We start from the raw sequence: 72,089 nt of genomic DNA on the forward strand, positions 1-72,089 counted from the left end.
CAGACGCGCTCGAAATGCATTTTCGGCCTAAAAATTTTCTTCCAACAATGGATGGTATAGTTGCCATGTAGCTTTGCTCCCGTGAAGAAAGCTCCTCAATTGGAGTTCATTTGTCGGTACCTCCCGAAGAGCTCCCGACAAGGGTGTAGTAGTCAACACAAAGGGGGAAGAGTAGATGAAGCTCTTACCCTCGTACCGCTTCTTGTGCTTCTCTTGCTTATTGCTAAGCCCTTAGCATGTACCAGACTCTGATACCATGAAAATATGCAAGGGAGAAGAGAGCTTGAGCTCTTGCAAGCACACACACACTCACACAAATCCTAGAAGAGAACACACAAGGTGAGAGACTGAAAATTCTTCTTCTTCTTCACACAACAAAAGAGGTCTACAAAGAAGATAAAGTGACTAACACACATAATACAGTATATACAAGCGGTCCATAATGTGAACACGCTAAGAGGAGTGGGTAGATGTGGACTAGTTGGTGTAGTCCAGCTGTAGAATCTCTGGCGAAGATATGTCGATGCCAGCTACCAAACCCGCCAGTGATATAAATGTTATCACGCAGGTGCCTCCTGAGTGTCAACTCATGTTGAGCTCGACATCTCAACAAAAGTCCCTTGGTTTTGTGGAGTTTCTCCCCAAATCTCAGGGGTGTTGAGATTCGCTCAGTTGTATATATACACAGGGAAGTTCGTTTGTGTTGGATTGATGAAATCTTATGCTTTGGTTTTAGTTGTGTTGTTTTAATAGAGTTTGTTTTGAGAAGAAACAACTGTGAGTGAAGAGCTAAGTTGTGTTGAATCAAATCTATGTCAGTTACCGCGTGTTTGAGTCAACAAGTTTTGAAAGAGGCAGCTTGGTCAGCTGTGTGTTAGAATTAGGTCTATTGGTCTGGTCTAACATTTGTGAGGTATGGGCTGACAATTAGAAGCAGTCAGAAGTCAGTTTGACGAGTTGAGCAGCATTGCTAATGGTTTAGGTACTAGCTAAAGACTGTGTCAAGTCAAAAGCAAGTTGGCTTGGATTAGATGAGGCGCAATAGGGGTCCTTCTTGGGTGTTAGGAGTGGTTTGGTCTCTCTGCATTGAAGAGGAAAGTTTTGAGTTAGGTCTGATAGTCAATTGTCAGCACAATCAGGCACAATCAGGTCTGATAGTCAATTGTCAGCACAATCAGGAAGAATTGCAGGAGGAGATATTTTTGAGTCAGTAGACTGTCAAGCAACTATGAGCTGTGAGTGTAGAGAAGTGGGGTTTGAGTTTTCTGAGGGCTTAAGAGGGTATGGACACAAAGGAGAGGAATTCTGATCCAATAGGGTCGACTGGGTTAGATTGGTCAAAATAGTCAGAATATAGTGTATTGGCGTCAACAGTGAATCTTTAGTGTGGTAACTCTTTGAGATCGGAGCAACTTGAGAGTTAGAGGAGGTCAGAGGACCCGTGAGTGAAGAATTTTGCTTCAGTTTTGAGATAGTTGGGTCCGTCGGGTCTGTTTTGGATAGCTAGGTCTATCTCAACCAATTTAATCAGAAGGGTGTTTCCTGAGGGTCAGCAAAAGGAGTCCAGGAAGGTCCTGGGGTTGTGGATATAAGGGTATAGCTGATGCTAGAGGATTGTAGAGAATTCTGGAGGACACATTTTGGAAGGAAGTGAGTATCAACATTCAGAAGCAAGAATACTATCAATAACTGACCTTTCTGCATTAGCATAACTGAGAGTATTTTTGGTCAGTTGGTAGTTAGATGAGGTCGGTTGAAGTGTTATAAGGGAAGATCAGTGCCATTGGAGATTAGAGTTGACCTGGGAGGACGTCTAGAAGAGGCAGTTATACATTTTAAGGAGTTCGGAGTGTGCCCAGATATACGCCTGTTTGTGTGTGTCAGCTGGAGACCAGGGGATGTCAGTTAAGTAAACTGGTGCCTTGATTTGATGTTGTCTATTGGTGTTGTGGTGTAGGTGGTAGTTCTCTCCTCACAGTGGTGTGTTTTGGACGGGCTATAGAGGCAGGTCTCCTTGACACATCAGCGTGACATAAGCTTGTCTCGCGACACTTCTCAGTCCATACAAGTACGGCTAGAGTATTACTTCAGGAATTTATGGACATTAACTGAGAGAGGATTCCTAACAAGAGTAGAATTATGTTGGATGGTTCAAGGGAGACTCAATTAAAGATACCAGAAACATATAAGCAAGTGGACATATTAGATGAGCTCAACACAACACTTGATCAATTGGGATATGAGAAAAAGCTATCCAAGTCTTCTTTTGGGAGAATTTGGAATAAAGAGTACCCACACGTGGCCTTGACAAAGACAAGTGAGTTCTCCAAGCATAGCTTGTGTATAGTTCACTCAAGACTAGAATGGGATCCAAGCCAAGTCTATAGGAAAGAGCAAAGATCAGGGCGGAAAGGAACATTCACATAAGTTAGCAACAAAGTTGTAGAAACTTGTACTATGCATGGTGCACGTTTTCAGAATTACAACCACAAAAATATATGTGCATCATCCACCATGATAAGTTGGATCCAAAGAAGATAGTCATTCCTAGACTACGGACGATACTGAAGGAGAGGGATTTGGCATGGCAACTATAGATGGCATTGATTGTTATAATCACTCATGGACATGGGTAGGGTCATTATGGGCACTTTGTTCTAAATGGTTTATGGCATTCTAACCCCAATCTCATAGTTGGCTCCAGTGCATTTTGTTTACAAAGTATGGATAAGCACCGTCTCGATGATCTAGCAACAAATGGGCTTTCAAGGAGAAATGTTTCACTTCTTGGTGCTTTGAACTCAAGGGAAGCTTTAGACTACCACAATATTAGTGATGGTAAAGAGCCTATTGTTAAACAGGTGTCAAGTGATAATGCACATGCCACTTCCACAACTAGGACTCTCGTGCTACCTTTTCAAGCAGCTACCACCTTGCCAGTACATCAAGCAAGTTCCTCTACTTCCAATGCAAGGCATATCAAGAGCATAATGCTTGCTCTAGTTGACCAACCATCTATAAATGAAGGTGTTAGTGTGGTTTCATCATTCTGTAAGTTTCCAAAGAACTTGTTGCGACAGCCGAATAAATGTACAGGAGGTGAAAACAAATATCGATACTTGTTTGCATATTTGTCTCTCCTTATTATAAGGGGTGTTTTCAAAATTGTACAGTTGGGATTTTTAATGATTGGCCACACACATGAGGGCATAGATGCAATGTTTAGCAGGTTTCTGAGAAATTAAGATTTAGGTAGACCTTCATTTGATGGATACCTCAAGGACTAGCTCAACTTCCTCTCCAGTGCCCTTCTTGCTTACATAATTCCTAGACTTCAAGAGATATTGTGACGGCTGCCTTTGTGATGAGCAAGAAGCACTTACAGGCCACTCAAAATTGCTTCAATTTCGGTTCTTCGTGAAGGGAGACACACCGGTAATGCAATATGAAGTGTATCTAGTGACATCTGATTGGAGCCCTAGTGATGGAGGTATCCCAATAATAAAGAAAGACAATGAAAGTAAACTGATGATATCACCGACGAGTAATGCATCTTATTTCCCATGGTGGCAGAGTATGTAAAGGGACATGAAGATATGATATCAGGAATAGAGTCTTACATAAAATTTTAGCAAAATCTTGGAAATGGTTCGTGTGCAAAGATATTATAGGTACATGATAGATTATTGAAATAATGTAATCCAAGAGCTTGAGAAACCAATAGCATCAAAGACTAGATTATACACACATTTTTTGTCAAAATATCAAGAAGCCTGGTAGGTAGATAATGTGGATACTGAAATGGATGTTGAAAGACTTAGGTTATGAAGAGCACAATGATTATTATTGTGGACCTCAACGGGGAAAACCAAGAGAAAAATTCAACCAATGTTAGATAATAAGCAAGGAGACTTTATCTTGTTGCACCCAAATAACAAAGATATCTATTCCATTTGGCTTGCTATGGCTGAATTAGACATTGATATGGATAGGACGTAACTGAACCACAAGAAGCTTTTGATACAATATTGGAAGCCTTGTGAAAGAAAGAATGATATAACAACTGCACAGACCAACATTGATTGTTGGAAGGGGTTTTTGGTGGAAAACAAAGCAAATCCACGGATGTGGAAATAGGCTGATGCAATTGTTTGGTCATGGAGATCCAAAAAACCAAAGCCATATAAAAGAATCAAGATAACAATTAGGAAAGCCAAAAAAGCACAAGAAGGCTTACACCTCACTAGCATGCATGATCCTGATGGTGGGGATGAACTTGATGGTGCCTCCATTGAAGAGTAGTACAGAGGCCTACGTTGATTGTTGGAAGGGATTTTTGATGAAGAACAAGACAAATCCACAAGTGTGGAAATAGGTTGATGTAATTGTTTGATCATGGAGACCCAAAAAACCAAGGCCATATAAAAGAATCAAGATAACATTGAAGAAAGCCAAAAAAGCACAAGAAAGCTTACGCCTCACTAGCACGCACGAACCTGATGGGGATGAACTTGATGGTGCCTCCATTTAAGAGTGTAGTAGAATCTTGATTCAATTTTATGGATGCTAGAATTATGTTTCTTTAAAAATATTTGTATCTTCCTTTTTGCACTTAATTTGAACCAGCTTTTAAACCTATGATTTTGTTTTGCCTTGCCAATGTTAGATTGTTTCATAAATTGTATCATTGACTATAAAGTTTCAATTGTAAGTTTTACTTTTCGTACAATTAATCCAATTGGTGTAAGCCTATGCAAGAGACAAATGCCACTTCCTTGTTATAGTGTCTTTCAACACCACCTTCGTAAGGGATTTATCAATCGCCTTGCAAATATGGATCTCTATACCTACATTTGTTTTCCCACATCAAATGAAAAATTCCCAAATTATATAAAACCTCTTAATTATGAAATTTCCAAAATGCAAGATTTTTTCCATATTATCTAATATTGCGTTAATGGAGATCATCTCCATGCTTTGTCGACGAGGTTGATTGGCCTCAATCAAAGTGGTGTTTGTCCTACCTTCAAGAGGATTGAAACACAAGGTAGAGGTTTATTGCCATAGTTTTTCAAACTGGCCTGATGCGATAATGCACATCTTGATGCCACTGCTATCTTACCTTTTACACGGTGAGACATGACGAGGTGGTGGATACGTTGAAGTGTAGCACATACAACTGTGAGGAGATTTTATTGCTAAGTCCTCATCCGCCATGTGGGCCCTCGGGCATCTAGTGGATATCAGCATTGATCTTGACCTTCCATGAACACTACACAAACACCCACTACCACTATTTATACTGCCCTCCTCCATTCACTAGTCACCCCAAGTCCCGTAGCAATTCACTCATCCTCCAATCAGCATCCACCATCCATGAACCATTAACAAACAAAACTAGCATCATCACATTGCTACCCACATTAATCCTTTCATGCCCCATTGCAACAACGCATTCCAACTTGTCAACATCATGACAACGAAATTCTCAAAACTGCATAGTTCCTTGGCATTACATTTACCATGCAGCACACATGCAATTGAAGACCCAAATGTAACATCACATCAACCATAAGCACCATGATATACAATTCCTCGATCAATTGCAAGGTATCGACACACACAAATTTCCACTATACAATCTTGCCTTTGTGAAGCCCCCAAATACGACGCTCTACATTGAACAAGAAGAGACATGTGCCACCTTTTGAAGGCTGTTTCTGCCACCTGTGAAGCTGCAACTCTCTCAACAAATGTGCCAACACTATCATGCATGTCCATCACTGCCCTTCAACTAGCCTTCTGACCACTGACTGCAGTCGACCGAGGGCCTGCACCCCGCAGACATCTCAGTGCTCTCCCCATGCCCAGTGTACTAGACTGGCTGCTCAATATCTTCACTCGAGGTGCTAGCAGAAAACACCTTCACATTTACCATAATTGTTTTCTGCAATATCAATAATTTACTGTGATAACTTAAACAACACATGTATCTGACAAAACAACAAGCCAAAAAACTGTTCTCTAATCTGACCATAATTAATAATCAAATCCATCGACTTTGCATCACAGGTTGTACATGAGAATACAACTCATGACCAACTGTAATAGGTTGTTGGCCAAGCCGATTATTGGCAATATAAGCTTGTATGTTGCAAGGCATCCTCATCCTTTCCAAATAAGGCCACAACACCTCATTCAAGTAGTTATCATCTGTGCAACCATCAAAGGTGTCAGGAAATATGCAATTGTATGGATTATTCATGCAAGCTTTATATGGGGAGTCATCCACTAGGATTGTGTTATGGAAACCTAAACAAGGAAAGAAATGTCTCCAAATATGAGACAAGGGTTTGAAGTCAGCAACAACGTGAGCTTTATCGGGCCTTCGTATACGGCCATGTTGGTAACACGAGTCTTTGCTCCATAGCATAAAAAAAGGGAAATTTTGATGTGCTTGCTGCTCCAAAAATTTACACATGCTCAGAACATTCGCATGTGTCATTGTTGACCAGATTCCCACCCTGAAAATGGAAAAAGCTTTTTGCAAGAATTCAATGCATCCTGGTCGAAGCTGAATCCATTTTCTATTCTTTCTACAAACACCGGGTAATGAAGGGTTCTTATCCCATCTTTTGATAAGAACCCCATTCAAATCCAAGATAATATACAGTTCATTGTAATTCCTGAGCGGCAGATGGACCTGCAAAAAAGTTTAAACAGCACATCAGATACTGTATTTAAAAAAAGTGTGTATATACATGTGTGTAAGCCTCAATTGCTTGTTTAAGATAGATCCCCTTAGAATCAAGCATGCACAAGGTTGGGTTTTGGAAGAAGAGCACTTTTTGTGTTTTCTTTACTGATCACTGGTTTCTAGCTATTGATGTCCAATACCTGCCGGGTAAGGATTGCGCAAAACCAGGATCTATACAAGCTACAGCAGGTCAGCCCAACTCTAGTGAGTCCCCAAGTTCTCATGGAAAAAGAAAAGTCAGCCCAACTCTAGTGAGTCCCAAGTCCTCATGGAAAAAGAAAACATGGCATTTGTCTTGGGAAGAGTGAATCCCATGAAAATGCTTTGGTTGCATTGAAATGAGGCATACCAGGCTCAAAATGGAAAAAGTGTTGTTGAATGCTTTGGTTGCCATGAAATGAGGCATACCAGGCTCAAAATGGAAAAAGTGTTGTTCTTGGGTCATGGAGTAAAATTGAGCAAGAGGGGAATTTGGCAACATCAAAGAGATAAATATGTTGATGACATGAGTGGGGATGTCATAGCACAAGAGTCTACTCTATGCATGATAGAATAGATGATTTGAGGCTTTGTGAGAAGACTACTTCCATGGAATCAAGATCACACTTAAGTTTATGTGAAGTTTGGGAAATAATTTGAGCTTTTCATATATATGTGTGTGTGTACATATGTGCATGTATACACACATACACGTACATAAGTGCATATACATACACGTGTGTGTGTGTGTGTGTGCACGCACACGTGAGAGAGAGAGCGGTCGGACAGGCCTGGACAGTAAAACCAGCAACAGGACTGGCCAACTCGGCATGCAGACCCATATATGCATTGGTTCACGTTGTTCACGTCACCAATGGTCCCCTTCACAACATCCCTCTCCAAGGGACTCCCCGAATAGTTCCGACTCTCCTCCACCGGCACGGCATCATGGGGCTACTCGATTTCCAGGTTCCTCCTCCATGCCTTGTGAGTAACAAACTCAGTCATTGAAGCTTTGAAGGCTCCCAAGTCCAACAAGAAGATGGGTGAAGCCGTCATCTACTTCCTACGACTCTCTTGTGTGCTCCCCTTAGTGAAGGAGATACCACAGGCGGAAGCATAAACAGTAGACATATGAGAGAGTGCAAAGGAGATTGAGGGAGTTGGACAAGATCACCTTTTATAACAGTAGTAAAGCTTTACAATGGCAATGGCCAGCAACTGAGTGTTGAACTATGTGCAAGGGAAAATGGATGAATGAGTGAATAATGGGAAACTCCTTATATAGTGCAGTACGGACCTGGCCGACTGGCCTTGGACAAAATAAATAAGAGAAAACAGATAAAATACCAAATAAATGGTAGATGCCCAAAACACTGAGATGCACAGATTCTAACACCCCCTTTGCAACTCATAGTGTGCAAGAGTCGAAAGAAATAAGACCATGAAGATGCAACCATGGACCCTCCAACACCGCGAATACTCGAATTACCTCGGAGAGAGCACCCGCCAACCTGTTTCCTCAAAATAAGATGCCACCACGAACAGCAAGGAACTTTGCTTGGCCACGAATTCCTACACAAGTGTGCAGTGAACTCCAAGAATAGATGATGAGCTGCTGGACACACCATGCCCATAATCCCCAACAGTGGACGGAACACATCACGTCCCAAAAGCCTCGAACAATGAACTTGGAGCAATTCCAGTTCATAATCTTAGCTGTAACAAAGATAACCAAGACCTGCTAGATGTCTAATGCTTGGAACTCTGAATCACGGTCCCCACGGAGCAATAGGTGGAGCTGTAATCAATCCCCTCTCCTGCCCACAAGCCTCTTCTGGCTGGAAGCACATGGGGGGAAACTACATGTATAAGCTTCCAATGAGCATAGTTGGGTCCTTTCAACTTGTCATCCTTGTTCGTACAAGAGGGAGCCATATCCACAGCAACAAAGAACAAATCTCAGCTCGCGGGACAGCAGCAAAACAGTCCAAGAGCCACCGGGAACCTCCTACAGGAAGGGCAGGGACTCGTGGAGGAAGGAGGAAATGTATAGCCACTTGTCTGGCAACTCCACATGCAAGAGAACTCACCAAATCTGATGCCGGAGCAGAATTTGCAGCCAAAACTCCAACGCTTGCCTCTGTAGACGAAAACGCAGCCAACAAACTGGCCGGCAGCAAGAAGGGCTGGCTGGACCAGAACATGCAGCAATGTGTGAAAACGCAGCCACTGTTTGGGGCTGATCTTCAGCCAAGAGGAGATAGGGCGGAAAACGCAAGGCAAAGATATGACGGTGGGCTTATTTGCAGAGCTTGGAGCAGCCTGGACCTAAGCATATGATACCATGAAGGAGATAGAACAGGCGGAAGCATAAACAGTAAACATATGAGAGTGCAAAGGAGATTGAGGGAGTTGGACAAGATCACCTTTATAACAGCAGTAAAGCTTTACAATGGCAATGGCCAGCAAACTGAGTGTTGAACTATGTGCAAGGGAAAATGGATGAATGAGTGAATGGGAACTCCTTATATAGTGTAGTAGGGACCTGGCCGACTGGCCCTAGACAAAATAAATAGGAGAAAATAGATAAAATACCAAATAAATGGTAGATCCCCAAAACACTAAGATGCACAAATTCTAACACTTAGTCCCCTTGTTAATCTCTATTTAATGTGCCGATTATCTTACTGGTCATCAACTTCAGTTGCTCTTTTCTCTCAGTTGTGCTCTTGCTCATTCCACCAAGGAACAAGAATTGGTATCAGAGCACACCTGCATAACGCCATGAACTGATGCAGACCTGAGAGCCAAACACCACCCTAGAGCCGAGCGCCACCTGGCACCATCTCAGAGCCCGGAGCTACCACTTCAGAGCCCGCTACCACAAGTTCTGCCACCTGATCTGCTGGCTAGTTTGGGCGGCACCACCAACCTTGCTGCCAGCTGCCAGCCAAGTTGGGCAGTGCAAGTCAACAAGGTCCGCCAGTTCCAGCTGAGCCGCCCGAGTCCGTATATCTCAGCCACCACCACCGCCACCGCCGCTTGGCTGTTTCTAGAGGATGAGAGCTGCTACTGCTCATCTGTTGCCTGGACCCCCCTCAGGTCTTCTACACACCTGTTGTCTGCTGCTAGTCAGCCTTGAGGCACACTTACTGCTGTTGCTCAGAGGTTTTCAACATCTCTAACACAGGTAAAGGCAAAAGTGCTACCAGCCTCATGGGCTTCTCCAAATACACAGAGGTGATGGTGCTGCCTAGAGGCTTGCACTCTTCTCTGGATCGTGATAGTCTTCTACTGTCGACACAGTCACAAGGTGGAGAGTGTCGGCGGTGATACGCAGATGATGTGAGAGCCCTATGGCCTGCCCATGAATGGCTGCAGACGCCAACTCCGTGCTCCAATCTGTCTGTAACTATTTGGCCCTCCTAGCTCTATTTCACATGATGAAACCCATGCCCGGACACCAGATAGGTGGAAGAAGACATGGGGACAATGACGCTTTTTCAAAAAGCATCTCCAGGGCCAAAAAGCAAGGCCCTAAAGCTAGAAAAGCAGAACAAGAACTTTTGACTAAAGTCCAATAATATTTTACTATTAAAAAGACCAAAAGCAAAGTAAAAGGCAAAAGCAAAGCAAAAGCATCACTTTTTGGCAAAAAGCAAGGCTTCCCAAAGTATAAAAGAAGCATGAGCCTCTCTTGAGCATCAAGTTGAAGAAGAACCTCTTCATAGCGTTGCCATCTTCGTTGAAGCATGGAGATCGTCTTCTCCATCATCATCTACTTGATCATGAACCAAATCATGGACTTTTTCATCTCCTCGCTAATTCAAAGTGCCTCCATCAACTGTTGTGCCATGTCATCACCTGTCCGTACGGCTGTACGGATCCGTACAACCATACGAAACTATATGGCCTGAAAATTTCAAAAACCCTAAAACTTGTCAGAATGCACAGTGGAAGACTAACGCACGTAGGAGATGCATCACCATCGAGCTCCACCAACACCCCAACGGGCACTGCAGCATCCCTCCACCGGGCTCCCATCTCCCGGTGAGCTGCCTCCCAAAACACCGGCCAAAGGAGATGATTATGACAAGGTGCCACTCTAGCCTATATATGGCTCTTCAACTTCCCATGCTTCCCACTTATGGGATAATCCAAGACACCTTCTAGCCATAGATCACAAGCTCGAAATCGCCAACCTTCCAACAAAACTACCCCAAAAACCCTAAAATTTACTTTTTGGAGGTTTTTATCACCCGAAAACCATTAAAACAGGTTTTATATCAATTTTTTGGCCAGAAAGAGTTTTTTCCATGGTTTTCTTCATCGACAAGACTGTAGGAGAGCATGCCTCCTCTCTAGGTTAGGCACGGCGGCCGGTGGCGGAAGTGCTTTGGCGAGGTGCGGAGGGGGGCACCACACGTGGGGAGAAGAGGGGGGGGGGGGGGGGCTCTCGGAAGAAGAAGGGTTCACCTACTAGGGAAGGGGGGGCAGGGGCTACGAGGTCAGGCTCACCAAAGGCTGTGTGAAGAAGGCATTTTTCCCAGCCCTAAAAAAGGGAGTTTAGGGTGCTTTATTTGTTTTATTTGGGATTTTTGTGTCTTTGCTACTGGCCGACAGCCTTTAGGCTGGCCGACCAGCAGTCCCACAGACTATATATAGGTTAGCCTCATCGTTCATCATTTTGTACCACTTCTTGACCATATCCAGTACCATATGCTGCTGCTGTTGCTGCTGCCGGCGCATTCACCATACCTGCGTTATCATCATCGCTTGTCAGCCTCAGCACATCAGCGTTTTACTACTGGCTACACCTTGGGACAGCAGCCCACTATATGCCGCAGGCCACACCATGGGACAGCAGCCCTCTCTGCTACAGTAGAGCATATCAGCGTTTTATCTTCAGCTCATGGGACAGCAGCCCTCTCTGCTACATAGAGCACTTCAGCGTTTTTCTTCAGCTCACACCATTGGGACAGCAGCCCACGCTCTGCTACAGTACAGGACATCATCGTTTTATCATCAGTACTCTCTCAGACAGCAGCCCACTCTTTGCTACATCACACTCGGGACGGCAGCCCTCTCTACTCTTCACCACCCTTCAAGTACGCAGCACCCTTGTCACCAGAGCCTGCACCCTTCAGGTCTTGCAGCACCCTTGTCACCAAAGCTTGCACCACTACACCACTGGAGATAGCAGCCCTCTCTGCTCTTCATCTACCACTTGTGACTTCAGGTACCGTAGCACCCTTGTCACCAAAGTCTGCATCACTTCCTTGTAAGGGCAAAAGAGACCAAAGGACCAAATATATGCAAGATCAAAGTAAAACACAGTATGAAATGGTGATGTGAATATAAAAGATGAAGTCCAATACAGGAGCTCTATGTGAGACTCCAGATAAGCAGAAAGAACTGATGTCCCATAAAACGCGGATAACAAAGCTGGAGTGACCTTGATGAAGGCACCATTATAAGCCTGAAGCAAACGCCGAAGACCACTTGATGTAGACGATGAAGTGAGCCTGATGTAGGCGATGTAGTTCAGCAACAGTAGGTGATGTTAACGCTGCTGTTAGCCTGATGAAGGTGACGAAGTCAGCCTGATGTAGGCGATGCAGGAGAACCTGATGTAGGAGGCGAAAAAGCTACGGTGAGGCGGATAGTTAACGCTACGCATAAACTGGCTGTAGGCAGTGACAAGCTGCAGTTAACGCAGCGCATGAACTGGCTGTAGGCGACCTGTCTGCTGACCAGCAAGAGATGGCAATGCAGTTGTGAGGCGACCAGGGCACAAGCGTTGGAGCTCTGATGTGAGGCGACTAGGGCATGAACGATGGAACGCTGCTGTGAAGAGAAACGCAGATGCGCCTGGTCCACGTAGGTTGGTGATGGAGAACACGAGAAGGGTCTCATATTTATATGAGAATTTTAATGACCAGCAAGTCGGCCCTTTTTGGGCTGCCTGTTTTAGGTATATTTTCACATACCCCCTCTCAGACCAAAAAGGGATCATGAGAGAAGATGAGGGGAAAAAGATGGTTGTCGAAGATGAGAATTTCTGTGGTTTGACCAGGGTACGGCATCTGGGAATGAGAAGTACTGGAAGAATGCCACAACACAAGAGGTTTTCACATGCATGAATGCCCATTTTTGGGTTTTCATTTATACATGCGCCCCAAACACATAAAACAGAATGCTGTGCATAGGGAATGCAAGATGGAAAATAAATGTAATGCAGTGGGTTTTCATAGGAGCCGTGCCCTCATGAGGTTTTCACTAACTCATGTGCCTGATACAAAAATGGTAAAAAATGAAGGGAGAGGCAGATCCCCCTCTCAATGAGCGGAGGGTGATGGTGGTAGACTGATGCCGATCCGATTGCGAAGACGCTCAAGAATGGGACGGTTGACGGACTTCGTAAGGATGTCTGCTTGGTTGACTGCCATAGAAATGTACTGGAGTCGGATGGTACCAAGCTCAACCTGTTCCCTGTTAAAGTGAAAATGGACACCCACATGCTTGGTACGATTTTAAAAAAAAATAGGGTTTCCAGCAAGAGCAATCGCACTTTGACTGTCGACGACGATGGTAGAGGCAGTGTCAATGGAGACGCGCATCTCGGAAAGAAGTTGACGAAGATACATAACCTCAGTGGTGGCATCATAGAGGGCCCGATATTCGGCCTCTGCTGCAGAACCTACAACAGTGTCCTGCTTTTTGCTAGACCAAGATGTAGGGTTTGAGCTGTTAGGGTTAGGGTTTGGAAGGTACTTCAACAGGAGGCGTGAGAGTGAGAGAGAGGAACACGACTGCTCATGTATTGATTGTTAAAATGAAGTACAATAGCCACGTAAAAGATGTGACCCTAATAGTGTGTTCACATGGTCCGGTCATAAATAGTGCCAGGTGGACCAAATCACTTATAAACCTTTATAAGTGAAACTAAGCTAAACTGGGGGGAAAAAATCTCCACTAACTGAAGTAAAAAGTGCCCCAGTAACCTACTGATGATCACTAGCACTCCCCTGGGTACATACACAGCATAAAACCCAACAAACCCCCCTGGAGTGATATGTGATCACTGTACATCATCCACCAAAAGGAAACAAATTCCAAGCAATGCGGAATGCTTCGAATTTCGGACGTGGTAATGCCTTGGTGAAGATGTCTGCAACATTCTGATCTGTAGGGCAGTAAATCAAACTGATATCACCTGCCTGGAGTCGCTCTCGAACAAAGTGATAGTGAATCTCAATGTGTTTCGTGCGAGCATGAAACACAGGATTCCTGGCCACAGCAATGGCACTCTGACTATCAGTATAGATAGGTGTAGGCTCCTCCACTGAAATATCCATATCAGTCCTAAGACAACACAGCCAAACACACTCAACAGTAGTAGTGTAGGCTGCTCTGTACTCTGCCTCACAAGACGAAGTGGCCACTGTGGTCTGTTTCTTGCTTAGCCAAGAAATACATGAAGAGCCAAGAAAGAAACAATTTCCACTAGTGGAATGTCTGGTATCAAAATTACCAGCCCAATCTGAATCGCTGTAAGCATATAGCTGCATGTCACCCCCCTCAAGATAAAGCAATCCAAGAGACAATGTACCCTGCAAATACCGAAAGCCAAACGATGTGCAGCCAATGCAATGACACTCCTAAGTGTTGACATACGGGATGTAGGAGCAAATGTCTCCTCATAATCAATGCCCTTCTTCTGTGCATAGCCCTTTGCAACTAGACGGGCTTTGTACCTGTCAATGGATCCATCTGCATGTCTTTTCAACTTATAGACCCACTTAGTACCAATGGCTTTCTTGCCTTTGGGCAGATCAACCAAATCCCATGTTTGATTCTTTTTAATAGAATCAAGTTCATCCTGCATGGCTTTGTTCCAATGCACATTGTCTCGTGCGTCCACAATGAATCAGGCTCATCATCATCCTGTAAACTGGCTACCATAACCATATTTAAATCCATGATGTGTGCATGCTCATTGGTCCGTGTCTCCCTACGAGTACGGCCAGCAAGAGGAGCATCTAGATGGCTGTCCTGTAATGTCCTCAAATACCATCTAGGTATATGTCTAAACTGTGGAGCCTGTTGCCCCATATTTGGCTCAACTTCTGGCTCAATCTCTTGCTGAATTTCTGCACCATCTTCATGATTAGTTGGCTGTCCTGCACCCTCATGAGTTGGATCACCAACTGTGGAATGAAACTCCATAGGTAGCAGGCCTTCAAACACATCATTTTCAGCCTAATTTGCATCATAACCAGCCATGGATATTTCTGATTTTTCATCAAAAATCACATCCCGACTAGTGAATATCTTCTTGGACAGTGGGTCATATAACCGGTAGCCCTTGCTCTCACGGCTATACCCAACAAAAATACATTTTGTGGCTTTATCATCCAACTTCCTCCTCAACTCTTTGGGTATGTGTGCATATGCAAGAGACCCAAAAGTACGGAAGTGTGATACCGAAGGCTTGCGGCCATGCCAAGCCTCAAAAGGAGTAATTGAAACCAATGCCTTTGTGGGACATCGATTCAAAATATGACAAGCAGACATAACAGCTTCCACCCAAAAGATATGTGGTAGCTTCTTTGCCTTTAACATACATCTGGCCATCTCCATGAGTGACCGATTCTTCCTTTCTGCAACCCCATTTTGCTGTGGAGTATAAGGAGTAGTATACTGATGCTTGATACCTCTACTCTCAAGAAAGGAATTCAACATGTGTGACACATATTCCCCCCCCCCCCCCCCCCCCCCGCGGTCAGAACGGAGAGTCTTAACCTTGCATCTTGACTCTGTTTAAGCAAGTGCTACAAAGGCCAAAAATGCATCATATACCTGTGATTTCTGTGTCAACGGATAGACCCTACATATACGAGAGAAGTCATCAATAAATGTAGCAAAGTAGAAGCAACCTCCTAATGACTTCGTCTGCATGGGACCACAAAGATCACTGTGTATAAGCTGCAACTTTGCAGTTGCTCGTAGAGCCTGATCATGTGGAAAGAAAAACCGATGCATTTTTCCCAAAATACATGCTTCACATATGTGATCTGGAGGCTTCTCCATAAGAGGTAGGTCTGTCAACATGTTATGTCGCTGCATAAGCATAAGACTACCAAAATTTACATGCCCCATGCGAGCATGCCATAACTCCACATCAACCATAGTTGGAGTAAGAGTGAATGCATTATAAGCAGACTAATCCACTGGCTGAAATGCATCCAACTGATAGAGTCCATGACATAATGTACCAGTAAGCATCAAGGTCAAAGCATTAGCTTTGTCTCTGACCATGCATTTGTCATCATCAAAGTTGACTTGCATACCACACTGTGCTAAAGAAGAAATGGACAACAAATTCTTCTTTATCCCTGGTACATACAAGGCATCTGTAAGGCGAAGGATAGAGCCATCAATGGTTGTGAGCTGAATTTCCCCAATGCCACGAACTGGATATGAAGCATTATTGGCACACTGAACAGTTTTGCCAACAGGGGTAGGGCATACATTACAAAAAAAATCCCTGCGAGATGTGATATGCTTTGAAGCACCACTATCAAAATACCATGTACATGCATGCTCAGTTACACTGAGTGCCTGTGAAGACCAAGAGGCATCATAACTGCATGTGTAGAAACAGTAATCCCTGTCTTCAACAAAGGAAGCAGTCTCCGGAGGAGCTTTAGAGGCATCATTTACAAACATTCCTTTGCCTTCTCTTTGGCAATCCTCTTCCTACACTCTGTGATGTAGTGACCTGGCTTCTTACAGTAATGGCATTTGCCCTTCTTCTTGGGCTGTCCATCACCTTTCTTGGTATCCTCAGATGAACCACCATCACCTGAATTCTGATTTGAACTCTTTGGCTGAACCTTGCCTTTCCCTTTTTGACCTGTCGTAAATGCTTGTTCAGCACTTGTGTTCATGTTCATGTTCTTCCTGATTTGCTCTTCCTATAACAAGAGAGCAACAAGTTCCTGATACTTCAGGGGCTCAACAGCATTCCTCATGCTGAGGTTCAAAGAGGTATGAAAAGCCAAGTGGGATCTTGGCAAAGAGTTTAAGGTGGTGGATACAAGCTGTGTTTCAGGAATAATCTCATCCACATTGATGAGTTGCTCTCTCAAATCCTGCAGCTTGTTCAAGTGGCTAGACATATCATCTCCTTCATGCATCTTCTAATTTTCCAGCTCTCTTTTCAAAAATGAGATCCGTGCCTCATTACGAGCAGCATACATCAGCTCCAAAGTCACCCATGCATTCCGTGAAGAGCCAGCTGAACGAATATGAGGTATAATAGACCTCTGTACTGACAATGCAATAAGTGATAAGGCTTGTGCAGCTTTGGCATCCCATGTCTTCTGAGCATTTGTTCTTTGAACAAGTCAGCCACTGACCTGGTGCCTGTGCCTGTTGTTCCTCTTCCACGAGCACCCCCTTGGGGAGGAGTCTCTGGAGCCAATGGACCTGGACGTGGTTCATCACCACTAACAAAATCCCAAAGACCTTTTGCCACGAGCACATTTCTCAGCATAAAACTCCACAAGGAGTAATTCATGCCATCCAACTTGTCTTCCTTAGACAAGTACGTGAACACATCACTCTGCTGTTGATTTGCCATTATGCCAGTGCACAATGTTGTACCTGTGTATCAAAAAACCCAATAGCAACAACCCTGAAAGCAACTGTACTCCACTGAGTACAACTGTACTCAGTGAGTACTACTGACCCAAATATGCCTGCACTCTCAATCCTCTGAATGTGTAACACAATGCACCACTGACTGAGTAGAGCAACAAAAGTGGCTCACACAGTGCCAAATTGCCCAAAAATGCCCAAAATTTTTGCACCCAGAGCCTTGCAAAAAACCTATAGAGATTTCTTTGCAAGAAAACCTCCCTGTATCTCCCAGAAAACTTTCACAGAGAAAATGCCCAAATTTCAAAACATGTAAAGCTTACCAAAAATGTGTTTTGCAGGTACACTCGGCTGTAGGCTGTACGGAACAATAGCAGTGTACTGGGCAACTGTACGGAGCAGACTGTCCAGAGTAGAGTACTGTATGGAGGAGAAGCGACTGTACGAGGCTGCAGGCATTGATCGACTGCTGTACGGAAACAGTCGGCAGGTACTGTACGGAAACAGCTGTCGCCTGTGTGGACAGACAGGTGCTGGTTTGCTACAGGTATACGTAGCAGGTGCTGCTGGTCGCCTGCAGGTATAGTACGGAGCTGCAGGTACTGGGCGACTGTGTACGGAGCACAACAGTCTGATGGCGTGGGACTGTACGTGCAACTGCAGGGTACGGAACAGAACAGGCGAAGAGCCTGTACGTACAGGGCAGCTTATGGCAAACCAGTACGGACAGTTGCAGCTATACGGGCAGGACAGGCAAAGGCAACTGATAGCGTGGAACTGTACGGGCACTGATGGCGAGTGACTGAGTGGCTGCAGCTGAACTGAAAGCAGGCAAACTGATGGCTATGTTCTGTACGGACAACTAGGCTAACTTGCTCTGATACCAAATGTAGGGTTTGAGCTGTTAGGGTTAGGGTTTGGAAGGTACTTCAACAGGAGGCGTGAGAGTGAGAGAGAGGAACACGACTGCTCATGTATTGATTGTTAAAATGAAGTACAATAGCCACATAAAAGATGTGACCCTAATAGTGTGTTCACATGGTCCGGTCATAAATAGTGCCAGGTGGACCAAATCACTTATAAACCTTTATAAGTGAAACTAAGCTAAACTGGGGGAAAAAACCTCCACTAACTGAAGTAAAAAGTGCCCCAGTAACCTACTAATGATCACTAGCACTCCCCTGGGTGCAGACACACGAGGTCACCAGCCCAGTCGGAGTCCATGTAACCATGCAAGGAGATCCCACGATTGTAGTGAAGTCCATACAAATAGGTACCTGCTACATAGCGAACATCCCTCGTTGCTGAACTCCAATGTGGCTCTTTGGGAGCATTGAAATACTGGCTCAAAATGGGGAGATATCAAGACGAGAATTTGTGAGCCAAATAAGTTTCCCAACCACTTGACGGGAGGCTCGCTCTTCATGTGGAGGTGAGTCCACTTTCTTTGATAGTTTAACGGTGGGATCCAATGGAGTGGCCACAGGGATAGCACCATCAGGAAAATAGTAAGTAATGAGTTGGAGACAGTATTTATGTTGAGACACGAAAATACCATCAGGATGTTGGATCACCTCCATGCCAAGGAAATATGAGAGAAGGCCGAGGCCATGATATCAATCATTTTGGCTTGATGGGAACCTGAAATAATTAGGTCATCGACATACAGTACAAGGTAGCAAACCAGCACCTGATCAGTGTGAATATAGAGATTGGGGTCACAGTGTGTAACATGCGGAAGCTCTGGGGGTCTTCTTTCAGCCCTAAACACCATTGGAAACAAGTTGATGCAAAACGCAGACATGAAGAAAGAGTAGAGAGAGAGAGAGATATGGCTGGAAATTCAGTATATTCGTATAGTACAAAAAGGTACTCATTCCACAGCTCTAGGCTACCTTGTAAAAAGGGTGAACATCACCAAAATCTGCCCTACTCTAAGGACCCAACTCATAAAGAGTTGAATGCCTAGAACAATGAGCACATTTGCTATTTATATGCTTCCTGGACACTTGGGGCATACTGGCCGACTGCTGGTCGGCCAGGCTACAATGCATTAAATGCTCTTAAACATTGCCCGACTGGATTTCTTCACTTGTCATGATGCGCCTGCAGCCCGCCTTGTCCTTTGGTTCAGCCGACCACCTCTGTAAGCAGCCGACAGCAGTCTTGTACAGCCGACAATCCTTGTCTCAGCCAACTATCTTTCCTTTCTTCTAACACAGCTGAAAGGACATCCTCTTCATGCCCTCCAAGCCTACACTGTCCACTTCTGTATCTTGTGCTCCAAGTCCTAGCTCTAATGGTCTTTTTCTGGCTGCCCCTTCTGGATTAGCCCTGAGAAGGTACATGAGCATGTCATGCACATGACAAACTGTGATGGGTGAAAACCTTGGCTGTGAAAAAATTTGTCGATGCGATGATACCACGCCCGGGGTGCTTGCTTAAGCCCATAAAGAGCTTTATGTAGGCGAAAAACTTTGTCCTCAAGACCAGGGAGAGGGAATCCCGGAGATTGGTCAACATAGACCTCCTCGTGAAGAATGCCATTTAAAAAGGCACTCTTAACATCCATCTGATAGATTGGCCATTTATGGTGGGCAGCCAGATTGAGTAAAAGACGGATTGTGGTCATCCGAGCAGTGGGAGCAAAAGTCTCGTCGAAATCAATGCCTTCTTTTTGGCGAAAGCCTTGCACGACAAGCCGGGCTTTGTAATTGTCCAGGGTACCATCGGCTTTAAATTTCATTTGGTTCCAATGACTTTCTTATGACGAGGGTGATCCACAAAGGACCACGTGCCATTACAGTCAATGCTTTCAAGTTCGAGTTCCATGGCCTTTTTCCAGGATGAAATTTTAATAGCATCTTTCCACGAAGTTGGCTCATCATGTGCCACATAGTCTGCAAAAGAAACAGAGACAAAGGAGGCACAAGGGGCGAGTCTGGTGGAATCGACGAGGACCATCCAAAGGGATATCAAAGGGAAGTATACCAAAATCACGCATGGTTTGTTGATACCAGCGAGGTAAAGAGTCCCTGGGTGGTTGACGAGAGGAGGAAGCCTCCTCAATAGGTGGAGTTGTAGGTAACTGATGGGGTTCATTTGGCACAGTCTGAGATTCTTGTTCAGTTGGTATGGGCAGCGGAAGGCGAAGTAAGTCTCGCTCATCAAAGACTATGTCTCGACGAACGAAAACTTTGTTTGATCTTGGATCAAAAACTTTGTAAGCCTTTCAGAAGAGTATCCCACAAAAATGAGCAACTCACTCCTTGGCTCAAGCTTGCCCTTGTATCATTCGGTGAGTATATGCTAGACATCCAAAGACACGAAAGTGGAAAACGGTTGGCTTTTCGCCAAAGAAAGCCTTAAATGGGGTCCTATGGGGAACAACAACCGTGGGGCAACGGTTCAGAAGATACACCGCAGTGTTGACCGATTCTGATAAGAGATGTTCAAGTAGCTCAGCTGCAAAAAGCATGAAGCGTGCCATATCCATGACCGTTCCGTTCTTGCGCTCAACCACTGTGACATGTGAGAGCTTATGACCGTCGTAAACACAACCTTAGTCTAACTAAACCGCACTTAATGATGTTTAAGAGACAGATATGTGTCAATGCAATGCAGCTATATTAGATGAATGAATGATGTTACAATGAGATCCAAAAGGATCTGTACTGCTGAATATGCTGCCTATATGCTGAATATGCGGGATGAACTGCTGTCCACTATCTTTCCCTTGTCTCCTGGGAAGGAAACGCTGAAGGGAGGCTTTGAAACAGATGCTGAATGCTGACCTGATGATGAAACGCAAACTGATGGGCTGAACTGAATGCGTTTGCTGATGATGATGCTGAGGATGATGCGTTTGCTGATTATGGTGCTGATGATGATGCGTTAGCTGTAACTGCTGCTGATGATGAGCCTGAAACGCTGATGATCCAGATGAGGATGCGCTTGAATGGCTGAATGGAGAGGCGCCTGTATATATATGCAAACATGCTGCTGGTCAGCCAGCATAAGGACTGTCGGCCAGATGCCATGTCCATAAATGCTGTCGGCTGCCCCATAAATGCCTGTAAAAATGCCTATAAATGCCAATAAAATATCTGATGGCTCCTGATGATGTCTATGATGCTAATATGATGCCATGTCACTGTACACCTGACTGGTGTGCACATGACATTCCCCGCTGCTAAACTGTTGCTGGGTGATAAACCTGGCAACCTTCGACTCCTCTGTGATCCTTCTCCTCCGAACCACTGCCCCCTTCTGTCTTCTGCTGGGACTGAGGCCGTCTGCAGGAGTGAAATCCTTTGAGCCAAGACTCTATGTACTACGGGAACTGTATGGCAAATACTTGAGTCACCCCTAACCTGCCTGTGGAAACCTTTCACCTACCATCAACATCGTACCTGAAGCTCTGAACCTACTGAGGCGATGTTGGAGCAAACTTCCGTCTTCTGTGGAAGAGAAACCCCCTGCTGCTGCCAGTTGAAATCCAAAACTTATGTCTTCCTTTGATGATGGATGTCATTCTTCCCTGAGAGTTCATGGGCAACATGTATGCAAGACTGACTGCTAAGATGACTGCTAGGATGACTGCTATGCAAGCCATGTGCAACCCTATATGCTGTGCAAGAATGCAGATGAATGGGTTCCTGATGCAGACCTAAGCGGAAATCCCTAAGGGTGGCTTGCAAAATTTTGAGAACTGGGTTTAACTGTGCGGAAGCGATAAAAATGATGACTGACTGAATGACTGATGAACTGAACATGCTCTAAGGCTGGTTACCCTGTAACGCTCTGATACCAATGTGACATGTGAGAGCTTATGACCGTCGTAAACACAACCTTAGTCTAACTAAACTGCACTTAATGATGTTTAAGAGACAGACAGATATGTGTCAATGCAATGCAGCCATATTAGATGAATGAATGATGTTACAATGAGATCCAAAAGGATCTGTACTGCTGAATATGCTGCCTATATGCTGAATATGCGGGATGAACTGCTGTCCACTATCTTTGCCTTGTCTCCTGGGAAGGAAACGCTGAAGGGAGGCTTTGAAACAGATGCTGAATGCTGACCTGATGATGAAACGCAAACTGATGGGCTGAACTGAATGCGTTTGCTGATGATGATACTGAGGATGATGCGTTTGCTGATTATGGTGCTGATGATGATGCGTTAGCTGTAACTGCTGCTGATGATGAGCCTGAAACGCTGATGATCCAGATGAGGATGCGCTTGAATGGCTGAATGGAGAGGCGCCTGTATATATATGCAAACATGCTGCTGGTCGGCCAGCATAAGGGCTGTCGGCCAGATGCCATGTCCATAAATGCTGTCGGCTGCCCCATAAATGCCTGTTAAAATGCCTATAAATGCCAATAAAATATCTGATGGCTCCTGATGATGTCTATGATGCTAATATGATGCCATGTCACTCTACACCTGACTGGTGTGCACGTGACAACCACTCCATTCTGTGAGGGAGAGTTGGTGGAGGTGAGTTGGCGTTGAATGCCATGATCTTGCAAAAACTGAGAAAATTGATGGGAGATAAATTCACCCCCATTGTCACTACGAGCAGTTTACCCCTCTAAGGTTTACAAGTGTGTTTTTTTTTAAGAGTTTACAATATATATATCCATATATATATATATATATATATATATATATATATACAAAACACAAAAGCAAAAGCCAAACTTAGCTTTTGGGGGGCTTTTAGTTTTTGTAGAAACCTTTATAAACCCCCTTAAGTGGGCTTCTTACCACACATCTCTCAAGTTTTCAAGCTCTCAAGCTCTCAAGTTCACTCACACTTTTGTTGTGCAAAGATCGAATTTTCTCTCCACTTACCCTCTTCACGATGTCGACCCAAGAATCAGAGTTGGAGCCCCTTGTGGAACGCGAAGGCTTGCCGGCTACGGAAGGTACCGATGCCGATCTTTTTGACGATTTTGTGTCAAAATCACATTTCCAAGAGTTCAAAGTAGCTCTCGAAGCTTCTTCTATCAAAAGTACGTAGCGGAAAGCGTGAGACATAGGCACAGAGAGAAAGAAAACAAATCTGCATAATGATGAAGAAGCAATGATACAATCAGCCCTGTGCAAGGGGTGGTCCCCGTATGTGTGGGCATGATGAACTACTCCCCTGAGGGAGAACCCGCACCTGGAAGCCCCTGTCAGAGTGAGTACAAATGAGCAGGAGGCAAGCCTTATATAGCCCCAAGATGAGCTGGCCGACTTGCTGCAGAAAAGTCTCACGACTGGACAAAAAAATAAACATGTGATAATGGGTGGCCAACCCTACAACCAAGGGCCTAAACATGAGGAAAAAATAAGGTGCTGCCCGGGATAAATCTGGGCACCCCTGATACACAACTTGGGCACACTACCAGGAGATGAATAATGCTAACACCCCCTCTCAGATCCTGGGAGTGAAACCGGTCCAAGAAGCTCGAACCTCCAAAGCAAGTCGAAAAGTCGATCTGCTCCCACCTCTGCCACTTGCTCCAAGAAACTGCTCCCGATCCAGAAGGCCAACAAAATCCAAAGAATGAACCACCAGATGTCCATATCACCGACCCAATCTATCACACCTGTCACACAATGTGCTCCCTCTTCAGCCCAAGAAAGGATGTCGTCTGACTCTACCTCCAAGAAAAAAAATCTGCTCCTTAGAGAACACCGCCAAACTGTCTCCCTGTTGGCACCCCCTCTAGACACCCTAGAGGCCCACAATGTCTACATCAACCCTGGTACTCAAGCCTCCCACTTTGAGCTTGTTGAGCACCAATCTCCAAATACAAGGTTTCCGGATCTCCATGTATCCCTCGGTCCAAGAATGCCTCTCTGTCCTGCTAACACTCCAAGTGGAAGAAACATACCTCCAACACTGTAGAGCTGACAACCTTGCTGAAACCTGACCTTTAAAACCTGTATCCATAACTCGCCGTCGCGTGATGGGACTACTACTCACACACCCCTATGAGTCACCCAATCACATGGCAACACCCCCTGAGCTCTTTGGTGTTAACTATGGCACTAAGCTCAAGAAAGCTCTCCTGCCAAAACTTGACACCCCTAGCTGGCAAGCTCCCAACCAAACTAGTCACGTGTCCATGTGGAACCAACCATCCACAACTCATCATCCCAAAGCACAATCTGATGTCAATCATCTGCTCCAAACTGCTGCTCCACTGGTACCTACCTGCACCCATTGAACCTGTACACCTGCCATGCATCATGTATACCTGTGAACCTCGACAACGGCTCTCGTCACCAAGTGACCTGGCCTGTCTCTGCATGAATGCCGATATCACCCTGTACACCAAGCTCCCAAATCAATGCTTATCCTAAGGATGAAGACTCCTCTGCCTGTACCCTGTAATCCAGAAGGCCATCAGCCTAGGGAATAGGAGTGGCTCACTGCCAACTAACCATATCCCCCTCTCAGGGTGAACACCCTGAGAACCTAAAGGAAACACATGTACACCAGTAAAACTATGCTAAACTGGCACAAACTCATAGACCCCCTCTGCTGTCGAGAAAGGCTAATTGTCTTCCACACACACCTCGAGGATGAGAATCCAAGTGTGCACCCATGAGTCTGAAAACTCTGACAAAACAAAGATTGGCCGAGCAAGGGCTCAAGGCCATGTGGGAAGGCACCATTCCTAAAAAAGAACACCTGCCTCCACTGCCTCCAAGAACGCAGATGAGATAATGCAAAAAACGCTGCTATAAACAGCCGGCAGCACGTGTACAAAGAAGAAGAAAGGGAAGAGGAAAACACAGCAACTTCAGCACCTCCTCTGGCCTTCCCAGATCTGCAGAAAACACAGCCAGGGTGTCTCCCCTACTTGCTGCCCCATATCTGCAGAAAATGCAGCCAGGGTGTCTCCCCTGCTTGCTGCAGAAAACGCAGCCAGGCTGTCTGCCCTGCTTGCTGCCCCATATCTACAGAAAACGCAGCCATGGTGTCTCCCCTGCTTGCTGCCTCCAACTCTACAGAAAACGCAGCCAGTAGGGACTGCCATGTACCTCCTTCAGCCGCCTAGACAAGGCCAAAAACGCTCCCTCCTCCTCTGCAACCAGCAGTATAGAAAAACGCAGAAATCCTTCTATCAAAAAAAAAACGCCAGAACACCTTCTGTAGAAAAGCCTCAACCCGGTGCTCTGATACCATGTCAAAAGTGTGCAACGGAAAGCGTGAGACATAGGTACAGAGAGAAAGAAAACAAATCTGCATAATGATGAAGAAGCAATTATACAATCAGCCCTGTGCAAGGGGTGGTCCCCGTATGTGTGGGCATGATGAACTACTCCCCTGAGGGAGGACCCGGGCCTAGAAGCCCCTGTCAGAGTGAGTACAAATGAGCAGGAGGCAAGCCTTATATAGCCCCAAGATGAGCTGGCCGACTTGCTCCAGAAAAGTCTCACGACTGGACAAAAAAATAAATATGTGATAATGGGTGGCCAACCCTACAACCAAGGGCCTAAACATGAGGAAAAAATAAGGTGCTGCCCGGGATAAATCTCGGCACCCCTGATACACAACTTGGGCACACTACCAGGAGATGAATAATGCTAACATCTTCGTCGGAACATCAGGCACAAATCGCAGCCCAGATGCAAGCTTTGCAGAACTCCATTGCTCTATTGACCACTACCCTCTCTACTTTCTCGGATATGGATACCTTGGCTTCTGCTTTAGGCCCCAACATTACTCCGGAACCATTTGGGGGCGAGCAAAAGCAGCGCACCAAGGAGATCGTGGACACGGGGCTACATAAGTGGCAAGTTCACTTTCAGTTTCATCCATATGATGATGGAAAGAAGATCCAGTTAGCAGCAGGTTTCCTGTCCGGCAAAGCTTTGCTTTGGTGGAAGAAACTCAACCCTAAGCCAATAACTTGGGCAGAGTTCGAAGACGTCTTCAAGAAAGAATTCGTCAAGAAAGAGGATGATTATGATGTTGTTGCCCAGTTTTCAGCTTTGACCATGACCTCGCAACACCTCACTTATGAGGTCTACCTCCAGAAATTTCGTGACTTGCAAATGAAAGCTACAAAGATGGATCCCACTACTCTTTTGGGGTTTTTCGTAGCTGGGTTACCAGACTCATACCGATTACAGGTTAAAACAAATGTAAAACATTGGACGAGGCCATTCATTCAGCTCATATCTATGATGATACAATGGTCTCTTCCAAGTCGAAACCCGTTACCGAGCAGGGGAACAAGCATAAAAGAAAGTTCTCCGCACCTATGGCTAACACGACAGAAGGAAAGTCTTCGGACCAACCTTCGAAGAATTCTAGTTCGACACTAGCGAAGAAGAAACGACTCCTTAGGGCTTTAAAGCTCAAGAAGGAAGGACGACGTTTTATCTGCGAAGAAAAAGGACACATGCGTAACGAGTGCCCAAAGCAAAAGAGTACCAAGACAAACGCAGGACCCAAGCCAAAGGCAGCTAACCAGTTGTCTTTGACAGGTACGTCAATTACTGTACTTTCTCGCCCTAGTACATGTTCTGATTGTCTGTTCAATTCTAAAGTATTTGGCTTGCATGATCTTCTCCAAGTTTATGGAGAAGTGAATGGCCATAAGATTCACATTCTTCTAGACCCTGGCAACTCACACAACTTTGTTAACTACAACCTTGTGCAGAAATTGAGTCTTGATACGACACCCAACGATCATACCTATGAGGTACGCCTACCTGCGAGAAAGCAAGTTTGGGATCGAAAGGTGGAGATGCTTCCAATCCAGATTCAAGACTACAAAGACACTCTGGAATGCTATGTTATGCACCTAGAGAATATAGACTTGTTATTAGGGATTCAGTGGTTTAAGACTCTTCAAGTCCAGATAGATTGGTCTAGTCATATTTTTTCTTTTCAGCATAAGGACACCCAGTATAGTATTTTAGGTGATTGTGTTCATCCCTCTCAGGGACCTCTTGTAAATACAATTGATTTTGGAAATATATGTAAATGAATTAAGTGTGTTTGAAAGCAAAGAATTACAGAAGATACTTGATTCGTTTCAAGATGTATTTCCTAAGGAACTGCCATCGGGTTTACCACCTGAACGGGCAGTAGATCATCGTATTGACTTGATCCCTGGTGCTCATCCTTGAAGACTAAACAGGGTTAGGGTTCGGGTTTACAGAAACAAAACAGGCATGGAAAACAAGCAGGAAGTGAACACGACTGCTGTAGATATCTCAATGAATTGAAAAATGTGAAGTACAAGCCACATGATAGTGACCCCTAAAGGATAAGTGTTCACATGACCGGCCATAAATGTGCCGGGTGGACCAAAACACTTATAAACTGCATATAAGTGAAAATGAACTAAACTGGGGGAAAAAACCTCCACTAACTGAAGTAAAAAGTGCCCCAGTAACCTACTGATGATCACTAGCACTCCTCTGGGTGCATACACAGCATAAAACCCAACAAACCCCCCTGGAGTGATATGTGATCACTGTACATCATCCACCAAAAGGAAACAAATTCAAAGCATTGCGGAATGCTTCAAATTTCGGACGTGGTAATGCCTTGGTGAAGATGTCTGCCACATTCTGATCTGTAGGACAGTAGATCAGACTGATATCTCCTGCCTAGAGTCTCTCCCGAACAAAATGATAGTGAATCTCAATGTGTTTCGTGCGAGCATGAAACACAGGATTCCTGGCCACAGCAATGGCACTCTGACTATCAGTATAGATAGGTGTAGGCTCCTCCACTGAAATATCCATATCAGTCATAAGACGACGCAGCCAAACACACTCAACAGTAGTAGTGTAGGCTGCTCTGTACTCTGCCTCACAAGATGAAGTGGCCACCGTGGTCTGTTTCTTGCTTAGCCAAGAAATGCATGAAGCGCCAAGGAAGAAACAATTCCCACTAGTGGAATGTCTGGTATCAAAATCACCAGCCCAATCTGAATCACTGTATGTAACTGCATGTCACCCCCCTCAGGATAAAGCAACCCAAGAGACAAGGTACCCTGCAAATAACGGAATACACGCTTCACAGCTTGCCAATGTGACAACCGTGGGCTGTGCATGAATCTGCTCAACTGAGAGACTGCATACTGAATATCTGGCCTTGTATTACACAAGTATATGAGGCACCCAACAGCCTGAGCATATGTAGTGGCATCAAAGGAAACACTGTCATCTTGTAGTGACAGTTTCATCCCAGGCTCCATAGGAGTACTAATAGGCTTGCAATCCTGAAATTTAAACTTCTCCAGAAGTTTAGCAACATAACGTGATTGCAATAACCCAATGCCTCTGTTATCCTGCACAAACTGTATGCCCAAATAGTAATGTACAAGGCCCAAGTCAGACATGTCAAATGTCTGTTGCAGTATCTCTTTAAATGCTGCAATTTTGTCATCATTTGATCCCATGAGCAAGAGATCATCCACATAAAGACTGATGACCAGCAGATCTGTCTCTTCTTTCTTCACATACAAAGTGGTCTCTGATGGACTGTTCACAAATCCCTGAGTGAGTAGAAAAGCATCTATTTTTGCATACCAAGCTCGTGGAGCTTGTTTCAAACCATACAAGGCCTTTTTCAGCCTGCATACTTTCCCCTCATGACCATGTTCTGCAAATCCCATGGGCTGAAATACATAAACTTCCTCCTCGAGGTCCCCATGTAGGAATGCAGTCTTTATGTCCAACTGGTGAACAACCCAACCACGATGTGCAGCCAATGCAATGACACACCTAAGTGTCGACATACGGGATGTAGGAGCAAATGTCTCCTCATAATCAATGCCCTTCTTCTGTGCATAGCCCTTTGCAACTAGACGGGCTTTGTACCTGTCAATGGATCCATCTGCATGTCTTTTCAACTTGTAGACCCATTTAGTACCAATGGCTTTCTTGCCTTTGGGCAGATCAACCAAATCCCATGTTTGATTCTTTTTAATAGAATCAAGTTCATCCTGCATGGCTTTGTTCCAATGCACATTATCTCGTGCATCCACAAATGAATCAGGCTCATCATCATCCTGTAAACTGGCTGCCATAACCAAATTCAAATCTATGATGTGTGCTTGCTCATTGGTCCTTGTCTCCCTACGAGTACGACCAGCAAGAGGACCCTCTAAATGGCTGTCCTGTAGTGTCCTCAAATACCATCTAGGTATATGTCTGACCTGTGGTGCCTGCTGTCCCATATTTGGTTCAGCTTCTGGCTCATTTGGCTGCTGAATTTCTGCACCACCTACATCATTTGCTGGCTGTCCAGTACCCTCATGAGTTGGATCACCAACTGTGGAATGAAATTCCATGGGTAGAAGACCTTCAAATACATCATTTTCAGCCTGATTTGCTTCATAACCAGCCATGGATAATTCTGATTTTTCATCAAAAATCACATCCCGGCTGATAAATATCTTCCTGGATAGTGGGTCATATAACCTGTAGCCCTTGCTCTCACGGCTATACCCAACAAAAATGCATTTTGTGGCTTTATCATCAAGCTTCCTCCTCAACTCTTTGGGTATGTGTGCATATGCAAGGCACCCAAAGATACGAAAATGCGATACAGAAGGCTTGCGGCCATGCCAAGCCTCAAAAGGAGTAATAGAAACCAATGCCTTTGTGGGACATCGATTCAAAATATGACAAGCACACATTACTGCTTCCACCCAAAAGATATGTGGTAGTCTTTTTGCCTTTAGCATACATCTGGCCATCTCCATGAGTGACCGATTTTTCCTTTCTGCAACCCCATTCTGCTGTGGAGTGTAAGGAGTAGTATACTGATGTTTTATACCTCTACTCCCAAGAAAAGAATTCAGCACATGTGACATATATTCCCCCCCTCGGTCAGAACGGAGAGTCTTCACCTTGCATCCAGACTCTGTCTCAGCAAGTGCTACAAAGGCCAAAAATGCATCATATACCTGTGATTTCTGTGTCAAAGGATAGACCCAGCATATACGAGAGAAGTCATCAATAAATGTTGCAAAATAAAAGCAACCACCTAATGACTTCGTCTGCATGGGACCACAAAGATCACTGTGTATAAGTTGCAACTTTGCAGTTGCTCTTAGAGCCTGATCACGTGGGAAGGAAAACCTGTGCATTTTTCCCAAAATACATCCTTCACAAATGTGATCTGGAGGCTTCTCCATGAGAGGTAGATCTGTAAACATATTATGTCGCTGCATAAGCATAAGACTACCAAAATTTACATGCCCCATGCGAGCATGCCATAACTCCGCATCAACCATAGCTGGAGTAAGAGTGAATGCATGATAAGCAGACTGATCCACTGGCTGAAATGCATCCAACTCATAAAGTCCATGACATAATGTACCAGTACGCATCAAGGTCAAGGCATTTGCTTTGTCTCTGACCATGCATTTATCATCATCAAAGTGGACTTGCATTCCACAATGTGCTAAAGAAGAAATGGACAACAAATTCTTCTTTATCCCTGGTACATATAAGGCATCTGTAAGGCGGAGAATGGAGCCATCAATGGCTGTAAGCTGAATCTCCCCAATGCCACACACTGGATATGAAGCATTGTTGGCACACTGAACAGTTTTGCCAACAGGGGCAGGGCCAACATGACTAAACAAATCCCTGCGAGATGTGATATGCTTTGAGGCACCACTATCAAAATACCAAGTACATGCATGCTCTGTCAAACTGAGTGCCTGTGAAGACCAAGAGGCATCATAGCTGCATGTAAAAAAACAGTAATCCCTGTCCTCAACAAAAGAAGCAGTCTCTGGAGGAGCTTTAGGAGCATCATTTACAGACATCCCAGCTTCCTTTGCCTTCTCTTTGGCAATCCTCTTCCTACATTCCGTGATGTAGTGACCTGGCTTCTTACAGTAATGACATTTGCCCTTCTTCTTGGGCTGTCCATCACTTTTCTTGGTATCCTGTGAAGAACCACCATCACCTGAATTTTGATTTGCACTCTTTGGCTGAGATTTCCCTTTCCCCTTTTGACCTGTAGTAAATGCTTGTTCAGCATTTGTGTTCATATTCATATTCTTCCTCATTTGCTCCTCTTGTAGTAAGAGAGCAACAAGTTCCTGATACTTGAGGGGTTCAACAGCATTCCTCATGCTGAGGTTCAAAGAGGTATGGAAAGCCAAGTAAGATCTTGGCAAAGAGTGCAAGATGGTGGACACAAGCTGTGTCTCAGGAATAATCTCATCCACATTGATGAGTTGCTCTCTCAAATCCTGCAGCTTGTTCAAGTGGCTAGACATATCATCTCCTTCATTCATTTTCTGATTTTCCAGCTCTCTTTTCAAAAATGAGATCCTAGCCTCATTACGAGCAGCATACATTTGCTCCAAAGTCACCCATGCATTCTGTGAAGTGCCAGCTGAACGAATATGAGGTATAATAGACCTCTGAACTGACAATGCAATGAGTGACAAAGCTTGTGCATCCCTGGCATCCCATGTCTTTTGAGCATTTGTTCTCTGAACAGGCAATGGCTGTCCTGGAGCCTGTACCTGTTGTCCTCGTCCACGAGCACCCCCTTGAGAAGGAGTCTCTGGAGCCAATGGACCTGGACGTGGTTCATCACCACTAACAAAATCCCAAAGACCTTTTGCCACAAGCACATTTTTCAGCATAAAACTCCACAAGGAGTAGTTCGTGCCATCCAATTTGTCTTCCTTAGACAAATATGTGAATACATCACTTTGCTGTTGATTTGCCATTATGCTTTACGCACAATGTTATACCTGTTTACCAAAAAACCCAAAAGCAAAAACCCTGATAACAACTGTACTTCACTGAATACAGTTTACCCAAATCTGCCTGCACTCTCAATCCTCTGAATGTGCAGCTTAATGCACCAATGACTGAGTAGAGCAGCAAATGGCGTACACAATGCCAAAATGCCCCAAAAATGCCCAAATTTTCTGCACCCAAACTGTGCTAAAATCTGTATATTTTCTTGCTAGAAAATCTGCCTTTTGTGCCTGTATATTTTTCTTGATAGAAAAAAACTGCTTGTTGTGCCTGTATATTTTTCTCAGAGAAAAATAAGACTGCCCAATATTCAAAATATGTAATGCTTACCACTTCTGTATTGTGCAGGTACTCAGCAACTCAGTCGAGGTGCTGTACGGAAGCATGTACAAAAGCAGAATGTTGACGTTGCAGGTTCTGTTCGAGTGTACTGTGCAGGTACGGAGCAGGTACTGTCCTGCGCAGATTTGTACAGAGGCGCAGACTCGAAGCAGGTGTCGACTTGCACAATAGGTGGCGCACAGGTGTCGACTTGCAGGCGAATACCAGCAGGCGGCGACTAGTAGTACTATTGGCGCTGAAGGCGTAGGCGTACGGTGGCTAGTACACTTGTGTAAATGTAGGCGACGCCTTTTGTAGTACTTTATTGAAGGCGACGTGCGACTGGATGTACGGGCAGCTAGTGCGCACAGCTGAAGCTGAAGGCGGCGAACGATGGGAGTACGGACAGCAAGTGCGCACGTGTGACTGAAGGCGGCGCAGTTGTACGGATGTTGTACGTTTGATGTACGGGTAGTGCTGAGCGCAGGCAGTGTACAGCAATGGGCAAGAGCAAAACTTCAATTGCTCTGATACCAATTGAAGACTAAACAAGGTTAGGGTTAGGGTTTACAGAAAGAAAACAGGCATGGAAAACAAGCAGGGAGTGAACACGACTGCTGTAGATATCTCAATGAATTGAAAAATGTGAAGTACAAGCCACATGATAGTGACCCCTAAAGGATAAGTGTTCACATGACCGGCCATAAATGTGCCGGGTGGACCAAAACACTTATAAACTGCATATAAGTGAAAATGAACTAAACTGGGGGAAAAAACCTCCACTAACTGAAGTAAAAAGTGCCCCAGTAACCTACTGATGATCACTAGCACTCCTCTGGGTGCATACACAGCATAAAACCCAACAATCCTGTCAATATTCCACCTTACAGGATGAGCCAAGCTGAGGAAGATGAGTTGGCTAAACAACTCGAAGATTATTTGAGGATGGGCTAGATCCGTCCAAGTAAATCACCTTGGGGTGCACCTATGTTGCTTAGGAGAAAGAAGGACAACACCTGGAGAATGTGTATAGACTACAAGAGATTGAACAAGCTGACCATTAAGAACCGTTATCAGATGACCTGATTGACCGGTTAGCGAGAGCGAAATATTTCACGAAGATAGATTTACGTACTGGCTATCACCAGATACGTATTCATGAAAGGCATGTCGAAAGAACTGCCTTTCGGATTAGGTATGGCCATTACGAGTTTCTCGTATTACCTTTTGGATTAACCAATGCTCCAGCCACTTTCCAACAAATGATGAATGATCTTTTTTGTGAACATTAAGGAAAATTGTTCCTGGATGATATTTTGATGTATAGTCGTACTCTTGAGAATCATGTCAGACACCTCACGATTGTCTTATCTATTTTAAGACAGAATCGATTATATGCTAAGTTAAGTAAATGTGAGTTCTTTATGACCGACATCATTTACTTGGGAAACAAGATCACTAGAGATGGATTGAGCATTGACAATGACCGAGTTCAGAAGGTTCTGGACTGGCCTATACCGCGAACAGTGAAACAACTTCGTTCTTTTCTCGGTTTTGTTGTTTTTCTTCGGAAATCTGTGCGGGAGTACTCTCAGCTCACACTACCGATAACCGACTTATTGAAAGGTCGTGGACGTAAGTCAAATCAGCCTATCACTTGGAATAATGATTTGGATATGGCCTTCAGACTTTTGAAAGATAAAGTCAAGGAAGCACCTATCGTAGCATTACCTGATCCTGGTCGGCCTTATGTTCTTGAAACTGATACCAGTGACTGCTATCGGGGCTGCTTTATTTCAAGATGGTAGACCGGTTCCTTTTCATGGGAGGATTATCTTCCTATGTTAGAATTTGCATATAGCAGTACTAAGCATACGAGTACAGGTTTTAGTCCTTTCATGCTTATGTATGGTTTTCAACCTAGATCACCTGTTACAGTAGGATTCTCAGGACTTCAGCATGATGCAGCACGTAATTTTTTGCAAGATATGCAGGAAATGTTACAAGTTGCGAAGGAATCTATTAGAAGTGCTCAAGACCGAGACAGGTTTTATTCTAATAGACATCGTTCACCCAGAGAGTTCTCTGAAGGAACGATGGTATATTTGCGGGTTCCGAAAGATTCCGAGACTTTACGGACAGGTCGATCTCCGAAATTATCTCCTAGATATTGTGGACCATTTCGTATTACACGACGGATTGGTTCACTTGCATATGAATTGGATTTGCCTTCTCATGTGAAAGTTCATCCTGTATTTCATGTCAGTAGACTTAAGGAAATACTAAGTGGAGCGGATCAGTTAGTTACTCAAGAAATTATAGATGTCGAGGACATGACATTTGTTCCGCACGAACCTGAAAAGATTCTTGGATTTCGTGAAAGAAGATTGCGTAATACGCTTATCACGGAATACAAGATCAAGTGGAAGGATCATGTTGAAGAGGACGCTACATGGAAGACATTGACTACTCTTCAGAGAGATTATCCTGGCTTTTTAGTGAGCTCAGGAGTGAGCTCTTAGAGGAAGGGGAGTATGTCATGTGCACAGTGTGTATCTACCGTGTGCTACACGCACGCAAGACTAGTTTTTCGAGGCTTGGGGAAGCTTGGAGCTAGGCAGGCTGATTGACGAGCTGAGTTAGGAAAATACTAACGGGCGGGCACCCAAGTATGGACGAGTGGGCGCCCAAGTGTGGACACTCGATGACCGGCCAAGAGCCTATAAAAGGGTGGCCAAGGTTAGTTATTGGTATATAGAGAGTCTCGCGAGTCTGTGAGAGCTCTATGGTCTTGGAGCCTGGATCTAGTGCAGACGTGCACCTGCTTTACACAGCCGAGGCCGACAGCAATCTCGAGGCCCGCGAGAGCAGCTTCGTGGCGGTAAGGGACGTCGCGAGAAGGAGATTGGTCGGTACGTCAACCTAGTTAGCTCAGCTCGTGGCTCGATGGGGACAGCTAAGTCTGTGGGCTTGCCCATGGCTGTCATGGTTGGGAGGTGAGTCAGGCCTGCACCCCCTTTGTTTGTTTGTTCGTTTGTTTGCAGGTTAAGTCTCGTACCAAGAACGATCACGAGGAGATCCGTGGGGATTTGACAATTGGAAAGCGTCAAATTTATGCTTTAGAAAATATACCCACATGTATCTTGAATAATCATCAACAATCAGCATGTAGTATAGAGATCCATTCAAGAAAGGGGTTGGGGATTGGCCACTCAAGTCGAAATGAATCAACCGGAGGATTCCCGAAGCCCGATGAGTAGCGTGTTGTGGGAATGGGGTGCGATGTTGTTTACCCAGTTGACAGGGCTGACAGACATCCTTTGTCAGTTTGAGGCTCGGTATACCTTCAACTAATGAAATCGGCCTTCAGAAATCTCACGAGCGGTGGAACAAACACTCGCACACAAAACACTTCATCACCCATGGGAACCTGAAAAAGGAAAACAAACAAGGGAGCTAGAATGCTCCTGCAAAAAGTACAAGGACACCGATTGGCCCCAAAACACAATGGCGCCCCTTGCGGTATTTCTTTACTTGATCAAAAATGAGTACAAAGTACAACTTGTCGAATCCTTGACCAATAGGATTCCTTTTAGCTTTTCACCCAGGACTTTTCAAATAAGATCTCTCGCTATTACAGCAAAGCATTCCATAGAGAAGGCACATCTGTACGACACCTCCTTGTTTGAAAAGGTCTTCTCCATCTCAACCATGGATCCCCACGAACCCTTTCCCAAACAGCAGTAGGGCTGTACCAAACCATATGTCCTTTCTATAGTCACAACCTGCATGTAACCTCGAGAAAACTAGTACCTGTTCACATAAATCCAGAGACATGCTTTCCACATGAAACCAAAGACCTGTATCTGATAAACCTTGGACCTGTATCCATAAACTATAGGCCTGTATCCTCGATACCAAAGTCTTGTTTCTTCACGAAAGACCAATGTCTTGTTTCCATAACAGATAAATCCTCATATGCATCATCCAATCACGATGCCAAAAACCTAGAGAGAGAAAGATAGAGGACGTGTCAAGCCATCCTTGAATACACATAGGTCCAAGACGAAGAGCAACACACATCTCTTCCAAGAACATCTTCCTCTGCATATATAGCCTGATCCTCTGTATCCTAATCTCGTAAACAAAACCCTGCTTGCGAAGACAGAGAGAGAGAGAGAGAGAGAGAGAGAGAGAGACCCCTTGGTGTTAGCCCCTCGGTACCTCCTTCAACTCACCTTCTTCAAGAGAGAGAGAGAGACCCACGCTGGCTGCTTCCACACATGCAGCCACCTGGCGTAGAGGGCCTCCCATCTGGCACTCGTCTGGCTGCCCGACTGTCTGCAGAGAAACTCCTGCCTAGCTACCCATCACTGGTTGCCCATCAGGTTGCCTGCTTGGCTGCCCTATACTACCCATCTGTAGTCCACAACAGACGGCAGCAGCGGCACACCTAGCAACAGCAACGGGCGGCAACAGCATCAGTGCGGCAGCAACAACAGCACTCAGCGCGGCGGCGACCGGCGGCAGTGGCAGCTCTGCACCCGACGGCGGCGGTTCTGTACTTGACTATGGCGGCGCCTGTACCCGCCGGCGGTGGCGGTGGCGGTGGCGGTGGCGGCGGCTCTATACATGGCGGCAACGGCGACAACAGTTCCTGATGGCGGCAGTAGTACTTGATGGCGACAGCCCCGTACCTGGCGGCGACACCACCTCCCCATGCGTAGCGTCCCTGTACAGCAACGCCACGTAGACCATCGGCCACCCTGATGATCCATACGGCGATCTCCCACGGCTTCACCACCACCCTGCTCCTTCGAATCTCCGCCACCTTCCCTTATATAAAGAAAGGATGCGTTTTTCATAAAAAACACCAAAAAGCAAAGTATTAAAAACGCATGCTTTTCAAATAATATTATTTTTCTTTTTATCATCAAAGGTTTTGAAAAACCTTATAACTTTTAAAGTTCCTTTTTGTCCCCTTTCACACTTGGGCTGGCCTCCAACATGGGTTTCCTTTTCACATCTAACTGATGCATGTCCACACTGTGCGTCCTGTGCCTGTGTCCGTGCCCGTGCCCACCTGCTCGTTGTCCAGAGGGAAAAACACAGGGTCATAACAACTAACTTGTCTCAAGATAGCTCATAGAGAGTGGAATAGGGTAGATGACCATAGCGAAACTGCCATAGTCCTTCAATGTTGGAGGAAGCTTGGGTCACATAGGCCCGAACCCAATGAAACTCTAAGTCAACAGAAGATGACTCAGATGGAAAAGTGGACAATCGGTACAAACCATCCTTCTGAGCTTGTCCTTTGGCAACAACAAGACTAGTAGTTTCATCAATTACCTCAACAACTCGTTTGTTGAAGTAAACACCACGATCGAGTTGGGTAAGTTGGGAGACATAAAGAAGGTTAAGACCTAAATTAGGGACAAGATACATTGTCCAAGGTAGCCTGGTTGGGGCCAGTGCTGGTGTCAAATAAGACAGTGCCAATGGATTTTCTCGGCATCATTGTGTCGTTGCCACATCGAACTTCTCCCTTAACGGGACGCTGAGAAATGAAAATGTCAGCATTATGTGCCATATGGTGAGTAGCGCCACTGTCAACTACCAAGTGACAGGATGACCACAGGGAAGAGTTGGATGGGCCTCAATAATGGGCACCAAGGGATTATCAGGTAATTGACAAATCTGAATGAGGACAGAGGCCTTTCCATGCGGATGGCCTTGTTTAGGCCTTTGTTTCTTCCTTTTTGTGGAGTGGTGGCTGGAATCAATCTTAAGTGTGACCTGAGCAATATTGGCTGAGGGGCCAGGACGAGGTGTGAGAGAAGACCAGTCAGACATCTCTTCAGGAGTGGTGAAAGAAACTGACTGGGAAGGTGGGGCGTGAGCAACCCGACTATTAGCTCGACTATTAGCTCACCAGTGGTGGGAGGAACGTGGCCAAGTAGAACCATTTCCTTGTTGGAGGGGAGCTTGGTAGAGTAGGTGCTGGATTGCTACCCCCTCTGGATCGCCAATTTGGGGCATTGCTACCACCTTGGTTGTTTTGGCGGGTGGAGGTAGTAGGGTTGGAGTTATTGCCTCTATTTTCCTTGTTTTTAAAAACACACTCATCATTATCATGGCCAGGTATTTGGCCAAGAAGTGCAAAATCTATTCTTTTTGGGAATATTTTGCCAATAGGGAATGGGTGTGGAGGCAGGATTTTTGGAATCAGTGTGGTTGCCGGGAGATTTGCCTTGATTTCCTTAGTTGCTGTTCCCTTTCCCTTTTTGTCCTTTTTGAGTGGAGGTTGTATTGGACACAAGGGCCCCCTCTTGAGTGGAGGGAGTGGATGATTTCTTGGGATGAAATTGGTCATGCAACCTAGCGAAACGCAAGAGTTGGCATTCACACTCATATAGGTTAGGCATAGGCTCTAAACTAATGGTCTGTGTGACAGAAGTAAAGAAGCTAGGAGGCAACTTGTTTAGAAGAGTGATAACCTGATCTTCTTGGGACTTGGCACAGCCAGTGGTGGCAAACTCGGTGTTAAGGCACAGATATTCAGCAAACTCGGTGTTAAGGCACAGATATTCAGCAAACTCGGTGTTAAGGCACAGCCAGTGGTGGCAAACTCGGTGTTAAGGCACAGATATTCAGCAACTTTGACGGTCAGGTCATCCCCTTCTTTGATAGAGAAAATTTGAATTTGATGCTCAAGATCAATGCGACGCATACGATCACGTGCGGCATATCTCTCGGCGAGGTGTGCCCATCTGTCATAGACATAGGGGAACTGCTGGAGTTGAGAATGGAACTCGCGCAGGAGGCCTGAGCTCCACTATAGCAATGGCATTTCTAGCCTCCCAATGGCTGATGACGTCAGGAGGAACTAGAGAAGGGTGGGGTTTTGGTTCAAGGCCCTTTACGAGGTTCCAGGATCCTTGGGATGTGAAAACTTGTTCCATAAGATTAGCCCAGGTTGTATAATTAGACCTGTTAAAACGAGTCTTTTCTGTGAAAGCATTTCTGGACATGGAAACATGAAAGGAAGATGGTGGGGAAGTCCAGGAAGGCTGGTGGCCATATCCAGAGTGTAAGTGTTGAGGAGAGAAACCCGATAGTCCAAAAGGACTTTGAAAAGAGAGTTAAAAAGTGCTTGACATTGCTAGGAGGGAAGCGAATGGAGGCCGCGGGTGCGCCCCGGTCGGATGCGGAACGGCGCGAGCTGGTCCGCCGCTCGACGCGGGGCGCTGGTCAGCGTGGGCTGGCGCGGCGGGACAAGAGCGGGCTCTAGTCGGCCCGTGGTGGTAAACCACCTGATACCCTAGAATGCTGGGTGAGACCGCAGTGCCAAAGGGCGTCATGTTAAAAGCTAACTGGGATAGGTAGAAACCATACACAGGACCCAAAAGAGGTGCAGGCAATGATGACTCCATGCCAACACAAGTAGGAAGAGGTATGGGTTGGGAGGGAGGGTTTTGAGTTTGAATTTGGGCAGTATTCCAAAACACATTAGGAGTTGGAACAGAAAGTGAACCAGAGGACAAAACAATGTTACCTCCTTGAACACCGGAAGTTGGAGAGTGAGTTATACTCCTAGACCCTCCTCTATTAGGGTTCACAAAATGCCAGGGATCGAGGGTAGTTGATGGTACCGTTTGTTTAACCTGTGCCACAGAAGAAGATACCCATGCAGAGTTAGGAACATACGTACTAAGAGGCACATACGAACCTGATGCAGTCTCCGCCGACAAAGATGATGATGGATCTCCGAATGATCGAGGAGGTACGTGTCCTTCTTGAGAAAGAGTCCCATACCGAAGTCCAGTTTGTCGGCTAGAATGAGAAGCAGAGCTCTCCAGTTGAGGCTGAATACCTGGGTCCAATACTGGCACACTGGCTGTGGGAATGTATCCTCCTCTAGAAGTAACGGCTGATAAGCTTGGAGAAGAAAAACCATACGCCAAGGGTGAAGAGGGTGAGTGGGTAAAAGTAGGCTGGTCGTCTCCCAATGAAAGACCTCGAACAAGGCTCTCCAGTGAATGAGGAATTCCATCCTCTGTGTGATCTATATCAGAATAAGGGGAGTCAGTATCTGGTATGAAAAGCTGATTCTCCGGAATCGAGGGTAGACGATCCATGGTATGTTCTTTCTAGGTCTTTGATCCCTTTGCTCGCGATCGCTCTGATACCATGTGAGGGCAAAAGAGACCAAAGGACCAAATATATGAAAGATCAAAGTAAAACACACAGTATGCAATGGTGATGTGAATATAAAAGATGAAGTCCAGTACAGGAGCTCTATGTGAGACTCCGGATAAGCAGAAAGAACTGTTGTCCCATAAAACGCGGTTAACAAAGCTGGAGTGACCTTGATGAAGGCGCCGATATAAGCCTGAAGCAAACGCCAAAGACCACTTGATGTAGATGATGAAGTGAGCCTGATGTAGGCGATGTAGTTCAGCAACAGTAGGTGATGTTAATGCTGCTATGAAGGTGACAAAGTCAGCCTGATGTAGGCGATGCAGGAGAACCTGATGTAGGAGGCGAAACTGCTGCAGAGAGGCTGATGTAGGCGCCCAAACCAATAGCAGTTAATGCTGCACATAAATTGGCTGTAGGCGGTGACATGCTGCAGTTAACGTAGCGCATGAACTGGCTGTAGGCAACCTGTGTGCTGACCAACAGGAGATGGCGATGCAGTTGTGAGGTGACAAGGGCACAAGCATTGGAGCGCTGATGTGAGGCGACCAGGGCATGAGCGATGGAACACTGTTGTGAAGAGAAACGCAGATGCACCTGATCCACGTAGCTTGGTGATGGAGAACACGAGAAGGGTCTCATATTTATATGAGAATTTTAATGACCAGCATAGAAGTCGGCCAATCATAGAAGTCGGCACTTTTTGGGCTGCCTGTTTTAGGTATATTTTCACACCCCCCTTCCGCTGCCCACTACCACCTCAAAGTGCTTCTACATCCACTGACGCGAGCCTTCGACACTGACCATCTCTCATAGTGCTTTGCCTCACATCGACGCGAGCCTTCACCATCGACCGTGCTCCGCTCCAACATCATCTTTGCTTCTGCACTAGTGTTCTTCTACTCAGAGTCACCTCACATCAGAGGGCTCTTGTACATATGTTCACTCACCATTATATATAGACTCACTCACCTATTTCATGCTGTGTTGTTTTGCTCTGATCTCTCGTACATAGTCCTTTCGTCCTTTTGCCCTCACACTCTGAAGGGTCGAAGGGCCTCACGGGAATTTGGATGCTTTGAGCGGGATCATGATGAGGCAACGGTCTCCAGAAAGTGGGGGGCCGGTGGCAAGTTCCTTGATGGTATTGGGGTTGGACTCAACTCTCTGCAAAATAGGAGCTCCCCACAGGCAAGCAAGCGAATGACATGAGGAACTGCCTCCAGAGAGGCTATACAGATATGAAGAGAGGGAATCCCTACTGTTCGAAATAAAACCGAAGCGGGCGTGGGGGAGGATGTCACCAGGAGGTGAAACTTTTTGCAGTTGTTTTCTTTATTTACATTTCTTTATAAATATATATTTTTCTTTTCTTTCTCTTTGGTTGCTGTTGTTTTCCCCCGGGATCTCTTGGAAGGGCTTGGGCCATTGCAATGTCAGAATGGGTCAGCCTGTCAAATCCCCACGGATCTTCCCTCGTGATCGATCTTGGTTCGAAACTCGAATCCTGCAAACAAACGAACAACAAACAAGCAAGGGGGTGCAGGCCTGACTCACCTCCCAACCATGACAGCCGTGGGCAAGCCCACAATCTTGGCTGTCCCCTCCGAGCCACGAACTGAGCTAACTAGGTTGACGTACCGACCAATCTCCTCCTCACGACGTCCCATACCGCCGCGAAGCTGCCCTCGCGGGCCTCGAGATTGCTGCCGGCCTCGGCTACATAAAGCAGGTGCACGTCTGCACTAGATCCAGGCTCCAAGACCATAGAGCTCTCACAAACTTGCGAGACTCTCTATAATCAATAACTAACCTTGGCCACCCTTTTATAGGCTCTTGGCCGGTCATCGAGCGTCCACACTTGGCCGCCCGCCCGTCCATACTTGGGTGCCCGCCCGTTAGTATATCCCTAACTCAGCTCGTCAATCAGCCTGCCTAGTTCCAAGCTTCCCCAAGCCTCGAAACTAGTCTTGCATGCGTATAGCACACGGTAGATACCCACTGTGCACATGACATACTCCCCTTCCTCTAAGAGCTCACTCCTGAGCTCACTAAAAAGCCAGGGTAATCTCTCTGAAGAGAAGTCAATGTCTCCCATGTAGCGTCCTCCTCAACACGATCCTTCCACTTGATCTTGTATTCCGTGATAAGCGTATGACGCAATCTTCGTTCATGAAAGCCAAGAATCTTTTCAGGTTCGTGCGGAACAAATGTCATATCCTGGACATCTATAATTTCTTGAGGAGTAACTAATTGATCTGCTCCACCCAGTACTTCCTTAAGTCTACTGACATGAAATACAGGATGAACTTTCATATGAGAAGGCAAATCCAATTCATATGCAACTGAACTAATCCGTCGTGTAACACGAAATGGTCCACAGTATCTAGGGGATAATTTCGGAGATCTACCTGTCCGTAAAGTCTCGGAATCTTTCGGAACTCGCAAATACACCATCGTTCCTTCAGAGAACTCTCTAGGTGAACGATGTCTATTAGAATAAAACCTGTCTCGGTCTTGAGCACTTCTAATAGATTCCTTCGCAACTTGTAACATTTCCTGCATATCTTGCAAAAAATTACGTGCTGCATCATGTTGAAGTCCTGAGAATCCTACTGTAACAGGTGATCTTGGTTGAAAACCGTACATAAGCATGAAAGGACTAAACCCTGTACTCGTATGCTTAGTACTGTTATATGCAAATTCTAACATAGGAAGATAATCCTCCCATGAACTTTGTCTTTTGGATACATATGCTCGAAGCATATCCTCCAAAATCTGATTCACTCTTTCAGTCTGGCCATCAGATTGAGGATGATCAGAGGAACTCAAATTCAAAGTTGTTTCCAACTTCTCGAAAACAAGTTTCCAAAAATCACTCGTAAACTTAGAGTCCCTATCACTGACTATGTTCTGCGGTAACCCGTACAGTCTAAACAATTGCTCGATAAACTGCCGAGCTAATTGCGTAGCTGTAATAGTCTTCCGGGTCGGTAAAAATCTAGCCATTTTTGTCAAGCGATCTACCACAACCCAAATAGAATCGTGGCCTTGATGTGTTCTTGGCAATCTGGTAATAAAATCCATGGAAATACTTTCCCATTTATTACCTGGGATTTGCAAAGGATGCAACAACCCAGCCTGTCTAAAGCGTTCAGCTTTATTTGCCTGACAAATCTGACACTTGAGAACATAATCTTCTACATACCCTTTCATCTTCGGCCAATAAAAAGTGTGTTTCACTAAAGATAGTGTCCTGTGTACCCCAGGGTGTCCAGCAGAAGGGGCGTCGTGACACTCCCTCAGAATCTTGGATCTAATGTCCGGGATCTGTGGTACACAAATTTTGTCATTACGGAATAGCAAACCATTCCGAATCATCCCCACTGACCTCCTGCAGCCTGAATGGTAGACTGCGCAGTCACCGAGTCTTGGTCAATCAATGAGCTCCCGTCCTGGATCTTCTGCCAAAATGGACCAAAATAACTATCAGTCCTGCAAAGCCCTCTCAATGACTGAAATAAGTCAGTAGAAATCTCGGTGAACGACAAAGTATTCACCTCTCTAATCCGACTAAGCGCATCTGCAATATTATTCATGGACCCTTTCCGATAACGGATCTCAAAATCAAAATCTTGCATTAACTCTGCCCAACGAGCTTTCCTGCCTCTCAAATCATCCGCATCACACACATACTTGATTGACTGATGATCAGTCAATACCACAAACTTGGAGCCATATAAATAATGTCTCCAAACCTTGAGAGCATGAATCACAGCATAAAGCTCCTTCTCAAGGGTTGGCCAACGAGATTGAGTGTCGTCTAGCTTTTTACTTTCAAAAGCAACCGGTCTACCATCTTGAAATAAAGCAGCCCCGATAGCATAGTCACTGGCATCAGTTTCAAGAACATAAGGCCGACTAGAATCAGGCAATGCTAAGATAGGTGCTTCCTTGACTTTATCTTTCAAAAGTCTGAAGGCCATATCCAAATCGTTATTCCAAGTGATAGGCTGATTGGACTTACGTCCACGACCTTTCAATAAGTCGGTCATCGGTAGTGTGAGCTGAGAGTACTCCCGTACAGATTTCCTAAGAAAAACTACAAAACCGAGAAAAGAACGAAGTTGTTTCACTGTTCGCGGTATAGGCCAGTCCAAAACCTTCTGAACTCGGTCATAGTCAATGCTCAATCCATCTCTAGTGATCTTGTGTCCCAAGTAAATGATGTCGGTCATAAAGAACTCACATTTACTGAATTTAGCATATAGTCGATTCTGTCTTAAAATAGATAAGACAATCATGAGGTGTCTGACATGATCCTCAAGAGTACGACTATATATCAAAATATCATCCAGGAACATCACCACAAATTTCCCCAAATGTTCACGAAAAAGATCGTTCATCATTTGTTGGAAAGTGGCTGGAGCATTGGTTAACCCAAAAGGTAATACGAGAAACTCGTAATGGCCATACCTAGTCCGAAAGGCGGTTCTTTCGACATGCCTTTCATGAATACGTATCTGGTGATAGCCAGTACGTAAATCTATCTTCATGAAATATTTCGCTCCTGCTAACCGGTCAATTAGGTCATCTGATCTAGGGAGAGGATAACGGTTCTTAATTGTCAACTTGTTCAATCTTTTGTAATCTATACACATTCTCCAAGTATTGTCCTTCTTTCTCCTAAGCAACACAGGTGCACCCCAAGGTGATTTACTTGGACAGATCTGGCCCATCCTCAAATAATCTTCGAGTTGTTTAGCCAACTCATCTTCCTCAGCTTGGCTCATCCTATAAGGTGGAATACTCACAGGATGAGCACCAGGGATCAAGTCAATACGATGATCTACTGCCCGTTCAGGTGGTAAACCCGATGGCAATTCCTTAGGAAATACATCTTGAAACGAATCAAGTATCTTCTGTAATTCTTTGCTTTCAAACACACTTAATTCATTCACATCCATGGAAGGGATGAGAAAAGAAGAAAGTGGAATCAAGACACAATGGAAAGCGGTGTACAAAGAAGAATTCATTATATTTCCAAAATCAATTGTATTTACAAGAGGTCCCTGAGAGGGATGAATACAATCACCTAAAATACTATACTTGGTGTCCCTATGCTGAAAAGAAAAAATATGACTAGACCAATCTATCTGGACATCAAGAGTCTTAAACCACTCAATCCCTAATAACAAGTCTACATTTTCCAGATGCATAACATAGCATTCCAGAGTATCTTTGTAGTCCTGAATCTGGATTGGAAGCATCTCCACTTTGCGATCCCAAACTTGTCTGCCCGCAGGTAGACGTACCTCATAGGTATGGTCGCTGAGTGTCGTGTCAAGACTCAATTTCTGCACAAGTTTGTAGTTAACAAAGTTATGCGAACTGCCAGGGTCTAAAAGAATGTGAATTTTATGGCCATTCACTTCTCCATAAACTCAAAGAAGATCATGCATGCCAAATACTTTAGAATTGAACAGACAATCAGAACAAGTACTAGGGCGAGAAAGTACAGTAATCGACGTACCTGTCAAAGACAACTGGTTAGCTGCCTTTGGCTTGGGTCCTGCGTTTGACTTGGTACCCTTTTGCTTTGGGCACTCATTACGCATGTGTCCTTTTTCTTCGCAAATAAAACAACGTCCTTCCTTCTTGAGCTTCAAAGCCCTAAGGAGTCGTTTCTTCTTCGCTGGTGTCGAACTTGAACTCTTCGAAGGTTGGTCCGAAGACTTGCCTTCAGTCGTGTTAGCCATAGGTGCGGAGAACTTTCTTTTATGCTTGTTCCCCTGCTCGGTAACGGGTTTTGACTTGGAAGAGACCATCGTATCATCATAGATACGAGCTGAATGAATGGCCTCGTCCAATGTTTTTAACCTGTAATCGATACGAGTCGGGTAAACCAGCTACAAAAAACCCCAAAAGAGTAGTGGGATCCATCTTTGTAGCCTTCATCTGCAAGTCACGAAACTTCTGGAGGTAGACCTCATAAGTGAGGTGCTGCGAGGTCATGGTCAAAGCTGAAAACCGGGCAACAACATCGTAGTCATCCTCTTTCTTGAGGAATTCTTTCTTGAAAATATCTTCAAATTGCGCCCAAGTCATTGGCTTTGGGTTCAGTTCCTTCCACCAAAGCAAAGCTTTGCCGGACAGGAAACCTGCTGCTAACTGTATCTTCTTTCCATCATCATATGGATGAAACTGAAAGTGAACTTGCCACTTGTGTAGCCAAGTGTCCACGATCTCCTTGGTTCGCTGCTTTTGCTCGCCCCCGAACGGTTCCGGAGTAATATTGGGGCCTAAAGCAGAAGCCAAGGTATCCATTCCCGAAAAAGTAGAGAGGGTAGTGGTCAAGAGAGCGATGGAGTTCTTCAAAGCCTGCATCTGGGCTGCGATTTGTGCCTGACGTTCCGTCGAAGAAGCTTCGAGAGCTACTTTGAACTCTTGGAAATCTGATTTTGACACAAACTCGTCAAAAAGATCGGCATCAGTGCCTTCCGTAGCCAGCAAGCCTTCGCGTTCCACGAGGGGCTCCAACTCTGATTCTTGGGTCGACATCGTGAAGAGGGTACACGGAGAGAAAATTCGATCTTTGTACATTGAAAGTGCGAACGAACTCGACAGCTTGAGAGCTTGAAAACTTGAGAACTCGAGAGATGTGTGGCAAGAAGCCCACTAGAGGGGGTTAATAAAGGTTTCCCAAAAGCCAAAAAAAATCTCGAAAAGCTAGGCTTAGCTTTTGCTTTAGCTTTTGTGTTTTTTTTTCTTTTTTTTTTTCTTGAATAAATATATATATATATATATTTTTAATATATATATATATATGGATATATATATTCTCTTTTCTTTAAAAAAAAGAAACACCTTTAAACTTTGGAGGAGGTCTTTTAAACTTTAAAAAATTTAAACTCTTAAAAAAAACGAAAGCTAAAAACGTAAACGTAAGCTTTCCTTGTTTTTTTTTTTTTCTTCTCCTCCAGAATTAACCCGCCGACTGGTTGCAGGCGACTGAAGCTGCCGGCGCATGCTTTCTTCCCGGCGGATGCTGACGTAACTTGAAGTGGCCGCCATCGCCAGCACCTTCGCCAGCCTGCGCACCAGCTTGTGCCTGCCTTGCGTCAACTCGCACGTGGTCTGTGGCAGCGTAGCCTACCGTGCGTGGACTGGGTGGGCGCTCGCTTGGCCTAGGCGCCGCCTGGGCTGGCTGCGCAGGCCTGGCCACACAGCCACGTGATCTGGGCGCCGGCAGTACTGGGCCTGGGCTGGCTACGTAAGCCTGGCCTGGCCTGGCCTGGCGTAGGCGCTGCCTGGCCGCCTGGCTACGCAACCGCCCGCCTGCCACGTCAACACAACTCGGCGAGCAACCCACTCGCCAGCACGTCTTTCGCTCTCTCTCTCATGCGTTCAACGAAAACAACGAAAAGCATCATGTTTTTTCGCTCTTTTTTTTTCTGTTTCTCTCCCTGCAGGTTAAACGACTGCACACAAGGCCTCTTCTTTGTAAAGCAATCAACCTTATTAAAACTACCATCTCCCATCATCAACATGGGGTTCTTTGATGAAGGAAAACACATACTAAAACTGAAAACTGCAGTATGCACAGAAAAACAGCAAGTTTTTTAACACATACCGTTCTTCGACCTCTTCTTCTCTACCTACCGACTTGCTCGTTCACGAGGTATGCTCTGATACCACTGTCAAATCCCCACGGATCTTCCCTCGTGATCGATCTTGGTTCGAAACTCGAATCCTGCAAACAAACGAACAACAAACAAGCAAGGGGGTGCAAGCCTGACTCACCTCCCAACCATGACAGCCGTGGGCAAGCCCACAATCTTGGCTGTCCCCTCCGAGCCACGAGCTGAGCTAACTAGGTTGACGTACCGACCAATCTCCTCCTCACGACGTCCCATACCGCCGCGAAGCTGCCCTCGCGGGCCTCGAGATTGCTGCCGGCCTCGGCTGCATAAAGCAGGTGCACGTCTGCACTAGATCCAGGCTCCAAGACCATAGAGCTCTCACAAACTCGCGAGACTCTCTATAATCAATAACTAACCTTGGCCACCCTTTTATAGGCTCTTGGCCGGTCATCGGGCGTCCACACTTGGCCGCCCGCCCGTCCATACTTGGGTGCCCGCCCGTTAGTATATCCCTAACTCAGCTCGTCAATCAGCCTGCCTAGTTCCAAGCTTCCCCAAGCCTCGAAACTAGTCTTGCATGCGTATAGCACACGGTAGATACCCACTGTGCACATGACACAGCCAGTGGGACTTTGGACCAGTGGTTGGCTAAGCCTGAGAACTGCACTGAAAGATGAATGACAGTGTCCAGGACATGGGCACTGAAAGATGAATGACAGTGTTCAGGACATGGGCACTGAAAGATGAATGATAGTGTCCAGGACATGGCCACTGAATGAGGGCATAGGCCGGTTTACACTAGTAAGTGGCCGCCACCGAAATGTGAATGTATCTTGAATTCTAAGCAAATTCTGAAGTGACCATAGTGGTCAAAGATGGTCAGGAGACCAGAAGGAATGCAGATGACATCATCCCTAAAATCTAGGGAACTGCTATTTTTGGCAGTGTCGGAATTGAAAAGTGTTCGCGTCAGTTTGTGCGGAATGTCAAGGGGACCAAAAGCTGACAAAGGACTGTTGTGAGAATGTGAATCAGTCAGGAGATTTTTAGCCTGGAAGATTGCATGTGGAAAAGGCTTAAAAACGTGCCAAGTGTCAAATTTTGGTGCATTTTCCTCATTGAGAAGAGGGAAGCGTGGGAATTTGGGAGGAAGAGGCTCATTTGCAGCCATCGTGTGGTTTTGTTGCAGGAAAAACAGCTATGGTGGTGCACTCCCTTGCCCTACAACTCATGAATTGAGGGTTGAGCTTGCTCCCCACAGCCTCTCTCTCTCTTTCTCTCTCTTGCAGACTATGGAAATGCTCTCATCAGATAAAATCAGGTACAGTTGTGTGAATTTCATGCTTATATGCAAAGGCTAGTTGCCTCCTTGAACAGGAACAGGTGTAGTTGGTTCCTACACCAAAGCAGGGTCGGAAGAGGGTGATAACCTCTTCAATACAATGCTGTTTCAGCACTGTTTAGGTGCTGTTTTTGGGCTGTTATGCTGCCCGGTTGATGCCAAAATGCAGTAGGACCTTGCTTTAGTCCTCCAGGACAGTACAAGGGTTATTTTGGGCTGAAAACAGAGCTGAAAACAGGTCTGTGCAGAAAATTACAGCAAGCTGAATTATGATGTTTTGGACTCCATTGGGTAGCTTGATGCCTATGGAAGTGAGCCTGTCAGTTGGGACTCCTTCTGAGATGTTATGGAACAGTTTTAGTGCAGTTATGCTGGCAAATTTCTCCCAGAATTTGTAAAACTCAGCTGATGTAAGTAGAGTGCTTTGTTGCACTTGTGCTTTGTAATTTCCAACCTTTTAACAATAAAGAAATACCGCAAGGGGCGCCAGACTTCGGGGCCAATGTGTTGTTGAGCGAGGGAGCGAGGATTCTGTGATTGTGTGTCTGAGTAAGTCCAGGTTATTTGTGAATGAATTACCACTTTATGTGTCCATAGACCGGTTTCATGGTTCCATTGCCGGGATAGGGTCCTCTTTTCTGCAAGAGCCCAGACACGGATTGGATTGGGTGAACAGGAGACACACATAGTGAGGTACAACTAATTACAGGTGAGAAAGAGTACGGTCTCTTTCTTTGGATACAGGTTCCCTTAAACTTTCAGTTGACAGTATGACAGACAAAGGGAAAGGCAAGCTCCCTGCCGAAGAGAGTTCCTCTTCTACTCGCAGACAGCATATAGAGGTGACAGGTGCCCAGGTGTCAGCCTCTGCTCGGAGGGAGCCAGTAGTACAGCCAGCCTTGTTAGAGGAAGAACAGGAACGAGAGGATTTATTTCATGCGCAGCTCCTGAGCATGGTTGGTACCTTTGAACAGTTGGTGAAGAATCCCAAGATGAAGAGGTATTTGCAGTCAAGGACAGGGGATTCCCAGGCTGAATCATCTCAGCATGCAGTTGAGAGGGCACAGGAACAAATGCCAAGGATGCCACAGCATGTAGAGCAGACACCAGCAGTGGCAGCTGATCCAGTGCAGCATGTTACATAGGCACAGGTACATGCATGTAATGGCCAGGAAAGTAATGTGCAAAGGGTCATGCCGACCATTCCTCCTTTGGTTGCTATCCAACCCGTTTATTTTGGTGGTGGGTCTGTTTTCCAGGCCATGGCTAGGCCGCCCACAGTTTTGCCACGATTGATGTCAAGAGGGTCACCAGGAATGATGCCTATGGAAGCTGTGAACCCTCTTTATGCCAATATAGGTGTGCAGCCCGGATTTCAAACTTATTTTAGTCCAGCTTTGGGGCCCGCAGCACCTGTCAGTGTGGCTGAATTTTCTCAACCTAGTGGACAAAGAGCAGTAAGGACTGATGCAGAAAAGGTGCAAAAGGATTACAAAGGAGGAGGTCAAGCAGTAAAGTTTGACACTTTCAGTGGGATGCAAGACAAATTGAAAGCGCTGACTTTCATTCAGCAGTTTGATGCAGCATACACTGGGGGTAACTTTACAGAGTCTTCTAAGGTGCGGAAGGCTGCTACTTTCTTGAAAGGTAATGCATTGCAGTGGTGGACTTCACTGTTGATGCAAGGACAAGCACCTGCTACATGGGTTCAGTTTAAGCAGCAGTTCTCTTTTGCCTGGCTTACAAATACTTTTGAAGTAGATGTTATGACAGCATGGCACAAACTTGATGCAGTCAACTGTGTAAATTTGGAAGAGTATAATAAGAAGTTTTGGGATGCACTCTTGCCAGTAACTTCCTACAGGACAGTGCCATTGTCAGAGCAAATAGAGAAGTATTGCTGTGGTTTGCCCAAAGAAATCAGGGATTATTGCATTAAGACCAATGTTTCTAATATGACTCAGCTCATTGAGAATGCAAACATGGCTAATGCATTGCTACAGGGAGGTTCATGTGGCTTTAAGAGCACAGTGAAGAAGGAACCTCAAGACAAAGGACAGAAGAGGCCACTGTATGGCAAGTCATTTGAAGAGAGAAAGGCATTGATGCAAGCTGGGAAATGTTTCATCTGTGAACAGAAAGGGCATATGGCTGCAAAATGTCCACAACAGCCACCAAAAGATGCGGAGGATAAACAAGGGCCACCCAAGAAGAAGACAATCCCGAGTGCAGGATTGATACCTGACATGGTTGGTGACCAGCCATGTGATGATGCGACAGAATTGTGCAGAGCATGGGGTAAAATCAGAGATGCTACAGTGCTGATTTTCTTTGACCCTGGTGCTTGAGCCAACTTTATTTCACCAGCATTGGCAGCCAAGTTAGGAATTCGTGCTGAAGAGATGGGACCAGTTGGACAGGCTGATTTGGCATGCCCTGGGCATTCAGTTCCTGTCACTCATATACTTGGCAAACTTCGCATGCATATACAGAGTTATGTGGACACAGAGGAGTTTCTTATCATGCCCTTGGAAGGATGTGATGTCCTATTGGGAATTCCATGGTGTCATAGGAAATATGCAGTGTTGGATGCTTTCAACAGGAAAATCACAATTGTACATAGGGACAAGACTCATGTTCTGGATGTGAAGCTGAAAGGAGAGTCTGTCCCAGTTATTTCTGCTTTTTGAACCTGAATTCTGAATGACCTGTATATTTGTATTATATGTTTGGCAATGTACAGTTTTGACGTTTGTTGTCAATGACTTAATCAATGAATGAACTTTCAGTGCTTTGAAGTTGTATCTGTTACGCTTCAAATGAATGATTTACATGTTGTGACACTAATAGTACAAGATATATGCTATCGCCCTGTGTTGCATCCGGAAACATGTATTTGAAAGGCTTGAACCTGCGATGGCACAAATGGTAGTGGGAATCCCTATCATCGCCCCGTGTCATCCGTTGGCAGGAGATACATGCGATGACACTAATCACCTGCGGAGTCTTGTGATCGTCCTGTGTCATCCGTTTGCATGTGGACTTGCAATCGAGGTCGCTTGCTTCTTTCAAGAGGGGGGTATGTCACCAGGAGGTGAAACTTTTTGCAGTTGTTTTCTTTATTTACATTTCTTTATAAATATATATTTTTCTTTTCTTTCTCTTTGGTTGCTGTTGTTTTCCCCCGGGATCTCTTGGAAGGGCTTGGGCCATTGCAATGTCAGAATGGGTCAGCCAGTGGGACTTTGGACCAGTGGTTGGCTAAGCCTGAGAACTGCACTGAAAGATGAATGACAGTGTCCAGGACATGGGCACTGAAAGATGAATGACAGTGTTCAGGACATGGCCACTCAATGAGGGCATAGGCCGGTTTACACTAGTAAGTGGCCGCCACCGAAATGTGAATGTATCTTGAATTCTAAGCAAATTCTGAAGTGACCATAGTGGTCAAAGATGGTCAGGAGACCAGAAGGAATGCAGATGACATCATCCCTAAAATCTAGGGAACTGCTATTTTTGGCAGTGTCGGAATTGAAAAGTGTTCGCGTCAGTTTGTGCGGAATGTCAAGGGGACCAAAAGCTGACAAAGGACTGTTGTGAGAATGTGAATCAGTCAGGAGATTTTTAGCCTGGAAGATTGCATGTGGAAAAGGCTTAAAAATGTGCCAAGTGTCAAATTTTGGTGCATTTTCCTCATTGAGAAGAGGGAAGCGTGGGAATTTGGGAGGAAGAGGCTCATTTGCAGCCATCGTGTGGTTTTGTTGCAGGAAAAACAGCTATGGTGGTGCACTCCCTTGCCCTACAACTCATGAATTGAGGGTTGAGCTTGCTCCCCACAGCCTCTCTCTCTCTTTCTCTCTCTTGCAGACTATGGAAATGCTCTCATCAGATAAAATCAGGTACAGTTGTGTGAATTTCATGCTTATATGCAAAGGCTAGTTGCCTCCTTGAACAGGAACAGGTGTAGTTGGTTCCTACACCAAAGCAGGGACGGAAGAGGGTGATAACCTCTTCCATACAATGCTGTTTCAGCACTGTTTAGGTGCTGTTTTTGGGCTGTTATGTTGCCCGGTTGATGCCAAAATGCAGTAGGACCTTGCTTTAGTCCTCCAGGACAGTACAAGGGTTATTTTGGGCTGAAAACAGAGCTGAAAACAGGTCTGTGCAGAAAATTACAGCAAGCTGAATTATGATGTTTTGGACTCCATTGGGTAGCTTGATGCCTATGGAAGTGAGCCTGTCAGTTGGGACTCCTTCTGAGATGTTATGGAACAGTTTTAGTGCAGTTATGCTGGCAAATTTCTCCCAGAATTTGTAAAACTCAGCTGATGTAAGTAGAGTGCTTTGTTGCACTTGTGCTTTGTAATTTCCAACCTTTTAACAATAAAGAAATACCGCAAGGGGCGCCGGACTTCGGGGCCAATGTGTTGTTGAGCGAGGGAGCGAGGATTCTGTGATTGTGTGTCTGAGTAAGTCCAGGTTATTTGTGAATGAATTACCGCTTTATGTGTCCATAGACCGGTTTCAGAGGATTCCATCGCTCTCCCGATAACACCACCTATCACCGGGAGGAGGGGAATGTATTCCTTCCTCAGACCAGGAAAGCTAACTGTCACAGGAAGCCTAAGACGCCAACCAGAGGATCGGCGCTGGGTCGAAGTCATGCTGCCACCTTACAAAGAAGGCCTTGGCCGTGCGCATTGGGACAGGGTTCAATTCCATGACTGTCCGATGCTACAAGTGAATCAAACTCGACCTGGTAGTATCCATGCCCCAAAGGATGAATATCAGTGATCTTTCCAGGCTCGCCAATAAGGCTTGCCAGCATAAGATCCCTGAGTTGTCCATGCGCCAGGCGGCTACCCACAATCTTGAAGACCAAGGTGGAGGCCTCTAGGGAGGGTCGAAGTGAGGAGCTGGAGGTCCACTTCTGAGAAAGAAAGGTAAGGGACAACGGCCTCGGTCAGGGATGACGGAGCAGCTGCCATGGAGTCCTCTTGGAGGTGTGAAGACCAGAAGATGCCAACACTCGCCGAAGAGAAAAAACAACCTGAAAGCTGAAGACACGTGCCAAAGGAGGATAGGGCTTGGGTGACGAAAAGCTCAAGTGGTGGGGGGGGGGGGGGGGCTGACTGATGGGGGAAGGAAGGCGAGGAAAGCAAAGCAAGGCAGGCCTGGCAGAAAGGAAGGGGTCAAAAACAGAAGATGCGGAAGGAGGTGGGGGCTCAACAGGGCGGAGGAGGAGGAAGGGGCACGAGGGCTGGGGGGGTGAAAACAGGCTGGAACGGGCGAAGGCAGATGGCACGCGAAGGGAGAAGAGGGGGGGGGGGGGTTGCGAACTGGGCAGCTAGGAGGCGGAACGCAGAGAGGAGCTGGGCGATGGTGGGAAAGGCAGCTGGCGCGCAGACGGAGGAGCTCCAGCGCTCACGTTCGAAGGTTTTTTGAACTGGCCATACTCCTTACAATCTACCTCATGACGAGAAGCCCTGTGAGCTTGTTCCACAAAGCTTAAAAAGCCCTCAAGAACACACGAACCCAAAAGACATTAATTTTTATTATTACAGTCCATTATTCCTAAGTCATTCTAATTCTCCCTGTTGCTAGGTAAGTAACACACACACACACGCACACACATTGCTCCTCAAGAAAAACATGTGCATGTCTTGCACACATGCACACCTACCCAAAATGCATGTAAATGACCATTAAATAGTTACTATCAAGATGGAAGAATGTAAGAGTTCATGTACTGGCCTAGTAAATCATAAGAGTCCAACAAATTACCTTTGTTGCGCCTACATGACCCCATTTGTCTGCATCTACCACCTTCTCATTCGGCTCTATCTGCGCAATCTTCCTGGCTTCTATCCATGCTTTTGAGAAAGAATCCAAGGGTGTACCAGCCTGTAAGAAACAAATGGTAGTAGCATTTGTAACAACAAATGTGTACAGGAAAGCTGCCATGGTATAAGGATGAGACTGAAATGTCAAAGTTTGCAAATGGTTAAGGAATCACCCGTGCACTGTCATCAAGCTCAAAAGAGTCGTAAATGATTTTCTTTGTCTCATTCTGAACAGAATGGACAGTTGTTTTATCCGCAACTTCCTTTCCTTTCTCCTCTGAATTGATGGCATACATTTCCTTATGCACCACAGGCTCAATCTTCATGTAGGACTCTTGCCACTTATGTTGCTCCATTGACTCATATGGTGATGTAGAAACCTCATCGATCAGCTTGCTAGTTGCATCATTGTCTTTGGGAGAGGCACTGAAATGCACATGACATTTCTCAAGAAACTGTGTTCTCCAAGCTTCTTCCTTCCATCTTGATGTAAAAAATGCGCCCTCCTGCCTTTGTCTCAGCAGTGTTTCTTGCTTGTGCTCTTTCTTCTGCATCTTGACCACTTCCTGTCCCCATCCCACATGCTTGGAAATTTTCTTTCCTTCCTCCTCCAGTTTCTGCGCTATTTCATTATGCTTGCTTTTCTCTTCTGCCTCCCCCTGTTCAATATGGCGCTCCTGTGGTGTCAGGGCAAGCTTGAACATTCTTTTGTTCAGAAACTTGCAGGCCAATGCCTCCTTTTTTCCTATGATTTTACTATCGATGGCCTGGTCTACTTGCTTTCCATCAGCAACTATGTCTTCCTGACTCTCTCTTTTCTGCTCTTCCCCATCAGCCTCCTTCAGCACATCTACTGATATGGCCACGATGGCTTCTACATTACATTCAGCCAAACAGGCATCAACTTTTTTGGAAGTGCTACCATGCTTCTTAGACTCTTTTTCAGAGGCAGCTGATCCAACTGCTGCAAAATCAAAAGGATCCAGCACTGAACTGCCTTCCTCCATGTCTTCACGTCCAGCCAGCCTGTCTTCCTGCATGTTCTTCACCTTCTTCTGCACAGTAAAGTCTTCACCACCATGTTTTATCTCAGCAGTCCCAGACGCTGGTACCTCCCCCTTTACACCACAAATTTCTGCTGCTGCATAACCACTACTTTGCACTCCAAGGTCCTCCTCTAAAAGTTTGGAGTTCTTTTTCCACTTCTTCTGGACTTTTGTTCCTCCATCAGCTACATAAGGGTCTGCTGCATTATTTCCTATTGGCTTTCCTTTGTTATCCTTATTTTGAAATTTCTGCAATATTGTTACCACATCAGCCACATAAGGGTCTAATGCATTGTTATGTATTCCCTTTCCCTTTTTATCCCTGATCAGGAATGCTGTTGCTGCATTAGCTACAGTAAGCTCTGATGAATCGAGCTCCCTTAGCTTTTCCTTCTTATCCTTCTGGTATGCTGTTCCAGTATCGGTTACAGAAAGCTCGGATGCCTTGATTTTTACTCGCTTTGCCTTCTTATCCTTGTCCTGAAATGCTGTTCCAGAACCTGCTACAAAAAACTCCAATGCAATGTCATTTTCCTCCTTGCTCTTGTTCAGGATTGTGGTTACTGCATTAAGCTCCAATGCATTGATATCCGAATGTTTTCTTTTCTTATCCTTCTTATGCACATTAGCTGTGAAAATCTCTGATGCACTGTTAGCAATCTGCTTTCCTTTCTTCTTCTCCTTGCAAGATGCTACCCAGGCATCAGCTATGGCAAGCTCTGGTGCAAAATGCTTTCTTTTCTTTTCCTTCTTGTGAGATGCTGTCCGGGCATCAACTACGGAAAGCTTTGATGTACTAGTATCAATCCGCTGTTTCTTCTTATCCGTCTTCTGGAAAGTTGTTCCGGCAAGCTCAGCAAAATTGTCATCAGGATGCGTTCCCTTTTTATGTTTATTCTGAAATGCTGTTCCGGATATGGCAAGCTCTGCTACATTGCCATCAGAATGCTTTCCCTTCTTGTGTTTCTTCTGAGATGCTGAAGCATAGTCATCTACCTGCTTGCCCTTCTTCTGCCCACCAGAGAGATCTAAAGGGACATTTTCTGGCTTGCATTTCCTCTTCTGAGAAAGGGCCATATGCTGGGAGAGGAAAGTGTTTGACGCATCGATGTGACGGCTATCTTGAATGCAATGTCTCAAAGAGATGTCATGTTTCAACTCTTCAAGAAACACAGGAAATGGCCATATCTGCTTGTTGATGGTGTTCTGTACAGCCTCCCCTCCACGCTCGCTACCATGACCGAATGCATCAAAAGAAAGCTCTTGGCAGAAAGGAAAACCTCTCAGATAGATGCTGCAGGCCCCCTTTGAAACAAGACGCTTCACCTGGCGATGAAGCAGGTGCATTGGCGGATTCTCATAACCGCTCTAGGCGAGTTCTCACTTTCAAAAGCCAGCCATGGATGCCGAATTTCTCACCATCGCGACGCTCAGATCGTTTGAAACCAGCAATCAACCCTGATTGCGCGCAGAGACCAGATTTTGAATGCCATGGGCATCCATGGCGACCAGTGCCGGCGTAACAAAGAGGTCGGGTGCATGGGTAGTAATGGATCGATGTTGGACAAGTTTTTTCATTTCTTGGTTGAGAAATGGGGCGGCCATGTCCTCGTCCTCATGTGGGGCGTTTGAGGATATGTGTAAATGTGCCAATTCATGTTACAATGGCGGTGTAACGCGTTTGAGGATGTCTCAGGATCTGTGTAAATGCGTCAATTTATGTTCGTGGAAGTGTCAAAAGGGTATTGCCTCGACTAGTTTGCACGCACACTACCACTGATACTATCCTGTCCCGCAATAGTCTCCGGAAAGCAATGTCAAGAAGCCCGCACACGCAAGTACCAAGTGTGCATGAATGCTCTTCAAATACAAGGACGTTATCGTCTACTTCCAGGCTCTTTTAATTCTTGGAAAAAAAAATCCCCTCACAAGAGGATTTCTTGAATTTTGAAAAATAGGTAAAGCTTTTGGCTTTTTGCTTTTGGAAAAAAAACAGTGCTTTTTATAATATAGATTCTGAAGCAAAACGATCGTGCGGATGTTCGCTAGGGCCCAGCCAAGCCTATGAGCTCACACGGTTATGGTGCGCAAGAACCACCGCTAGACAACCCATCAGAAATCGACCACAAGAAGTCGACCGTAATGCCAACCAGGAGAAGCCAATACGCGGCTATAGCCAACCAACCAAGCCACACTAACGGAAGCAGTTGAAGACCACGACCACACCACACTGTGAACACCACACCCCAAAAGTGCACAACAACGCAACTTGAACCCGGAAGGAGCACACACAAGAAGAGATTTGGAAAAAAGATCGCCCAGATATTTTTAAAAAAACGATAGCCCGATGTGAAAAATTCAAACGAAAAAGAGCAAAGCTGATGTAAACGATTATGTCCTGTAGACACGTTTTAAGCTGAACTTGTGTCAAAAACTTAAGCAAAAAAAAATCCATCACATTTTACCCCCTCAAAGAGAGGTATGCTTACACACCTAAATTTACAAGAGTGTCTTCCACATTGCATTCATGTTGATGTGACGATAGATCTTCAATCGATATGCTGACGCGACTTGAATAAAGAGTGCCGTCCAAATCTTTGAGAAAATAAAAACCATTCAAAAACTTCTTGTGTACCATAAACGGTCCTTCCCAATGAATAAGAAACTTCTTATCCAAATAGTTTGTCATATCTCAAAACCAAGTCACCTTGCACAATTGCCTCCTTCTTCTTGAATTTATTGGTAACAACAAACTCTTTGAATGTGAAAGAAAGGAAGAAGGAGATGACTCATTAATGTGGAGTCGAGAACACGGGACATCGTTTACATGGAGTCCAATACATGAGTGAAGGTCACCATGGAAGCTTGGGCATGAGCTCCAAGAAGACAAAGATGTCTATAGAGTAAAATATGATCAAAAAGGTACATTGCCCATGAACCCTATGCCTAGTATAGCCCAAAGCCCAAGTGCCTAGGCCCCATCCGCCATGTGCATGTGCATTCCAAATCTACTTCATTACAAACATGCACAGGGGGGGATGGGGCCTAGCCGCTTGGGCTTACAGTCATTTACATGTTACTTTTGGAGGCCTTGGGCTATATTAGGCATAGGGCTCATGGGCATTGTCCCTTTTTTATCATATTTTACTCTATAGATATCTATGTCTTCTTGAAACTCATGCCCAAGCTTCCATGGTGACCTTCACCCATGTATTGGGCTCCATGTAAACGATGTCCCATGTTCCCGACTCCACGTTAACGAGTCATCTCCTTCCTCCTTTCTTTCATTGGTATCAGAGCCCATACCTTTGATCTTGGCGAGATTAGGGTTTTGTTCCCTCTTTACCATAGTTTAGGGTTTTCTTGATCTTGTTGGGATTTGAGCTATGGCTATGGTAGGAATCACCTTGCATTTCCTTTGAATTCTACCTTGGATTTTGGTTTAATTTTGCATGGGGTTTTGCTTAGATTGGATATGGTTTGGTTAGCAATGTATGAAAAACCACAAGTCGTGAATAAAAAAAGAGGGTGAAGAAGCGTGGATATGGCCGCATGCGCCTGAGTGTTTTTTTAAGGGTTCGGTTTGCCTTGTGAAGCTCTTGATTTGTGTTGTTGCTATGTTGTGATGCGTATCCACCTGTGTCTACTCCATAGCAAGTTAAAGACATGGCCAGTGCTATTAATGAACGTTGGTGGTTCTAGTATCAAGAAATCTGGCGTCCAGTCGGAGCACTGATGTTGATGGGCCATCAACAACCTCTTCAGCAAAGTTAAAGATACAACCATCAGCATCATTCTGGTTATGCTGCTTTGGTTTGCAAAATGCACCCCACAGTGATAGTGTTAGAGATGGTGGTGTCGCAAGTACTACCCTTGTATCATCTTCTAGTATTAAAGATGGTGGTGTCGCAAGTGCTACCCTTGTATCATCTTCTTGTGTCTAGCAAGATGCACCCCATAGAAATAGTGAGATAGCTCTACAGAACAGCAGCCACTCTAACCTACTCATCAGGACCTACGTGACAACATGAAGAATGCACAAATCAGAGCTCATTTGAATAGTGTACCGAAAAGTGGGGAGGAACCCAAAACAGAGATATATAGCACTTGTCACAAAACTGAAATCCAAGGTGGTACAAGTATTCATCTTGACATTACGGATGTGTCAAGCTATAAGAGGAGAATGCCACTCCTGTAGATATAAATGCATTCAAGGATTGGAATCAGGGTGCAAGAAAAGTCATGCAAGGGGCGGCTGCACTACAGCAAGTACACTGCACAGGGACAGACGGTGGTACGGACAGTGGTACAACAAGGCATACGCTGCGCAGAAATGCGTGTTGCTTGTGGAGCACCCCGGCGGGGGTTTATATAGCTGTGGGGTACGCTACACTCGAGGTTGCCGAACTCTTTCCTTTATGCTCGACGACGATGACCACCAAAGACTATGGCTTTGTTGCACTTGAGGACATCCATTCACTTCACTATCGACTGACCAGCAGCCACCACCGACCTTTGCTATGCTGTGCTCGAATGTGCTCTCTCCTGTTTGTTGATGCGCATGACAAGAAAAAGGAGTAAGAGTTGTTTTTTGAATTCGAGCATGGATCTGGTTGATTGACCTTGCTGGTCCTCAAAAACAGATGAGTCCATGGCTCTTTTATATGGATCTGTTGGTTGATCTTGCTGATCTTCCACGGAGATTCCATCTGGATCTTTTTATGTGATTATATTGTCGGGTACTATGAGCTAGGAACTATTGAAAAGGCCCCTGAGTGAATAGGTAGTGAGCGTTCTGGTTGTTGCCAATGATGCCATAGGTACATTGATGAAGGAATGAATTGGAAATTAGGATTCAACTAGATAATTAGAGGATTATGATCAGTAACACGCGTACGCATAAAAAGGCAATACTGCGATGGAGACATGCTATGATATACACGATTCATCACTGATAATGGTGCTGTAATTCTTCTCCTAGGAATAAAGTCGCTAAGAAGTCTAAAAATACGGCAAGAAATTCTAAAATTTTGGAGTGAATGATTATAGAGTTGTACATAATGAACAACTCCTAGCCTTATCAAGATCATGGCTAGCGAGATATTCTATTTGAGTCTCTATTGTTGATTGGTATTGACGCGAATACTTCGCCCTCTAGAGAACCACATATGTTGATGTCGCTCTATTGGATCGGGAAAGTATAGTTCCTCAAAGTGACGAGCGAGTCTCACTCTGCTTTCTCGGGTTGTAGCAGAGTTGTTTAAATTTTCGAAGGCAAAGGCGATCATATCCTGACTCTGGGAGAGTCCAGGAATGCTAGACAAATTTGGGGTAATCGTCTAAAAATCCAGTTCAATTTCTGAGTTTTTGATTTATGAAGTTCATTTCAAACATAATCTTAACAAGTGAAAACCTTATTTCCTAGATTTCCTTTAAAATTTTAGGCAATATCAGCTATTGTTTCGTAAGTTTACAACAGTGCTCTAATACCAACTGTGAGAGAAAATATTCTAAAGAGAGGTAATATAGTTTTGAGATATTTTGGATATAAAGTTATCCTTTTTATTTAAGATGACTTCCTCTAAAATAGTTCAAAAAGAGTTTTCTAATATGCAATAGAAATCAATTGAATATGTGTATTAGACACCTTAGTCTAAGTGTCCACATTTTCAGAAATTTTTTATTAAGGTCCAAAGAGTGTTCTAAAAAGGGCCAATAGGATTAATCCAAGTGTTGGAATAACAAAAATGCAAATAATAAAAGAAAATCCTCCTAAACTCTGAAGGCTCCTCATTATCTCCTTCTACATAATCCCAAAATCCTTTACCCACCATTAGGAAATTGGGCATTCTAAACTTGGAAGTTATTCTTATCCAGCTTCTCACTAAAAATTTGATTAATTCTATCAGACATGTTTTCTTACAGTAATCAAATAACTTGCAAACAGACAACTTTTGTATGCAACCAGTAATACAATAGTATCTCCTATAACTGTTGCACAGTAGCGGTACTTCATAGCCTACGTGTCACCAAATGTGACCAGAGTACATGTACATACACCCAGTATCAACAATACATGTGTAAACCCTGTTTACACTTCCAAGATGCACTGCTGCACTGTAATAACTAGATTTCAAGTAGAAGCAGTTCTCTACTAGAACTTTCAGAAAACTGTCAAGAATACCCAAAGCCATTCTGAATACCAAGGATATTCTCTCAATTATTACTGACCCTCATCGTCCTAAAATATGCCAAGATGTTGTCAGCAATGTGGTGGGTGAGATTACCACCTCCATCGATTCTTCATTAATTCAACATGCTTGTGATGCGGCTGGAATCAGCATGAAAGGGTACCAAGCAATCCGTCAAGTTGTAAAAGATGCATTTCTAAGACAAGGAATCACTGGCACTTTATTTCCTACACTCAAGGTGATTCATCACAATGTCAAGCGTATCAATAATAATGATGTGCAGCGAGCTGTAGGATAGTTTTATCACGTTGAGGGCACACTAACATTAGACATAGGGTCAAGCAGAAAGAAAATCAAGACAACAAGTACAGAATTTCACTATGATGTTTACAATAACATCTTTGTTCATATTGAGAGACTACAACAAGCTATGGTGAAGTTCTATGGTCTTTCACCAAAAGGAGAACTTGCAATTGCTACTATTCATGTTTTTCAGTAGAAAATGAAGACGATTATTTTGTTTTGAATATTGTAAATTATCGTTTATTTGCAGTTTTGGGGAGTACACTTTCATTTGTGCGCAAGCTAGATGAGTGCCAAATTGTGAAAGGTCGAAAGCTGGAATGTATGAGCATTACGCTCATGAATGAGGCCATGATATGTGCATGGGAAAAGACTACCAAACCAAGTTTTAGTGTGCAATCTGAGAAAGAGGTCTAGTGGCTTAGTGCATTCGAGGTACCGAAGGAGACACATGATGTATTGACATGGATGTTTGAAAGGACTCCCTAGATAACAGATGTTTGAAAGGACTCCCTAGATAACAGATGTAATCAAAAAGCAAATTGATGGTCAACTTTTAGATGTAGAAAACATAGAAAAGTTCAAGGTGGATTGGCATCTTGGGGGATATTTGAAGATAATTAAATGCATTATGGATTATGCTCAAGACACGACATCAAGATGGCCTTGTCCATACTGCAATGCTCAGATTGATATTCCTAGGCAGAAAAAGACAAATGGAAAAGGTATACAGAAGGTTGGTTCCATTGGAAAGGATGCCTCGAAAGGTCCCAAGAAAGGGAAGAAGCAACAGGAAGATGCAGTAGATCCAACCGAGTCAACTGATGATGAAGATGAGGAACAACCAAATGTAAGCGGTGGAAGGTGTCATGTCTCCTGATATGCTAGGAGAACCAAACAGGAATTCAAATTGGAGCCCCATCATTAATTTTTCACTAAAGAATATTCACTTTTGCACACTTCATGCATTCATGAGAATCTTTGATCGATTGCTTAAGTGCCATATCGATTATGCATTCACAATGCCTACACAAGAGAGAAAAGTTGCAGCCCTTGGTAAATTAGAGCATCTTTTGAATTCTCTGGGCTACCATGGCGGAAACGTGAAAATTGAAGTGAATAAGCAGGCCTCTGGTATGTCATACGAGGTTGGTCTCCATGACTGGATCAAAGGCAAGGAGATTTTTGGAGAAGCCAGCAAACATAGAGAATTCAAAGAAGACTTGGGGACTCTGGAGAGACCTGTGTGCAATCACCACAAATGTAGATTGTCCAATGCCAGCTCTTGTAAATATGCACAAACAGCTTTGGATAAATTTCAATAACATGGTTTGCATTATGAATCAAAGTAGCACAACTGCCCAAGAATGAGCATCATTTCAATAACATATTGTAGGATTCACCAAAAGTGTGCTAGATGCTTGGGGAGAGAGTAAAGTAACACACTATATGGTAAGTTGTACAATAAAAAAATAAACTGGTGTTTTAACCTGGACTTTTTCTAATTAAATTCTATTGTCATGTGTACAGCACATAGTTTATGCGCATGGTGCGTATTTCATGAACAAGTATGGATGGTTCGATATGTGGAGTACCCAAGGGATGGAGAAATCACATTATAAAGTAAGAGGAGTTTATTTCAAAAATACAAGACATAGGGGTGGAGCTTCAGCAGGAGGAACACTATCTACAAGAGATGTTCAATTAGTTTTATCGCACAACCTTTTGAAGGGTATTGGTTAGGGAGCGGGCCCAACAATCTAAGCTTGCAGAGGCACGCAAGGCTGCAAAAAGTCATGCTCAGCTTGAATGGTTGTAGCCCAATGCTCCTCATAGGCATGGTGCTAAGTGTGCACGAATGAGGAGACAAGGGAGGTGTGCATGCACCAGCATAAATCTAGATGTAATAGGGCTAAGAAAATAAGTTTAGTTAGGTTTTTTTTTTGCCCTTAAAAAAAACTATTAATAGTTCCTTCTCTCACTTCATTTTTATTTCACTTTTTTAGAGAGCTTGAGCTCAAGATCTACGTTGGCACCTACGTAAGTACACCATCACATCACCACCTTAGCACAATAGGCATAGTCGTACATAGATATGGCACGCACCAAGAACACCACACATGTTACCATGCCTTCACAAAACACAGTGCGAGGCACCCAACGACCACATACTGGGGCGACACCACGGAAGAGAGTGACCCCTTGGATTCTAGGACACGCCCAATGGGATCACCAGAGTCCAACCCTCCTCCCATAGCAACACCAATGCACACACATGCAGGCCCTTCTAGTGGGAGCAAGCGCGTGAACAAGACCCCACAATGCAGCCACCCTAGAGGTCAAGATAGAGAGGCCGATGATGAGCAGTTTGACTTGGTTGGTGAAAGCATTCCTACATTGCGCAGCATCATAGGTGGCAAGACCCTACTAGCAGGACAGGGTCCCCTACCTACCCAAGAGGAACTTGATACACAGGTACCACAACAACAGGAGGAGGAGGATTCAGACTATGAGAGAGACCAAGAGAAGGTTCCTGCAAGTGCACGCAAGTGTAGAAAGGTCAAGCTCTTCAAGCCAAGGAAGCCCCAACCTCGCCAACGCACTAACACAACACACAGAGCTCCAAGGAGAAGGATGCGCCAAGGGCATAGGGCTCTACAAGAAATCAAGTTTTATCAGAGGAACACTGCGTTGCTGATAAAAAGAGCCCCTTTTGCTCGCACAGTGAAGGAGATTCTCCAATGTTATAGAACAGAGTTCCGTGTGCAGGGGATTACCCTTGAAGCATTGCAAGAAGCTTCCGCCGAGGCTTACCTTGTTGGGCTTTTTGAAGACACCAACCTCCTTGCAATACATGCAAAGAGGATTACCATATCTGCCAAGGACATGCAACTAGCTCGGCGCATTCGTCGAGGCGAGCGAGACACGATCTAGAGATCTTAGATGTTAACCTTCTTTTTGAAGAAACTCTTTTGTTTCAAACCTCCCTTTGTAACAAGTCTATCTGGCTTTCATTTGTAACCTTCTGATAATTAAAATTTTTAGTTTCTCTTACAATGTCTCGGTTTCGTCATGTTTGTTTAACATGGAGTGTCTATCTGTCACCCAAGGCATCAGAAACTCTCTTGGAGGATTGAGGAAGCTGTGCTAGAACAGTGCGAATTTGGCCTCTACAAACGACAATGTAGGCTAAAAATTTGCACTGTTCTGGCACTTCTCCCCTAGCCACTCAAGATTATTTTTGATGCATTTATAATGAAGTTGAGCACACTAATTGTGAGAAACAGTAGTTTGCAAGATAAAAACACCTTTAATCATGTGTAAAAATACAGTGTTTATCATCCAATGCATCAGAATTGCTCCTGGAGGACTGGGGAAGCTATGCCAGAACAGTGCGAATTTAGGCTCTACAGTAGCGATGCAGGCTCAAAATTTGCACTGTTCTAGCACTGCTCCCCTAGCCACTCAGGATCATTTCTGATGCATTTATAATGAAGTTGAGTATACTAATTATGAGAAACAATAGTCTATAAGATAAAAACACCTTTAATCATGTGTAAAATTACATTGTTTGTCATCCAATGCATCAGAATTGCTCTTGGAGGACTGGGGAAGCTATGCCAGAATAGTGCGAATTTAGGCTGCAGCGGTGGTGTAGGCTCAAAATTCGCACTAGTCTGGCACTGCTCCCCCAACCACCACAGGATCATTTTCGATGAAGTTGAGTACATTGATTATAAAAAACAGTAATTTACAAGATAAAAATGCCTTTAATCATGTATAAAAATACATTATTTGTCATCCAATGCATCAGAATTGCTCCTGGAGGGTTGGAAAAATGCCAAAACAGTGCGAATTTGGGCTCTATAGCAGTGGTGCGGGCTCAAAATTTGCACTGTTCTGGCACTGCTTTCCCAGCCACTCAAAATCATTTTTGATGCATTTATAAATGAAGTTGAGTACATTGATTATGAAAAACAGTAATTTACAAGATAAAAATACCTTTAATCATGTGTAAAAATACATTATTTGTCATCCAATGCATCAGAATTGCTCTTAAAGGGATGGGAAAGTTGTGCCAAAACAGTGCGAATTTGGGCTCTATAGCAGCGGTGCAGGCTCAAAATTCGTACTGTTCTGGCACTACTCCCCCAGCTCCCAGGGTCATTTCTGATGCATTTACAAAAACATTGATGGTACAAAAACTAGAAAAAACAATGATGTACTTAATGAAAATAAGTTTGCAAAAATTGTATTGTATTCATAATAAGAAGTGATACATCATCTTTACAAAAGCTTTCTTACAATATTAAGCTTCCTTCTCTTGTTATTGGGAGAGTGTGCTCAAGGAGTGATTGGGCTATTTCTTGAGGATCCTCTATGCCTATGCTTTTGGCTATACCTATACGAGCAAGAAGCTTACCCCTAAATCCAGAACCAAAAACATCGAAGGCAAGGGATTTTTTAATCAGAACTATACATTTGGTGCTCTGTGCCATAGAGGCTACACAGAGCACCTTAGAGAGGGCTTTAAAAAAGAAGAGAGTGAAGGCAGATTGAGGGGTGTAGTCCCTGTGGATAATGGCGATGCCATCCACAGGAAGCCGACCAAGATAGTGCGCCAACACAGCATCATGTCCATGGACCTTGGCCTGGTCTCTCTGCTGTCTCACCGCCTCTCCCAGCAAATGCGTCAATTTCAACCACCCTCTGTAATTAAAGGAAAAATCAAAATATTTTCCTATACATAATTACAAATGTTTCTAAGTTGTAAAAGGTCGATTATTACCTCTTGATCAATGTCTTCTTTTGCCAAAGTGTTGGTAGGGGCAGAGAGGTCAATCGAGGACTTAGCCTCATCCTTTTTAGGTTCTTTGGTCTCCTCCATCACTCCAGCAGAGCAGCAAGGGTATCCTTTTCAGCCTCTAGCTTGTCTTGTAAGGTTGTGAATTCCTCCTCTAAAACTAGGGCTTGCTCCCCCCGCGGTCTCAACCACAGTTTCCTTGACCAAAGCAACTGTCTCTGATAGATTCTCCAAGGGGTAATATTGTTAAACTATCTACGTGAGGACCGAGGTTGGACGTATCAAGGTCCACCTCACATCGCATGCATATAATGCCCAAGCATTCATCCATTCTCAAGCCAGCTGCCTTTTCAAGGTCATGAAAAAATAAGTATTCTTCACCTTCCACCACAATGGTGCTCAAGAGATTAATCTTAAGCTTTGGCAGCACCTTGCTCTCCTTGTGTGGGGAAGATGGCCCCGCATCTTCTACTACAGTGGGCGGTTCAGCTGCAGATTGTGCTCCCTTTGAAAAGTGCTCTGATGCAAGCTGCAGATTGTGCTCCCTCTGGAAAGTGCTCTGATGCAAGCTGCTCTTCCACACTAGCACTCATTCCTACTGCCTTCACTTCCTTGTCATCCCTCAAATACCCTGCCAAGTACAATGTAGGCATCTCTACCTCCTCATCCGAATCCTCATCGTTGATGAGGAACGCAAAAGTGGCAAGCCACGAGAGGAACCTAGTTCTTGAATTGCCCTTCCCCAACCTCTTCACCTCCTGCTTATTGAAGGTACAGTAAGCTCCTCCGGGGATGCAGATGTCAATGAAGCGTTCAAGGCGCTGGAGGGGAAGGCATATTGTTGAATGTACTTAAGCAGCTCAACAGGCACCCATCGATCATTGGGGCAATGGCGAAAGGAGATGGAGTGGAGCATATCATCTAATCTAAAATTGTTATAATGTCATCATTTTTTGCCTCTCTTGTGACATTTACTTCATATTGATCTCCATCTCCTTGTTGACTTGAAAGCTTGTCATTGCCTTCACCTTGATCCTGAAACTCTTGCCCCTCGCGTGCATCAGAACAGAGGCTATTTTTCCATATACCCAATTCATCTTCAAGCTCTTCCACATGCCTACTATGTGTTGGTAGGGCTATGCACCTTGCTACTGAAAATTCAAGGTCCCCCATTTACCATGGTTCTGAGACCATGGTTGTCCCCTCCTTACGCTTCCCAATCTGTAAAAATATAGAAAGTGGCACAATAACCAGAAAGTGTAAGGGTTAATTCTAGACATGTAGTGGAATCAGATATACCTTTCTTCTCATCAACTTGAAACTTGACTCTTCCACATTGTCAAAGCCCATGATGCTAAAGTGTTGATGCAGGTCTGCTAGGCTCCAATGCTTGCTTGCTGCCACTTGCTCAATCCATCCATTTTGCATCATCACAGCTACCTCAATAGGCACAATTTCTTCTTCAGAGGCTTGAAGTGGGATCCATGTCCCGTGCTTTTACATCCATCTTTGGTAGTGCAAATGCATGTACAAAATAGAGTGCATTTTGTCCCAATTTGTTTAATTAAATTTAACTATATATCATTAAGAGCACATTAAGAAGATAAAGATCTCATAACATTTGAGAGCATAGAAAGACATTGCATTTAATATCCATCCAAAATATCAAAAGTATATTTATGATATATACAATATGTACAAAAAGAGGAATCATATCCTTAACGAGAAGTTCTTATATAACCGTGATTGTGATTCATAGTTAGATAAGAAAAATCCCTTGAATCTTTTTTTTTTTTACAGTCAATATAAGCATCTTGCCATCAATCACAACGTGCCACCAATCATGATTTAAAAAAATAACTAAACATATGTATAACCATCGTGGGAAAAAAAGGTAATATTATCCAAAATTACCAAATGACGAGAGAATAATATCAACACTATGAATCATTATCTTCTAATTTCTCTTCTATCACACATTTTCAATTGTTGTGGCTCCATACAGCTTCATCCTCAACCCTCACATTTCTATTGTTGCGTCGCTCCATACACAACTCGGCCTTCCATCATCTCCACATGCATTGCTTTTCTGCATGCATGCCCCCTATGCTAGGGGCAGCATGATTTCTCGATTTTTTTTTCCCATCATCTTTAATGTGCAGCATCTCTAGCCACCTTTCTATGTGAATATGGTAGCATGAGGGTAGCTCGCCATCTCTAGCAAGCAAGAGGGTAGGGAGTGCAGAATATCTTCTACTTATTGTTTTGATCTCAAGAGAATTTGTTTGATTTTTCCAAATCCTATGAGGTATGGTTTTTCATTACGAATATAAATATCTTATGATATTATATACTATGATTACCTTAGCCTTTTAGCTTTGGAAAAAAAAAGGGGCAAAATTTCAATGTTTTCATAACCTACAGGAGGGTGCACAACTGACCCCTAGTCATGGGATAAATCTCCTTTCCAACCTAGGAAATAAAAAAAGGCTTAATCCAATTAGATTCTTCTTTTTTCTCACTCTCTCCTTAATCTAAGTTAGCTTCTTCTTCTTTTTCTCCCTCTCTCCTCCTTAATCAAGTAAGCTTCTCACTCTCTCCTTCATGGGTTCTTGGGATTCTTTGTTACGACTTTAAAATATTTTTCTTCTTCTTTTTCATTTAGCAAAATTTGGACTCAAAAAGGACCCTCTAAGAAAAGTCATGTCATCACTTTGCTGGGACGGTAGACTTACGTCAAAACCCCCACATGTGACATACCATTAGAAAGCCCTTGAAAAGTAGATTCTAAATCCACCACCTTTGAAAATTTTTAAATTCATATGTTCAAGTTATACTTTCCCCACTAAAAGATAAATTCCAACAATTGTAATGAACTTTGTTAATGAAATAAACTACTCATTGTGTTTGACGTACTCAAGATGATATTGTCATGACACATATTGTACATGGTGAAGGGGATCCATCATGCATTCTCTCGGTGTGATATGATGATTGGAATCCACACTATCTTGACTTAGCACACACAATCCTAGTTTTTTCTGTGACATCGCTCAGTATTAGTTTGATTGAACTTCTGAACAATGGGATTGTTCTTGATTTTGAATGGGAGCATGTCTGATTGTCAAGCAACAAATGTACGCCTTGTGCAATTACATTGATTGTGGCCTTGATTGACACTGATATATTGACGATGTTGTTGCCTTGCATAATTTGAAGCATAAAGACAACATGGTCTACACATGAATCATCTCTCGAGCAACTAGTAGTGTAGTAGCTCTTTGACATATATATATATATATATATATATAGAGAGAGAGAGAGAGAGAGAGAGAGAGAAGAAGAAGAAGAAGAAGAAGAAGAAGAAGAGTTTTTACTTTGTAGGAAACTATCTCGAGAACAGCTTAAGGATTGCACAAAAGGAGAGAAGAAGAAGTATAGATGTGACATACCATTGAAAAGGAGGAGGAGGAGGAGGAGGAGGAGGAGGATGAGAGATTAAGCTTCATGGGTTGGAAAGAAGGTTTATCTCATGACTAGGGCATTAAATGCGCACCAACAACAATCGTCAACCTCTCATGTAGAGCCTATCAACACATTGAAATTTTGGTTTTCTTTTCCAAAGATAAAAGGCTAAGGTAATCAAACATGCTATGCAATATCACAAGATGTTTACATTCGTGATAAAAATATGTATTTTTTAAAACAACGCTCATCAACATAACTATCGCCATAGCTGAAATTTGAAGGCCTATCCTAACCTTCAATTTGAAGGCTGTGCATAGACTAGACTGGCCTTCAAAAAATGCATGTTTACGTGTAAAATAGAATTTTCAAAATAGTGACCTCTGTCGTTTTGCAACCCTATTTATTAAGAAGCCTTCTCTAGTAGAAGGTTTGAAGGGGTTTGATACCCTCTTAAGGCTTAAAATTTCAGCACTCAAGCTTATCACCCAAGAAGACATTGCCATTTTCTTACATAAATTCAGTATTTATAGACTTCATTGCTTCATATTTTTTTACCTTAGTGCTTTTTTTAAAGGATGAACTTGTAACAAAGCTGTGTGGGTATCTAGATGATGGAAAAGATAGGGGATTTGGCAACCATAACTTGTGAATTGTCGGATCTTGCCACCAAGAGTTGGCCATTTTTGAAAAATTTTAATTTTTTTCATGGGGAGAGGGATAATTTACTGATTGAAAATACATTATAAAAGTAA

The 72,089-nt window shown here is 44.4% G+C and overlaps 1 protein-coding gene across 1 annotated transcript; it reads right to left on the reverse strand.

Moving 5' to 3' along the window:
- Window positions 1-5,035: 5,035 nt before the first annotated feature.
- LOC147626904 (uncharacterized) lies at window positions 5,036-58,177 on the reverse strand. Its single transcript, XM_086815447.1, has 3 exons — window positions 55,699-58,177; window positions 55,467-55,586; window positions 5,036-6,703 (listed from the first exon to the last, which is right to left on the reverse strand). The coding sequence occupies exons 1-3, from the start codon at window positions 57,916-57,918 to the stop codon at window positions 6,047-6,049; spliced, it is 2,997 nt and encodes a 998-aa protein (XP_086671573.1). The 5' UTR covers window positions 57,919-58,177; the 3' UTR covers window positions 5,036-6,046.
- Window positions 58,178-72,089: the final 13,912 nt, after the last annotated feature.

The sequence above is a fragment of the Cibotium barometz genome, chromosome 21 (genome assembly GCF_041138505.1).
Source record: "Cibotium barometz isolate CiBa-2024 chromosome 21, ASM4113850v1, whole genome shotgun sequence".
Lineage (NCBI taxonomy): Eukaryota > Viridiplantae > Streptophyta > Polypodiopsida > Cyatheales > Cibotiaceae > Cibotium > Cibotium barometz.

Coding starts and splice junctions, on each gene's coding strand:
- LOC147626904 (XM_086815447.1), bottom strand. CDS start 57,918: ATGCACCTGCTTCATCGCCAGGTGAAGCGTCTTGTTTCAAAGGGGGCC. Junction 55,587..55,698: donor AGCTTGATGACAGTGCACGG/GTGATTCCTTAA, acceptor TGTTTCTTACAG/GCTGGTACACCCTTGGATTC. Junction 6,704..55,466: donor GTCATGTAGGCGCAACAAAG/GTAATTTGTTGG, acceptor ACTTTTTTGCAG/GTCCATCTGCCGCTCAGGAA.